Consider the following 72,089-nt stretch of genomic DNA (forward strand, 5'->3'; position numbering starts at 1 on the left):
TCTCTGGTAATGAGTCTACTGTAGTCCAGGTACATATTGAGATAGAAAAATGGGCAGTGACCAGCTCCTGGTGTTTGCATATCTCTCAATTTTCCAGCAAAATGGTCGAGAATTAACACAATGATAATATTCAGTTCAGTATGTAGACCACTGTAGAACATATCAAGGCTGCAAAACAAGTAGACAGTGATATAACAGTAATTCAATATTTTGTGAGAGTAGGGGAACTAGGTCATCACTGACGATTCTCCCCCATTCTCACTGCAAACTTTCATGGACACAGGGAGTGTAGTGCTACACTGTGCCCAGGGAAGAGCACTTATTCTCAGATACCTCGTGCACGATTCTCCTTCCACACAAAATAATGTGATATGTGTATAATGTGAAATAATGTATAATGTGATATATTGTAACAATTGTAAGTCGCCCTGGATAAGGGCGTCTGCTAATAAATAAATAATAATAATAATAATAACCCTAGCTCCAGCAGTTCTATCAATCCTAATCCTAGCTGTAGAAGTTACACTAACCCTAACCCTAATCCTAGCTCCAGCAGTTACACCAACCCTAACCCTGACCGTCCAGCTCCTGGTGTTTCCATATCTCTCAATTTTCCAGCAAAATGGTCGAGAATTAACACAGTGATAATATCCAGTTCAGTATGTAGAGCAATGTAGAACATATCAAGCCTGGAAAACAAGTAGTAAATGATATAACAGTAATTCAAAATTTTGTGAGAGTGGGGGAACTTGGTCATCAGTGGCGATTCTCCCCCATTCTCACTGCAAACTTCCATGGACAGAGGGAGTGTAGTACTACACTGTGCCCAGGGAAGAGCACTTATTCTCAGATAGCTCGTGCACGATTCTTCTTCCACACTCGGTTCTTTCATAATGCGAGGAGAATGGCCAGATCATTAGGAACAGGGACTTGTGATATGCCAGCACTGAAAATATGGTACTTGGCAGTTTCCTGTAATGTAAAGATATTCTCTAACTCAACCTCTATCCTTAACCCTACCCCTGATCCTCCAGCTCCCGGTTTTTCTGTATTTCTCAATTTTCCAGCAAAATGTTCAAGAATTAAAGCAAGGAGAATGACCTGAATATTAGGAACAGTAAAGGGCTATAATAGGACTGGAAAACACTACATAAATATTAAGAATAAAGAGAGAAAAAATTCAAATTTAATATTACAAATTAACAAATGATAATAACTATTCAATTAACAAAAAAACAATACTCAAGCAATAGCCCTAGCTCCAGCAGTTCTATCAATCCTAATCCTAGCTGTAGCAGTTACACTAACCCTAACCCTAGCTCCAGCAGTTACACTAACCCTAACCCTAGCTCCAGCAGTTACACCAACCCTAACCCTGACTGTCCAGCTCCTGGTGTTTCCATATCTCAATATTACAGCAAAATGAGAATTAACACAATGATAATATCCAGTTCAGTATGTAGAGCAATGTAGAATTTATCAAGCCTGGAAAACAAGTAGACAATGATATAACAGTAATTCAAAATTTTGTGAGAGTGGGGGAACTTGGTCAGCAGTGGCGATTCTCCCCCATTCTCACTGCAATGGTGACTGGTTATTTAGCACTATTGTGTCTCTGGTCATGTAACTCAATGGTGACCCAGGGAAGAGCACTTATTCTTGGATCCCTCTGCACGTCTCAACTTCCACACTCGGTTCTTCCATAATTTTTGATTTTCCATTGAAATCCTCCAGAATATTCGCAAGGAGAATGGCCAGAATATTAGGAACAGCAAACAGGGCTATACCAGGAATGAAAAACTGTACAAAATTGTTAAGAATAAAGAAAGAAAAAGTACATATTTAATATTAAATATAAATAATGTAAAATATCTCTTCAATGAACAAAAATGCAACACATGATAGTAACAAGGTTCTTAACAACACAGGAATAACAGAATTGTTTGATTAGGTTGTTTCACTAAATTTAAAGGGATTTTCTCTACAATGGTAAAAACAGCTAATTTTGTCAAAAAGTATAAAATTGAAAAGTAATAACGTAAAATGCGTTAAATGATCTCCCTAAACATTATGCTAACTTCTGGCACTGGTGGCACAGAGTCAACCTCAACAGGGTCTTCTTTCCCCGCTGATTCTGCCAAGCCCGTTCCCTTGGCTGTGGTTTCGCTAGATAGTAGGTAGGAACAGTGGGAATCTCGTTCATCCATTCATGCGCGTCACTAATTAGATGATGAGGCATTTGGCTTCTGAGATAGGTGTTAGGTGGCCCATCCACGGTGTCATCCAATGACATGAATGATTGCGCGGAGCCAACATGCATAGTCATAGCAAGGCTCGCAACAATTTGGTAATCATTAAGAGACCCCACTGTCTTCCCTGATCCAGCGACCCACAAGGATCCGGGGACAAAGAAGTATGATCCTTTTTCTTTCTACAACCCGCCGAACCATACAGCTGAGGGCCATCTAGCCGGAATGGGAATTAAGTCCGACAACTTAGTCAGGGAACCTTTTCCGCTCGGTTGTATGCTTGACTTCTTTCGATAACCCCCAGAACGCATACAACTACAAAGGGCCATCTAGCCGGAATGAAGTTAAGTCTGACGACTTAGTCTCACGGCGGGTGTTACGCCAAACATGGTACACTCGTCATTTTCGACAACCCCCAGAATGCAGCACAATAACTAAGGGGCGTCTAGCCGGTATAGGTGGTAGGTCCGGCATGGGTTGTAGACCCGGAAGGCACACGTTACAGAGGAACGGGCACAGACAAGAAGGGAGAAGTAAGCGACTTAACCACAGGGGAAGTCACCCCTACATGGCTCTCGTCCAGCACAAGACCTTCAAAGAGGAACGGACACAGACGGGGAGGGAGAAGTGAGCTACCTAACCACAGGGGAAGTCGCCCCGACATGGCTCCCATCCAGCACAATACCCCTAAAGAGGAACGGACACAGACGGGGAGGGAGAAGTGAGCTACTTAACCAAAGGGGATGTCGCCCTGACATGGTTCCTGTCCAGTATGAGACCTCCAAAGAGGTATGGACAAAGGCAAGGAGGGGGCGATCGGAGACTTAACCGCAGGGGAAGACATCCAAACCTAGCCCCCGCCCCGCATGAACCTCCAAAGAGGAATGGACAAAGGCAAGGAGAAGGAGATCGGAGACTTAACCACAAGGGAAGTCATCCCGACCTAGCTCCCGCCCCGCACGAAACCTCCAAAGATGAACGGGCAAAGGCAAGGAGATGGAGATCGACGACTTAACCACAGGGGTAGTCAACCGACCTAACTCCTGCCCTGCACGAAACCTCCAAGCCTGGGTCTTTTGTACACTCACCATCTTTCGACAGACACCCAGATGCATACAATGACAAAGGGCTATCTAGCCGGGATGAAAATTAAGTCCGGCAAACTGTTCTCACGGAACCTTTTCCTCATCATATACAAGGGTGGGTCCTGGTTCACTTCGTCCTGATGATTTTAAACTGGTTTGTCTACTATATATGGATTTTGAGAACTACAGAAATAAAATGTGTGTTTGTAAAGTATAAACATCTAAATTACATGTATGATACATTATAACCATACACAATGACTACTCGTTATTGCTAATTGATTTCACATAGTGGTAACCACAATTGGTCACCATATAAAAGGCGGTGTGTGAACACTTGCAATTTCTTTCAACATTCAGCAGGATAGACAGCAAGGGAGAGGAAGAAATCAAATAGCTCGTCAGAGAGGTGGGCATGGGCCCCGACAAAGAGGTCAAAGAGGTGGGCATGGGCCCCATCAATGAGGTCAAAGAGGTGGGCATGGGCCCCATTAAAGAGGTCAAAGAGTTGGGCATGGGCCCCATCAAAGAGGTGGACATCAGAAAGAGGGAGGCAGATGGCAGGGAACTGTTCTGTCTAATGAGGCCTTACCATGGCAGCGGCTGCCAGATTAGTTCACTCCAATCTGAAAAGATCAACTGTCAATGAGATCATGAGAACATTTTACCAAGAAAATCAGTACGTCTGCAGGATATGCACTATGCTTTACCATTACATTTACAGTAAATGACATATTGTAATGCATGTAAATTCACAAAACATGTTACAGTATTCTTACAGTATGATCTATTGACAATATACTCTGTTCTACCCTCAGAATTGACAGAAGACCCCATGGTGGTGGCCGTGGCCGTGTACTGACCGACCAGCAGGAGTGGGCAGTGGTGGAAATGGTGAGGGCCAGGAATGACATACAGCTGTCCGAAATAAAGCAGGCCATTGAGGAGAACGATGACACCTTTGCCAATGTGGCATCCATCAGCCTACCAACAACCGCCCGCCTTTTAAAGAGGCGCCAGGTATCTATGAAACACATTTACCTGGAGCCTTTTGAGAGAAACAACGACTGGGTGAAACAACTGCGGGCTGAGTATGTTCAGGTACAGCACCATATACTGTATTACTGTTACTATTTGATGCACATGCTCCTTCACAATATCATATTGGAACTATACTGTAAAATATATTTTTAGAGGATGATGGTGCTTGATGCTGCTGTGAAGCATCACAAGTATATCTTTGTTGATGAAGCAGGCTTCAACCTGGCCAAAACTCGGTGCCGTGGGCGGAACATCATTGTATTTCTCAATGAAATCGAGCAGGCCTGTCAAGGTGAAGGGGTCACCTATGTCATCGTGTGGGACAATGTCAGGTTCCACCATGCAGAGGTGGTTCAGGCATGGTTTCGGGTCCATCCCCGATTCGTGACCCTATACCTGCCCCCATACTCTCCTTTCCGCAACCCTATTGAGGAATTTTTTTCAGCATGGAGATGGAAGGTGTACAATCACCATCCCCATGAGCGAGTCACCCTCCTTCTGGCCATGGATAAGGTATGCGACGATATCAATGCAGACCAATGTCAAGCTTGGATTCGCCATGCCAAAAGGTTTTTCCCGTGGTGCATGAACAATGAGGACATTATTATTATTATTATTATTATTATTATTATTATTATTTGTTTATTTAGCAGACGCCTTTATCCAAGGTGACTTACAGAGACTAGGGCGTGTGAACTATGCATCAGCTGCAGAGTCACTTATAATTATGTCTCAACCGAAAGGCGGAGCACAAGGAGGTTAAGTGACTTGCTCAGGGTCACACAATGAGTCAATGGCTAAGGTGGGATTTGAACCGGGGACCTCCTGGTTAAACCCCTTTTCTTTAACCACTCACTGTGATGTGGATGAGAATTCATATCCAAATGCTCAAGACAGGCTTGATGCAAATGAATGCATGCTAAACGTTATGTTTTATTTTCATTCATTTAATTTGTTCCATTTAATTTCTTACATTTGATTACAGACAGTACACCTATGTTGCAATTATATCTGAAAAATAAAATGTTTTTTTTTTTTTGAATGATTGTAGAGGATATCTTCATTGATCACACCTTTGTTTACACATTGGATAGATATTATGGGAATTATAGATTTTCTGTCAATTTTGTTGGGTAATGTAAGTGTATTGCCTAATTTGAAAACTGTGTAATCTACTGTAATTTACAGTACTGTAGCATATTACTTTCAGCACTTCTAAGGGCGATTTGAAACACGTATCTCGCATTGTTTGCTATTGGATTAACTGGTAGTTAAAACGACCAAATTGAAAATATATCATTATGTTGTGTTTTGGTGATTAAACCAATGTTCTCATTACATTTCACAATAAACTTATATTTTGAATCAATGGTTGTGTGGTGAGAGATATTTACAATCCAAAAAAATAGTACCAAAGTGATTAAAAAAAACTGTAATGCTGATAGGCCTGTCACTGTTGACCAATACAGTACTTGGTGACAGTAGGTTCAGAGGAAACGTTTTGTATGAAAGCCTTTTCAAATTGTAGTGCTCTCCAGACAAGCAGTGCTCAGGTTCAGAAACGTTATGGACTCAAATCCCCCCCATGTGACAGGATCAGTGTTAGTCTGTTAATGTCACTCTGTAAATGAACTGGAACCCTATTAAATACATTACATTTTTAAATACAAATCCTACACACCTTGCAAAGCAAAATCAAACAAGCTCTTCAAAGGGTTTTCTCTTTTGCTTTTAATGACACTTTTGCACAGAATAACAGCATTCCCAGTCTGTCTAGAAGCTCATCGACCCGAGGCATGGGATATGCATCGAACTTGGCAATAGCGTTTACCTTACGGAAATCAACGCAGAAGCGGTTAATGTCATCTTTTTTGGCCACTATCACAATTGGACTGCACCACCTGCTCCTGGAAGGCTCAATCACCCCAAGCTCGAGCATCGCCCATACCTATTTGCGAACGCCATCTCCTCAACTTTCCGGGATCTGGTAGGGTCTCTCTCGCACTGTAACACCTGGGGGAGAGACAATGTCATATTCAACGAGATTAATTCTGACAGGCACATCAGAAAAACATCACTGAACTCCTCAATTAACCTGCCCAGATCTCTCTGCTGATCTGGGAGTACCTGTTCCCCCATTGGAATGTTCTGTATGCGAGGAGCCTCTATACAGGGTCCAAAATCATCCTCTACCTCGTCTGGGGCTATAAATAAGGCCTCCCTTGTCTGCCAGGGCTTGAATAAATTGATGTGGTAAATTTCCTGTTCGTTGCAGCGATCGGGCTGCCGAATTTCATAATTGACTTTCCCTATAGCCCGAATCACCTCATATGGCCCCTGCCATTTAGCATGCAGCTTGGATTCAAACGTGGGAAGAAGCAGCATTACCTTGTCTCCTAGTCGAACGGTCCGAATCCGTGCATTTTTATTGTAATGCTGCTGTTGCCGGTGCTGAGCCGATTTTAGATTATCCTAGGCCAAACGACCGACCAGATCCAGGCGATCACGGAGTAGGAGCACATGCTGCACTACGTTTTTGGACGAGCCTTTGTGCTCTTCCCACCCCTCTCTCAACAGATCGAGAATGCTGTGAGGCTGCCAGCTGTACAAGAGCTCGAAGGGAGAGAACCCTGTCGAACTCTGCGGCACCTCTCCCTGCAAAAAGCAGGTAGGGAAGGAGCACAGCCCAATGTTTCTGCTCTTGGTTCACAAATCGTCTCAGCATTTGCTTTAATGTTTGGTTAAAACATTCCACCAAACCGTCCGACTGTGGATGATAAACAGATGTCCGGATGGGACGTATTTTTAACATTGTATACACCTGCTGTAGCGTTCAAGACAGAAAGTTAGTTCTATGATCAGTCAGTATCTCTTTGGGGATCCTTACTCTCGACAATCTGCACTAGTTCTTTGGCTATTGCAGCGGCATTAGTGGACCTCAATGGAACTGCCTCCGGGTATCGCGTCGCATAATCCACCACTACTAATATATGCGTATACCCGGAGTCAGAAGGTAGCAAAGGGCCCACTATGTCCATTGCAATGTGCTCAAAGTAGTGGAAATTATTGGCAGTGGGACCAAAGGGGCGGGGCGCACTCGACCCAGCACTACTCGCTGGCAGTCTGGGCATGTGGCTACATATTTCAACACTTCATTATGAAGCCCTACCCAATAAAATCGAGCCAATATGCATTCCCTCGTCTTGTCGGCTCCTAAGTGTCCTGCAAAGGGGATGTCATGCGCCAGCCTCATGACCTCGGGTCGACACGACAGAGGAACCATCAATTGTGTTACAGGCTGTCCTGTGCCCGTGGCAGGGTTTACCCTATACAGTAATTGCCCCTTGATAATGAAGTGCGTATATAGAGGCCGTGTGGTCCAGTGGTTAAAGAAAAGGGCTTGTAACCAGAAGGTCCCCGGTTCAAATCCCGGCTCAGCCACTGACTCATTGTGTGACCCTGAGCAAGTCACTTAACCTCCTTGTGCTCTGTCTTTCGGGTGAGACGTAATTGTAAGTGTCTCTGCAGCTGATGCATAGTTCACACACCCGAGTCTTTGTAAGTTGCCTTGGATAAAGGCGCCTGCTAAATAAACAAATAATAATATACCAGCACCCCAGCGCCTTCAACATCCTTTCCTTCAATAGACCGGACCTGTCCCCAAGCATGCACCAGTGTGGGGTCGTTTTTCTGGTCCCACACTAGGTCCACGCTTGAGCCCTACATGTCCGGTACATTGAGAGGGGCCGGAGTACCATCTGCCCTGGATGGCGCAGTAATCTCGCCCTCTCAGTCACACTGCGTACCGACTCCCCTTGAGCGGCGTTTGATACCATCTGCGCTCTCTCCCACCAGTCCCCAGCCTCGTTTCAGAGATGCACCTTCCCATTTTTCGATCCGTCTTTCTTTCATTGTTTTCCTAGGACAAAAAAGGGAAGAAAACAGGTCAGCTTGCAGGGGGAAAATCTCACCAATCGTTTCCCCTGCTCTGTCTGCCACGTTTACGTGTGCGGTCGGGACTGCCTTTTGGATTAATTGCCGATACTGTGACCAGTCCCAGCCCAGAATTACGGGGTGCGGCAGCCTTTCCACCACCCCCACTGTGAGGTGGCGTTGTGTCTGACCTATCGACACGTATGCTTTTAGGGTGGGATATGTATCTCCATGGATGCAAGAGATTGCCACCTTGCCTTGTGGCTGCCACGACACGCCACCTAAGAGAGCTGATCGAATTAAGGTCTGTGCACACCCTGAGTCCACTAAAGCCTGGGTACTCACATTACCAACCACCACATCAATAATACAAGGCCCCTCCTGACCATTTCCCCATTCCTTACCTGCCTCAGATGCCAGGTTGCACGTCACTACATTGCACTCCATTGCCGAGGGGCATAAGCGGGCGATGTGTCCAGGTTCATGGCACCTAGAACAGATAATTGGGGCAGAAGGCACCGGGGTTGGCGATCTGTCCCGCTGCTGATAAGTAAATCTACCCCAGCTGGGGGCCAACCGCTGCCTCCATGGTGAGGAGGTGGGTCGGCCCATTGGGATCGTTGGTGTGGCTGGTCGGGGTCCCAGGGGAGGAGGAGGTGTTGGTGTTACTTCGGGTGCTGCTCCTCAACTGGTGAGAGGAACTGCTCCAAGACCATTGACTCGCCCATCTGTGCACCGGTCTTTTGTGCAGGGCTAAGCCAGTGAACCATGTGGTCACACAGCTTCTGGGCGACCACCCTGGGACGGGTCTCCCGTGGTCTCCGGTATTCTGGGAAACGCAGCCGATGCGTTTCCCCCATGATGTTGAGACGTTGGAGGATGGCCCGCTTGACGAGGTCGTACTGGCTAGCCTCCTCGTCAGCCATGGCTTGGTAGGCTGCCTGAGCCTCCCCGCTCAGACAGGGGCCCAGTTAACTGGCCCAGTACTCCTTTGGCCACTGCACAGTGGTGGCCAACCACTCAAAGGCAACCAAGTACGCCTTGGGGTCATCCTCCGCGCCCGTGCCTTAGGGGGCGCCATCACGGGTACCGCTGATGCCTGGGCTGCATTCCCGAGCCTGCACCTCTCTATCAGCGCCGTGTATCTCTCCTCCCTGCCTCTCCTCCGCCTCCCATCTCTGTTCCAGCGCTTGTAACAGTGCAGTGAGCGTGGCCACGTCCATGCCACTCTCACACCAAAATGCCTGGTTTAGTTCGCAGCGCAGTCTGAGGAAGATTCTAAATCTGTGCCGCTGGACAACAGGGAGGAATACTGTCCTGTATAAAGAATAGGATACAATAATACAGTTTAAGAGAAACTAAATAAAAGCATGTGGTAGAAATAGCAGAGGTTATTGCCTGGAAGTTTACTCGTAAAGAGTGACCTTTCTGCGACCCTGTGTTGTTTTTAACAAAAACACACACTGAACCTCCAAGACTAGCGCAAAGAAAGCTATGAAACTGCGCCCATGCCTACGCCATTTTGGATCTTTGTGACAACGGCGCTCAAGTTGAATGAACCAAATATACGTCTAAAAACATTATCAAGGTTATCACGGTAGTGTTTTAACATCTCGCTCTGAAGAAAAGGACGGGAAATAGCAATATCGGTGCACAAAACACAGAGTATATATTTGCGATAAACTCGCTGCATCGGCGCTGCTGCCTCCAGTCACAGCGTCCCGGTTGATAATATAGGGCTATACCAACTCCGGAAGGGGCGCGGGGGTTACCTGAATTAAAGATTAAGTTTTCGCTTAATCTATATATGACCTAAAACCAGCTCGTTTGCGGTGTTAAAATTGAAAGTATTTAATTATAATATCCCAGGTATCACAATTCCCTCTGCGGTCTATATTAGATAATTGTCAACCCACACTGAACAGTTTGTATTTTGCGATTGGTATATTCCTCGTTCCGCAGCGCCTCCCCCGTTCTGTGGAAGACAGACCCGTTCAGACCCTGAGGGAGAGGAGGTAAGGGAGTTTTCATTAAGTTGTAAAATATGTTTTAAAACTACAGGAAGCTGTTATATTGTATTATTTTGAAAGAGCCGGGTTGTTGTGGGTAGGAGCGCATTGTTTTATGTGTGTGTTGTATTTCTGAAGCGGCGTGGCTGTGCCAGCGCTTTTGTTATTCACAGATTGAATAAAAACAAACAGATTGGCGGTTTTCCAGACCAAGCTAACTCGTTATGAAAACATCTCGTAAGTAATGTCAGGCGGTCTGGCAATTTTTGTCGTGAATGTTTTTTATTTCTATTCCTGAGACAGCGTGCAAGAGCCTAGCAATCGGGGATTCAAAAAAAAAAAACAAAACAAAAAAAACGAGATAAAATATATTTTCAGTATCAAAAAATTATTTCACTGACTGCAGTGTGTGTTCAAGTGTACCGTTGAGATTATAAAATGAGCGGTTTCCTAATAAGCGTGAACACTGAGCATGTCCCATTGTTCTACACTTACCTGAACACGAATGAGAAACTGGCTTTCTCTCCCGCTTAATCTTGTATTGATCCGCGTCCTGTCATTCCCGCCGTGTATCTGTGTGATGTGCATTTCTTTTTCCCGCTCTTTCCACTGTAACCTAAACTATATTCCTGTAATATAATAGTACTGTATACATCTGTTTAAGGGAACCGAAAAGCAAATAATATATATATAATAAAAAAAAATCCCTGTTCTCCTTGACTAAACTAAACATTTCAACACATTTTCAGATTTGGAGTGGCTGCTAACGGCTCTCACCTGAAGAGAAAGGACACCTTCACTGAGGAGACGGTCATAGCGAGTGACTAGCGCACTAGAGCCGTGCTGCACATCCCACTGACAAGACCTGAAGTGAGTGTCTCTCTCTTTCTAATCCCAGTGACAATACATGAAGTTAGTGTCTCTCTCTTTTTTCATTCCACTTTTAAATCAGCTTCATACTAGGCTTGTATTGTCTAATTGTAACTGAGTGTGTCAGAGCAGTCAATGTGTTCCTTGTATTGTCTAATTGTAACTGAGTGTGTCAGAGCAGTCAATGTGTTCCTTGGCAGGATTGTAATTGTGTGTGATGTTTATTATTGTGACATTTTTGCTTAATATTACAGAAAGAAACGTATCTGAAAGGCTAAGAGTTCAGCACAAGAATGCGCCTTACAGTACAATTAATCTCTGTTATTTCCTCAGATTAAAAAGGGCTGTTCACTTGCTTTTAATTCATTTTTCAGTAGATCTCTTCCATGACTCATTTGCAACTGTTCCTTAAGTGAACAGTACTATGCAAGTTATTGCTCTGCACACAGAGGTGCCTCAAATCAATACTATGCAAGTTATTGCTTTGCACAGTGCCTCAAATCAATACTATGCAAGTTATTGCTCTGCACACAGAGGTGTCCTCAAATCAATACTATGCAAGTTATTGCTCTGCACACAGAGGTGCCTCAAATCAATACTATGCAAGTTATTGCTCTGCACACAGAGGTGCCTCAAATCAATACTATGCAAGTTATTGCTCTGCACACAGAGGTGCCTCAAATCAATACTATGCAAGTTATTGCTCTGCACACAGAGGTGTCCTCAAATCAATACTATGCAAGTTATTGCTCTGCACACAGAGGTGCCTCAAATCAGTACTATGCAAGTTATTGCTCTGCACACAGAGGTGCCTCAAATCAATACTATGCAAGTTATTGCTCTGCACAGTGCCTCAAATCAATACTATGCAAGTTATTGCTCTGCACACAGAGGTGTCCTAAAAATCAATACTATGCAAGTTATTGCTCTGCACACAGAGCTGCCTCAAATCAATACTGGTAGTAAATTCTAAACAATTAGCCTTCTTTTTAATAAGTAAAAACATTATAAGGACAATTCCATGAAAAAGTGCCATGGCCATGAAAAAAAGTTGCATTTATCAAAAACATATCTTCCTGTATTTGTACTAAAGGGTGGACAGTATATCAGTGCAGGCTGTATTATTGTTCTGTTTGTGCCTTTTCTTTACTTTACAGGCATTTAAAGTTGCTGTTAAAAAAGCAACATTTTCAGAAGTCTGCCTTGTAGGGTTGTAAAAAATACCGATACTTTGGTACTACCGTGATACCAAATTTCAAAAACGGTTCTTAATTATGCATTCGGTAATACCGAAAAACTGAAAGTATCGGAGCACTTTGTACCTGTATGATGAAAATTGCGTGTTTGCATCCTTCATGTAAAAGACGGAGTTGTTTACTAAAAAAACAAAAAAAACAAAACACACACCTTCCCTTTATGTCTGCGCAGGGACACCATACACTCTGAGGGCCGGTTGTACTAACGAGATCAAAAAACAGGAACGGATTCGGGCTCATCAGAGCCGGATCATGAAAAGGCATTGTACTTAGCGGATCAGGATCAAGCTCCACTGATCCAAAATCTTGATCTGATCCTGCAGCTGCGTAGCCGTAACTAGGGAAACTGACCAATGAGAAGTGAATATGCGTGACGCAGAGATTGAAGATTCTGAATGTCAGAAAATGAAGTGTATTTAATGTAAACAACATAAATCAGAAGCAACTACTGTACATGCATAATTTAAAACGATTCTGTAAAAACAGATCGAGTATATTAATACCGGTATCTGGTTTTGTTTTGTTTTTTTAATTTCTAAAAATGTTTTAATAAATGTTACCGTAGTCACGGACGTGTGTTTTTTCTGACGGGCACAGCGGTATAGCCTCCATACACACAAACATCTAGCGGCAGCGTCGGTTCAGGGCAAATTATCAACACATTTTGAGCAAATGTAATCAGGTGCTGACAGACAGCTGCAACTGGAAAATGTCGCGGACAGGGGGAGATTGATGCTGTGAAAAGGTAAGCTTAAGTTATTGAGAAAAAAGGAATTGGGGGGAGGGGGGGAAATGATATGCATTGAAAAAAAACTACAACGTTAAATCTAATTAAATCAATGATTAAATCAATAATTAATTGTTTTCGGAGTCAGGTCTAGTTTTTTTCAATTACATCCTAAATTGACATTTAATTAAATGTTTATTTTAAAGTAGGATCAATTTACTAAAAATTATCAATAATATTTTGAAAAAATATACAATTGTAATTTATAGAAATTTACACAAGTCAGTAACATGGTTAAAATAGTGTCCCAAGCTAAAGTCCCAAAATTTCAATATCTCGCCAACAAAAATATTTCTGCAAGTAAAGCATTCAGCCTCCCTGATAATAAACAGTTGAATCTTTTTAAATAACAAACAATCAAAACATAAAAATAAATGTAAAATTAGAAATAAATGCATTTTAATTCTGAAAATATCATGTTGCGCAAAAATTTCAACATGGTCACAGTTTATGGATTTCACCAATTTAAGTAAGGAATTTAAAAAGGCAGCTGCAATGCTGGGGTCCTCAGAGGAGTCCTACCTCACTGCTGATAGGAAGAAGATAAGAGAGGTGTGGTATGTTTTATCTTTTATTTCATGTTAATCAGCTTCCAGACAGCTTGCTGATGGGCACTCGCTGTATGATATGAACACACTCAATAGATCTGGAGTAGAAAATCCAATTCCAGACACTTCCCCAATCCCAGGACTTAGGCATTTATTTATATATTTTTAATCCTGCAATTCCGTTTTTGTAATAATAATACAGTGCTTTTGCTTTTATTAGTCTAATAATTAGCGGAGTACACGCGTAGGCTCATGCAATCACTCGACAAAGGAGTTCTTCAACCAATTAGTCATAGTGAAAAAACACAAAGCATTGCAAGTAAAGATAACACAGTCGTGTCGCTCCAGCTCCAGCGCAGTGATTTCACTGCCTTTGTGCGGCACAACTGCCTGCTCAACTCCATAATACTGTTGTTGAAAAACATAAACTAGGTTCGATTCCGGCCTAAGGTACTGTCTGTGTGGAGTTTGCATGTTCTCCCCGTGTTTGTGTGGGTTTTCTCCGGTAACTCCGGTTTCCTCCCACAGTCCAAAGACATGCTGGCCAGGTGGATTGGTCACTCTGAATTGCCCTCTGTGTGAGTGAGTGAGTGTGTGTGTGGTGCCCTGCGATGGACTGGGGTCCCGTCCAGGGTGAAGTCCCGCCTTGCGCCCTGTGTATGCCGGGTTAGGCTCCATCTCACCGCAACTCTGTAAAAGGAATAAGCAGTTAATGATAATGGATGGATGGATGGATGGATGGATTATTTAGGGTGGCACGGTGGTGTGGTGGTTAGCGCTGCTTCCTCACATCTCCCGGGTCCTAGGTTCGAAACTGGCCTAGTGGTCTGTCTGTGTGGAGTTTGCATGTTCTCTCTGTGTTTGTCTGTGTTTTCTTCCACTGTCCAAGGTTGATTGGTCACTCTAAATTGCCCTCTGTGTGAGTGTGTGTGGTGCCCTGTGATGGACTGGCATCCCATCCAGGGTGTAGTCCCACTTTGCACCCTGTGTCTGCCGGGTGAGGCTCCGGCTCACTGCGACTCTCTAAATCAGTGGTTTTCAAACTTTTTAGGCTCCGTACCCCTTTCCAAAAAATCTAGTCTACCGCGTACCCCCATCTGAGAAGGGGTCATAATATACCTATGAAAACAGAAAAAAATGTATTTTCTAATTACTAGGCTTAAGTACTTGTTGATGCTAACTGAAAATATAAAACAAAAACAAAAAAAATGCTTACCTACCAATATGATGGACGTGTCTGCTTTTTATCACAGATTTCAGTAAAACTACACCCTGATTAGTAAACAATGCAACCCATACACAATGGTATGTTGTTCTGTATTTTAATTTGAACGAATAGGACTTCAAGTTACAAAAAAATTTAAGCGGGACATTAAGAAAAAAAAAAAAAAAAAAAAGCCTCGATTTGCTGGCTCAGAAGGCACACAGGGAAGGAGGAGGGGCTCGAGTTCAGCCAATTACTGTTCATGGAAAACAGCTGTTAAACTAATAAAATTAAATTAAAACAAAAAATGCTGTGTAAAATTATTTCAAAATCCAGACCAATAAGTATGGCCAAACGAGTCCAAAAACAGGTTATGCTTTTGAAAACAAAACCTAGGGTTCTAATTTAAAACAAAATCAAAAAGCAATTCTCAACAAAAGTCTTGCAAACAGAGAGCAAACAGATGGGGCATTCTGCATAAAAAACAATTTAAAATTTACAAATACAGGCATTTAAAAAAAAAAAAAAAGATCAGACAGCATGTGGAACTGTGAATATTGAATAACACATTGAATAAGTTAGTTTATTTTTTATTTATTTTACTTGAATCGTACCATTTAACACTTGAGCTAGACATTTAAAGTGCTATGTGTGTCTTGTGCAGTATCGAATCCAGCCATGGATTTTGACTTTTAGCAAAATGCTTCCATGTTAGTGTTTAGTGCAGTCGTCTGTTCATGTTAATCAGCTTCCAGACAGCTTGCTGATGGGCACTCGCTGTATGATATGAACACACTCAATAGATCTGGAGTAGAAAATCCAATTCCAGACACTTCCCCAATCCCAGGACTTAGGCATTTATTTATATATTTTTAATCCTGCAATTCCGTTTTTGTAATAATAATACAGTGCTTTTGCTTTTATTAGTCTAATAATTAGCGGAGTACACGCGTAGGCTCATGCAATCACTCGACAAAGGAGTTCTTCAACCAATTAGTCATAGTGAAAAAACACAAAGCATTGCAAGTAAAGATAACACAGTCGTGTCGCTCCAGCTCCAGCGCAGTGATTTCACTGCCTTTGTGCGGCACAACTGCCTGCTCAACTCCATAATACTGTTGTTGAAAAACATAAACTTAGATAAAGCACACTGCACTGATTAATCTACAAACAATGAACATTTAAACTCCAGAAAGTAAATGTACCCAGTAAATACTACACATTTTTAAAAGAAGCAACATCATACAATGATTATTTAGACATGAAGCAGATGCTACATTTTGCTACTTTATTTATTTTTTATTCATTATTTTATGGGGGAGTGATTTTGTTTTCTGTAGATACAGTGCAATTTTGTAGGTATGCACACTAACCCCCCCCCCCCCCCCCCCCCGAAATTTTATAATACATTAATCAGTTTTATTAAATTATGAGTTATAAAGTTTTTACCATATAATATTTTTGTGTGTGTTTGAAAACAAAGCAAAAAAACATGAATTGTCACTATGAGGCTGTGTGGTCTGTTGGTTAAAGAAAAAGGCTTGTAACCAGAAGGTCCCCGGTTCAAATCCCGGCCACTGACTCACTGTGTGACCCTAAGCAAGTCATTTAACCTCCTTGTGCTCCGTCTTTCGGGCGAGATGTTGCAAGTGACTCTGCAGCTGATGCATAGTTCACACACCCTAGTCTCTGTAAGTCACCTTGGATAAAGGTGTCTGCTAAATAAATAAATAATAATGAATTGTTGTTTTTTTATGTTAATTTTAAATAATATTTAAAAGTTAAATTATTTTTTGCATTGTGTAATTATTGTTTTTGATTAAATATCAATATGTATTGATTGTTTTATATTTTTCTTGTTGACATATTGCACTTGATTTATTTTTTTCACGTTGAAAGATTGCACTTGTTCGTACTGTTATATTTGAAAAATATTCTATTTGATAAATACATATTTTCATATTTTCTAATTCCATATTGTTTATTTAAAAATCATTAAACAATAGTAAAGAATAGTCACTAGTCAATTCTTATTATTGTCAGCTTGGTCACGGTATTGTCACAAGATTAAATTGCAAAATAAAAATAAAACTGCTCAACATTTTTTTAAATTGTTCAATGTTATGTTTATCCACTATACTAAAATCATCAGTAGCATAGTTTTAAAAACATATCTTGAAAAATATATTTTTGTAAAATCAAACAAAAAATACCAATGTATTGTACTTGTCTCCATTTAATTGTGTACATTTGTAGACAGAAAATATAAATATATATATTTGCTTTGAGCAAATTATATATATATATATATATATATATATATATATATATATATATATATATATATATATAATATATATATATGCATCATTAACAAGATCAGATGGTAGTCTTAACATGATAATTTGTATTTTTTTTTAAATGTTTTTGTGTGACCAAGTTGACTTTTCTTGAGGGACCACAATGTTTATCTTGTTGCCATGCAACACAAATTTGGTGGGAGCTTGGCAACTTCAGTTCCATGTACTCTAGTAAAACATTTTGGGACCAAACACTAGACACTGCATTGAAAAAAAAAAAAAAAAGAAAAAAGCCAAAAAGTTGTTATAGCTAAACACAACTAAACTAATATTGTAGAAAGTTTCTGTTCTAATTGCAATTATCTTAATACAGTACTGTTACAGCTACTTTTAAATGCATTGTTGCTTAATGTTTTCTAAAACATTAAATGATCTCTGTTTCAATCTGAAGGAAATACTTTTGGATATCCCTGCAAGCAGGTTTTAAAGTTTATGAAGTTATTGTTACAATTATCCACATTCAGTATAGTGCTTATTTAAATATTATTTTTAGTAATTTTAAAAAGGTTTCAGTTATGTATTTTGATGATGCATGGTCCATTTTAAAAACGTTCGATCTGCTCTAAACCGGTTCTGATCTTGGTCTAAATTAACAAACATGGTTGATCCGATAGTTGGGCCGTCTTCTTACTTCTTCCTCGCCGAAAACCTCAAGAGGTTAAAAACCCGACCTATACGTGCCTGACGGTTTCGAATAAAACAAATTATATTTAGTTCCTCAATTTTTCAAAAGTAGAATCAAGTTCTGATCCTGCTGAAAAGCAAGATCAGGTTTGAGCTCAGATTGAGCTCTGATCCGTTTAGTACAACACAACTAGGATCGAGATCAACATGTGAGCCCAGATCCGGGATCCCAATTTGAATTCTTTCATTTTAGACATGCTCCCAAGACATTGAAGTTTGATTATAAAAGACATTTTTTTTTCTACTCAGAGCACTGAACAAAAATATTTATTGACAACAAATGTTCTTTTTTTTCTAAAAAGCATATTTTATTTACATCTTGCCATTCATTAGTTTTTTGTTTATTATTTTATTATTATTTATTTATTTCTTAGTAGATGCCCTTATCCAGTGGCGACTTAATTGTTACAAGATATCACATTATTTTTACATACAATTACCCAGTTATACAGTTGGGTTTTTACTGGAGCAATCTAGGTAAAGTACCTTGCTCAAGGGTACAGCAGCAGTGTCCCCCACCTGGGATTGAACCCACGATCCTCCGGTCAAGAGTCCAGAGCCCTAACCATTACTCCACACTGCTGCCCAGTTACTAATATTACATTTTCTTGGGATGAAGGGAAATATTTTAGTGATTCAAAATAATGGTGTTTAAATAAAACTGAATGTCACAGCCATAACATTTTCTTGGTAAAGTTTCTATAAAAGTTGTATACTACATTATATTTTGTTCAATCTTGCTCTGCAAAGCTATTTTCTTTTAATGTATATTCTGGAATAAAATTGTTGACCCTTAATAGTAAGTGCCCAAATTAGCATCATGGACGTGACAGTTATGGACGTGACTGGTAGTACGCTTGATGAGATTGCAAAGAAATCGCATGTTTGGGGATTAAAGTGTTTTCTGTCATCTGCTGATCTTACATTTTTCTGTTCCTGTTAACACCCCTCTATAGTAAAATGTTAAAATGACAGTTGGTGGCAACGTGCTAAAACATGCACATTTCATTGATTTACTGTAAGATCAACAAAATACACGCACCTTTAAACTGAAGTGACATCATGTTAGTTCAGTCACTTCATTCAAAGCACTTTGCATTTCACTTTGCATTTCGCATCACGTTATTTTAACCATTCAGGATGCACTTCAAGAAGTTTTTATTTCTGTGCCAGTTTACATGTTTTTAGTTAATAATAGGGGTGCACTGATTATCGGTAGCCTATCTGCATGGCACCGATAAGAGGAAATAAAAACAACACACACAATCGGCTATCTGCACTTTGTGTTATTTTAGCCGATAATGTACACCCAATATACATGATTGAATTTCTTCCAGCACAGAAGTTTGCTCAGGCATGCTTACTAATGATGCAAGAACACTGAGACAGTAATGTTCCCAGTGCTGTGTAACGTGTGATCATCCTGCAGTAAATAAGTCTCAAAAGAGCAGTGTTTGGATTTTTTTTTAATATCTGGAAATAACAATAGGATAGTGTGACAGGGTGGACGATGGTCTGACGTCACGGCAGAAGCAGGAAGGGAAAATAAAACTGACACCGGGGAAGTACTGCAGTTCAAAAGGCTTGCGCCGTTTTAATTAAATAATCCAAAAATAAAATAAATATTTTAAACACAAACACTGTGCTCGCAGAGCAAAATAAAAAGGTTAAACCGAAACAAATCTCGAACACAAAATCAATACGGTCAGGCTGGGCAACAGCCTTCACTGATCCGTTATCTTTTTTCTTTCTTTTTGTTTCTCTCCTCTCGTTCTGTCCTCTCGCTCCAAACACCCACACTCCAAGCTAGAGAGCTGCAGGCTTTTTATAACAGGTGACCATCTCCCGATTAGCAACAAATTAAATCACTTAATTAATTCGGGAGATGGCCACCTTCTGCACGAGTTTTAATTATGTTGTGGATGGGGCTGCCCATCCACGCTAAACAAAACAAACCGGCTACGCCGTCAAAATACAAACGATAACAAAACATACGGCGCTCGCCGTTATATAAATACAACTAAATCTGTTACAGATAGCGAGTTGTGTGCAGCAGAACAGACTTGATGCTACATTAAATCCAACGATGAACTACGACTAGAATATTACTCTGATGCTTTAAAAAAAATAGATTGAATGCTAAATAACATTGATGGTTTAAAATAATAATAATAATAATAATAAATAATAATAATAATAAAAAAATATTATTATTATTATTTGTAATTGTGTATCTTGCTCAATCATTGGTTGCGGGTGTATTCAGAGGCATTTTGAAGCAGGAATTGATTACTGTGCCGTCTTGTTTAGTAACAAATTCAAGTTTGACTGAAATTTGTAAGCAGATATTTTCATGACATCTTTTTGTTTTTGATTAAGTGAACAGTTTAAGTTGTGCTGCATTTTTAATTTTATTCATTACAATGTCTCTAATTGTCCTTCGATTAACAGTATGTGCCTCACTTAGGTGAGAAAACATTAGCGATGTCTTGCTGACTTGATTTCTTATTTTCAGACACATACATGCAGATTTGTTTCTTTTGCTCTGGTGTTTAAATGTAGGGTTGACTCGCCATGTTGTACTTGCTGTTTTGCTTTGGGAGCGGGAGTGTTGATGACATTGGATTGAACGTTCAGTTAACAACGAATTAGGAAAGCGAGTCAAAGGTTAACTGCATAACTTAGTTGTTTTAATTGGTCATGATTATTTCGCTGACGCTACACTGAGGGAAACTGCAATGCTTATATTTCCGTTTGCTTGTCTTGTGAAGTTGGCGGATGGTGGACAGCGGGGTGTGATATAACGCATACAAACCACTATTTTTATATTGGTGACATTTGTTCAGAGAATAGCTGTTGGTATACGAGGGGGCGGTATAACGCGGGACAGCTGTACTATGTTATTCTTTGTATTCATTTTCTGAAGTAAATGCAACACGTAAACAATACCTGTTCATTTTTGTCATAAATACAACAAATAAGGCCACATTTTTTTAAAAAAATAGTGTGGTTCGGGTTACGCTGGAAGAAAAAATAGGATGGGTCGGTACATTTTTCTTTTATTATTTTTATTTCCTGAATAAGCAGTGAGCTGGTAAAAGTGCAAGTGCTAGTTTCCAGTGCATTTGTTAATAACCCTGTTGTACTTTCATTAGTCCCACTGTCATCTCGCTTCATTCTCCCATCATCTTCCCTTTCTCCACCTCACAGCTGGCTCAGTCTCATTTTGAGGGCACATCTTCATTGATAAACTTTCCATCTGCCTTGTTTTATGTTATAGGCAGGCAGCTCTAAGGAGTAAAACCTCTGGGACTAAAATATAGCAACACCATTATTGCTGGGGGTGCACCGATCAGTAGCCTATCGGCATGGCACCGATAGAAAGAAGAAAACAGAATCGACTATCTGCACTTTGTGTTATTTTAGCTAATAAAGTACACTAATATTCATGCTTGAATTTCTTCCAGCACAGAATGTAATGTTATGCTTAGGCACACTTACTAATGATGCAAGAACATTGAGACAGTAATGTTCCCAGGGCTGTGTAACGTGTGATCATCCTAAATATGTTTCAAAAGAGCGGTGTTTGGGACTTCCGGTGTCGTCACCATCTTAATGGCTGCTTGCTAGCGTAGCTCCCGTTTTAGCTCAATCCGCCCTCATCCTTAAGTAAAGAACCCCAGACACAGTATATGCAAGAACAAATAACCTCAGCAAAAATGAGTCAAACTGTATAAATGGGTAATTGTATGTAAAAAATAATGTGATACCTTGTGACAATTGTAAGTCGCCCTGGATAAGGGCGTCTGCTAAAAAATAAATAATATTCCAGGGTTTATAAAATACAGATGCAGAGATACACTGACCAACCCTGTGTTATGTTTTGTTCTTTTCTTTCTAAAATGTACTATCAATGAAAAATGTTAAGAAATGTTAGGTACTTCTATGTTGTATGTCAAAAGACAATGTAATAGAAATACAATGTGTATTTTGTACATGTGTTATTATTTTTTACATATATTTTTATTTGCATTGTGTGTATGTATATATTTTTTTCTTTCTCCTTTTCTCTTTTTCAATGTCTTTAAAACAAAACAAAAAACAAATAAACACCAAGTTGAAAAAAGAGCGATGTTTGGATTTCTTTTTAATATCTGAAGACAAGAATAGCGAGTTGTGTGCAGCAGAACAGACTTGATGCTACATTAAATCCAATGATGAACTGCGAGTAGAACATTCTGATGCTTTAAAAAATAAATAGGTGAATCCTAAATAACATTGAAGGTTTATAATAATAATAATAATAATAATAATAATAATGCACAATGTACTTTCAAAATTACCTTTTTGCAATTTTTGTTTATCTTGCTCAATCTCATTGGGTGCGGGTGTATTCGGCAGCAGGAATGGTTAACCATCTTGGTTATTAACAAATTCAAGTTTGACTTAATTTTGTAAGTGGATATTTTCATGTTTTTGATTAAGTAAACAGTTTAAGCTGTGCTGCATTTTGAAGCAGTGTATGCATACAATAAGAATGTAACGACAGTTGCTAGTTCACGTTGCCTAGACTGTTTCTTTTCTACTGTACAGTACAGGTAGAGTTTATTATACTCCATGCTAGACAGGAAGTGGCTATACAAGTTAATGTCACGTTGTATATTTTTACTAGTACAAATGCAAAGTGTTATTTGTGTGTGACTATGTTGTAAAACAAATGTATAAATTGTTGTGAAGCACACTGTATAATACTACGTTATTCTTTGTATTCATTTTCTGAAGTAAATGCAACACATAAACAATACCTGTTCATTTTAACAGTCATAATTGTAAAACAGTTTAAATTTGGCCCTGTGTCTTGTTCTAGTAGTTTACAATAGCTTTCATGCACTGTCTGTTATTATCGGTATTGGTAGCAGTGTGGAGTAGTGGTTAGGGCTCTGGACTCTTGACCGGAAGGTTGTGGGTTCAATCCCAGGTGGGGACACTGCTGCTGTACCCTTGAGCAAGGTACTTTACCTAGATTGCTCCAGTAAAAACCCAACTGTATAAATGGGTAATTGTATGAAAAAATAATGTGATATCTTGTAATAACTGTAAGTCGTCCTGGATAAGGGCGTCTGCTAAGAAATAAATAATAATAGTAATAATAATAATAATAATATGGGTAGAGAATCATCGACTATCGTATCGGACAAGAAAATCTTTATCGGTGCACCCCGAATTACTGTGGCACTTCATGACTGTCAGTGCATTCTCACTCGTGGCTGTCGGCACATTCTCTCTCGTGACTGTCGGTACATTCTTATCGACGCTGAATTTTTTGCCATAAAACGTGTGCTGCAAATAAAGTAATTTTTGTTGTAGAGGGGAAAAAAGAAGAGATGAGTGCACTTTGTTTAACCCCTCGGCCAGAATATAAAAGCGTGCAGCTTTCCTTGTTCGGCGAAGGGTGTAGAACGAGTGAGGAGTTAGGAGGTAAAAGAGAATTTAAAGTAAACAGTTGCTATACGTTCTGGCTGAAAACCAGCACCATACTTGTTTGGTTCAGTTTGTTTGGCCAACATGACCTTTTGTTTTGTGTTTAAGTCTTTTATTTCCTATTGTTTAATAAAGAGCTGAACGCCGTAGTGTTTCAGTGTTGCCCCGCCAGTACCTGTTTGTTTTGGTTTTGTGTTTCTGGTCTGACGTCGCCCACTGCAAGCCATCTTGTTCACAGTCTCCTATTTAAAATAACACATCTGCAGTCATATTAGTCTTGATGGAATGCAGAAAATATCTATAAACAGATATGGCAATGAATTAAAGTTATGTGAAACAAGTCAGAGTTTTAGCTTTAAAACTGCTACATAAGTTGAGGTTTTTTGTGCATTTTCAAATTAACACTAGAACCGCCGAAATTTCTGACTAGTTACAACCACCGCAGTGGTTCATTTGGCATCTATTTTAAAACAACTTCGATATGAAAATAGCACTGACAGAGTGGACGAGTGTAGATGTCAGGCCAGAATCAGGAAGGACAAACTGACACCAGGTAGTACTGCAGTTCAAAACAAACGTAGCGTGCCGCTTATTTAAATACAATAAAAATAAATAAAATGTTTTAACAAAAAGAAACTTGCTCACAGAGTGAAAATAAAACAAAAACAAGTCATGAACACAAAATAATAAATGATCCAGGTCAGGCTGGGCAAATCGCCTTCACTGTTCCTAGATTTTAGTTTTGTTTTCTCTCTCGCTCTGCTCGCTCTCGTTCCTCCTCTGAACACCCACCCGGAACGTGGAGAGCTGCAGGCTTTTTATACCGCGGCCGAGGGGTTTAACTAGCTGGCAATTATTCTATTACCCCTCACCCAAAATCTGCACAAGTTTTTTTTAATTACTGTAGATGGGACTAACCATACATGCTACTAAACAAAACAATAAACCTGCAGCATTTCGCCGTCACATATGCATAAATACAATAATAAATCATAAAACAAAAATACAAAATAACACAGGGGCGGAGGGGGAGACCCTGTTCTAAAAATAAATAAACAAAACACTGTACAGGGCTACTCGCCCTGTTACACATCCCCCCCTTGTGCAATGCACACTTGGCCCCAACGGACACCTCCCCCCCTTAGTCTCAAAGTCCTGGAAGAGGGGGAAGTAAGGTGTTTCTGGGGGCGGCCGTCGTGGGATGTCCACCCGCCCCCCACTTCTTCGTGGCTAGCAGCTCCCTCTTCCGCTGCGGGGAGAGCGGGTCTCCTGACCTCCCCCGCCCCCCTCTTCATGGCCAGCAGCCCCCCTCTATGAGGCTCCAGCCACAGTATTTCTTACTGTATGGCAGGACTGGTAGCGACCCCAGGCGATGCAGGACCCTCAGCGGACCCCCGGGAAGCAACGGCAGCAGCAGACCCTTGGGAGGGGAGCTCCTGGCCATGGAGGCAGCAGCGGGAACGCCACTTCTCCCTTGTACACTGTAACGGGTGGCTTCACAGGCGATCCAAACGTGACATCCCTGAGAGGAGCAGGTTTGGCATCCCTGAGCGGTGCAAGGCAGGCATCCCCAGGCGATGGTTCTGGGAGTGGCAGGTAGTCCTCCCATAGCGGTGGAGGTGGGAGCGGCAAGTCGTCCTCCCTCTGGTGGAGGTGGAACCAGCAGGTACTCTTCCTCTGCTGTTGGAGGTGGGAGTGGCACGTAGTCCTCCCACGAAGGTGGAGGCAGAACCAGCAGGTACTCTCTCTCTACTGGTGGAGGTGGGAGCGACAAGCATTCCGCTTAGGGCGGTGGAGGTGGAAACAGCAGGTATTCTCCCTCTGCTGCCCGATACCTGGGCTGTGGACGTTCGGCTTTCCCCCTCTTGGGCTGTGGATGCACCGACTCCCCCCTCTTGGGCTATGGAAGCTCGGGCTCCTCCCACTGAGGCGCAGGATGTTCGGGCTCCTCCCACTGAGGCGCAGGACATTCGGGCTCCTCCCTCTTGGGCTTGGGCTGTGGGCGCCCCGACTTCTCCCAATCCAGGTCTGTGTCCCCTCTCTGTCTCCTTCTCCTCACCTTCCTCTCTCGCTTGGCCTGTGGAGGTGATGGGGTCTGCTGCTCCAGCAGCCAAAACCACCACCAGGACACCCTCCCCATTGAATATGCTTCCCAGAAGCAGGGGTCTTCATAGGGGCAGTCCTCCTGGTTATGCCCAAACTCCATGCAGAAGACACACAGGGGGCACCTTCAGCCCTCCACTGCTCCTGTTCCGTGTCCCAGTATGGGGGTCCCAGTTGGGTGGGGTCCCGTGACCACCATCTCCTCTCACCTCTCTCCTGCTGCTGCTGCTGCTGCTTCTAGCAGCTGTTCCTTCTTCTCATCCTCCTTTTTCCTCCCATCCTCCTTTTTCCTCACTCCCCTTTTCTCACTCCACAAGAAATAATAATAAATTTAAAAAAAAACTGCAGTACCCTCTTCTGCCTGCGTCTAGGGGGCGCTGGTGATCCCACGCTGGACACCACGTGTGGAAGGGTGGACGAGTGTTGACGTCAGGCCAGAAGCAGGAAGGGCACCAAGTAGTGCTGCAGTTCAAAACAAATGCGGTGTGCCACTTATTTAAATAGAGCAAAAATAAATAAAATGTTTTAACAAAAAGAAACTTGCTCACAGAGCGATAATAAAACAGTAAACAAAAACAAGTCACAAACACAAAATAATAAATGATCCAGGTCAGGCTGGGCAAATCGCCTTCACTGGTCCAAGATTTTAGTTTTTTTTTTTTCTCTCTGTCCGCTCGCTCTCATTCCTCCTCTGAACACCCACCCGGAACATGGAGAGCTGCAGGCTCATATCACGTCCGAGGGGTTTAACTAGCTGGCAATTATTCTATTACCCCTCACCCAAAATCTGCACGAGTTTTTTTTAATTACTGTGGATGGGGCTACCCATCCACGCTACTAAACAAAACAATAACAAAAACCTGCAGCGTTTCACTGTCACGTATACATAAATACAATAATAAATCATAAAATACAAAATAACACAGGGTTGAGGGCTGTGGCAATGTGGTTTGTAGTGCTCCGGTGTACAGGTGATTCAAGGTGCTCCAACAAAGGACAAACACAAAGTTCACAGGTCAGGTTTCATTAATTTTCCTTGACGAGGATTCAAATAATAAAGCTGGCTCTACCCAGCAATGGGTATTGCCAGCGACAAAACAAAGGGGTTGCAGTCCCGAAATAATAATTCTAACACAAAACAAGAAATACAGTCACAACCACACGTCTCCAGACTGTGTGCTCTGGTGCAGGTGCGGTGCTCTGAGTGCTGGTGCTCTTGTGCGTTCAGGTCCGGGCTGGCTTCTCGCTGCAGCTCCGGCTTCATATCAGCCGTCTGGCAAAACAAACACAACAGTTTATAAATGGAACCACACTTCATTCAAGGTTCCGTCCTTGTCTCCTCCCATTAACCACAACAAAGGAAGCGATTACGGCGTCACGTCCCCCTAAAGTACCCTGAGCCCTGCCCCCTCCGATAGCTAGTTCAATCACGTCTCCTCCAATTCATGAATGAAACTTCGCTCACCGTACTAGGGCGATGACTCCAGGTACCGTAACGCCGCCCTCTTCCTGAATGGCCGGCTTCCGACTGTCCCCGGAATGAACTGCCCAACCATTCAGTACGAAGCCCGCAGTTCCTGTTGTACAGTGCCCTCACCGGTCGAGAGGGAGATTGTTGATTCGGATTCATTCGCTCTCCGTCACATATCCCACCGCTCAGAGTGGAGCCGAAGGAACACTCGGCTGAATCTACCTTACCCATTACACCCCCCTCCCGGGAAAAGTAATCCGCATTTTGATGATCTTTCCCTGCACGGTGTGTCATGAAATACATGAAGGGTTGCAGCGCCAGATACCACAGAGTTATCCGGGCGTTGCTATCCTTCATCGTGCTTAACCATCTGAGTGGGGCGCGGTCAGTGACGAGATTGAATGAATGCCCCAAGAGGTAATAGCGTAAGGTTTGAGTGGCCCATTTAATGGCCAGACATTCCTTTTCTATGACGGAGTAGTTGCGCTCCAGAGGGAGCATTTTTTTGCTTATGTAGAGGATGGGGTGTTCTACTCCGTTGACCTGCTGGGACAAGACCGCCCCCAGACCAACATCCGAAACGTCGGTGTGGAGGAGGAATTCCTTATCAAAATCTGGTGTGATCAGGGCGGGGGCTCGGCAGAGTCGTTGCTTAATGGTATGAAAGGCCCCCTGACATTCCCCTGTCCATTTAATTAAATTTGGTGCTCTCTTTTTAGTGAGGTTCACTAGAGGGTTTACCACTGTGGCGTACTCGGGGATGAATCGACGGTAATAACCGGCCAACCCCAAGAGAGACCTCACCTGGGACTTGGTTTTTGGGATTGCCGCGTCCATCAAAGCCTGGACTTTGGTGGCGACGGGTTTCACCTGCCCATGTCCCATAATAAATCCCAAATATTGTGTTTCTTCTTTGGCAAATGCACATTTACCCAAGTTAGCTGTCAGCCGGGTTACCCTCAGAGACTGCAAGACGGCTGTGACCCTAGCCAAATGCTCCCGCCAGGTGGAGCTGTAAATCGCCACATCATCAATATACGCTGCTGCATATTCATGATGTGGGCGTAAAACCTGGTCCATTAGTCTCTGAAAGGCAGCGGGCGCACCATGTAGCCCAAACGGCATGGTTGTGAAATGAAACAGACCATCAGGGGTAGAAAATTCAGTTTTCTCACGTGATCTTTGGGTTAATGGGATCTGCCAGTATCCCTTCGTCAGGTCCAAAGTCGCAATGAACCTCGCCGTTCCCAGTCTGTCTAGAAGCTCGTCGACCCGAGGCATGGAATATGCATCGAACTTGGCAATAGCGTTGACCTTGCGGAAATCAATGCAGAAGCGGTTGGTGCCGTCCTTTTTGGCGACTATCACAATCGGACTGCACCACTCGCTCCTGGAAGGCTCAATCACCCCAAGTTCGAGCATCACCCGCAGCTCTTTGCGAACGCCACTTCGTCGACTTTCTGGGATCCGGTAAGGTCTCTCTCGAACCATGACACCTGGGGGAGAGATAATGTCATATTCAACGAGATTAGTTCTGCCGGCCACATCAGAAAAAAACATCCCTGAACTCCTCAATTAACCTGCGCAGATCTCTCTGCTGATCTGGGAGTAACTGTTCCCCCATCGGAATGTTCTGTATGCTAGGAGCCTCTATACAGGGTCCGGAATCATCCCCTACCTCGCCTGGGGCTATAAATAAGGCCTCCCTTGCCTGCCAGGGCTTTAGTAAATTTATGTGATAAATTTCCCGTTCATTGCGGCGATCGGGCTGCCGAATTTCATAATTAACTTTCCCTATAGCCCGAATCACCTCATATGGCCCCTGCCATTTAGCATATAGCTTGGATTCCGACGTGGGAAGAAGCAGCATTACCTTGTCTCCTGGCCGAAAGGTCCGAATCCGTGCATTTTTGTTGTAATGCTGCTGTTGCCGGTGCTGAGCCGATTTTAGATTGTCCAAACGACCGACCAAATCCAGGCGATCACGGAGTAGGAGCACATGCTGCACTACGTTTTTGGACGAGCCTTTATGCTCTTCCCACCCCTCTCTCAACAGATCGAGGATACCGCGAGGTTGTCGGCCGTACGAGAGCTCAAAGGGGGAGAACCCTGTTGAACTCTGCGGCACCTCTCTCACTGCCAAAAGGAGGTAGGGGAGAAGCGATGCCCAATGTTTTTGCTCTTGATTCACAAATCGTCTCAGCATCTGCTTTAATGTTTGATTAAAACGTTCCACCAAACCGTCCAACTGTGGATGATAAACAGATTTTATAGTAACATTTTATACACCTGCTGTAGCGTTCGAGACAGAAAGTTAGTCCCATGGTCATTCAGTATTTCTTTGGGGATCCCTACTCTTGACATAATCTGTACTAGTTCTTTGGCTATTGCAGCGGCACTAGTGGACCTCAATGGAACTGCCTCCGGGTATCGCGTTGCATAATCTACCACTACTAATATATGCGTATACCCCGAGTCAGAAGGTAGCAAAGGGCCGACTATGTCCATTGCAATGCGCTCAAAGGGAGTGGAAATAATTGGCAGTGGGACCAAAGGAGCGGGGCGCACTCGACCCGGCGCTACTCGCTGGCAGTCTGGGCATGTGGCTACATATTTCGACACTTCATTATGAAGCCCTACCCAATAAAATCGAGCCAATATGCGTTCCCTCGTCTTGTCGGCTCCCAAGTGTCCTGCAAAAGGGATGTCATGCGCCAGCCTCATGACCTCGGGCCGACACGACGGGGGAACCATCAATTGCATTACAGGCTGTCCTGTGCCCATGGCCAGGTTTACCCTATACAGTAATTGCCGCTTGATAATGAAATGCGGATATACCAGCGCCTTCAGCATCCTTACCTTCAATAGACCGGACCTGTCCCCAAGCGTGCACCAGCGTGGGGTCGTTTTTCTGGTCCCACGCTAGGTCCGCGCTTGAGCCCCACATGTCCGGTACATTGAGAGGGGCTGGAGTAGCATCTGCTCTGGATGGCCCAGTAACCTCGCCCTCTCGGTCACACTGCGTACCGACTCCCCTTGAGTGGCGGTTGATACCATCCGCACTCTCTCCCACCAGTCCCCAGCCTCGTTTCAGAGATGCACCTTCCCATTTTTCGGTCCGTCTCTCTTTCTTTGTTTTCCTAGGACGAAAAAGAGAATTAAACAGGTCGGCTTGCAGGGGAAAAATATCACCAATCGTTTCCCCTGCTCTGTCTGCCACGTTTACGTGTGTGGTCGGGACTGCCTTTTTGAGCAATTGCCGATACTGTGGCCAGTCCCGGCCCAGAATTACGGGGTGCGGCAGCCTTTCCACCACCCCCACTGTGAGGTGGCGTTGTGTCGGACCTATCGACACGTATGCTTTTAGGGTGGGATATGTCGCCGTGTCTCCATGGATACAGGAGATCGCCACCTTGCCTTGTGGCTGCCAAGACATACCGCCTAAGAGAGACGTTTGAATTAAGGTCTGTGCACACCCTGAGTCCACTAAAGCATGGGTACTCACATTACCAACCACTACATCAATAATACAAGGCCCCTCCCGACCATTTCCCCATTTCTTACCTGCTTCAGATGCCAGATAACATGTCGCCACGTTGCACTCCATTGCCGAGGGGCACAAGCGGGCGATTTGTCCAGGCTCATGGCACCTAAAACAGACAATCTGGGCAGAAGGCACTGGGGTTAACTGTCTGTCCCGCTGCTGATACTGCAGCGGGTCGGGGGCAGTAAATCTACCCCAGCTGGGGGCCAACCGCTGTCTCCATGGTAAGGAGGTGGGCCGGCCCATTGAGGTTGGTGATCTGGGAGGTCTGGTTCCCAACTGGAGAGACGAGGGCACTGATCCGCGGGTGATTGGCGCGACAAGAGGGGTCAGTAGTCCTGTCTTTACGGAGACCAGGGAGTCCTCATAATCCTCCGCAAGTCTGACAGCGGCCTCCAAGGTGGTCTGATTGTGGCGCCGTATCCATCCCTGGGTCTTGGCGCCGACCACATGGCAGAACTGCTCCAGGACGATGGCTTCTCCCATTTGCTGACCCGTCTTTTCTGCCGAGTTGAGCCAGTGCACCATGTGGTCACAAAGTTTTTGCGCGACCACCCTGGGGCGGGTCTCCCGTGGCCTCCGATACTCCCGGAACCGCACCTGGTGTGTCTCCCCCGTGATATTCAGGCGTCGGAGGACGGCCTGTTTGACAAGGTCGTACTGGCTAGCCTCCTCGTTGGTCATAGCCTGATACGCTGCCTGGGCTTCCCCTAGCAGACAGGGACCCAGTTGGCTGGCCCAGTACTCCTTCGGCCATAACGCAGTGGTGGCCAACCGCTCGAAGGCAACCAAGTACGCCTCCGGGTCATCCTCCGCAGTCATCTTTTGCGCCCGCGCTTTAGGAGGCACCATCACGGGTATTGCTGGTGTTTGGGGTGCGTTTCCGAGACCGACCCTCTCGATCAGCGCCTTGTATCTCTCCTCCCTCTGTCTATCCGTCTCCTGTCTGTGCTCCAGTGCCTGTAACAGCGTGGTTAGTGCAGCTATGTCCATGATCCCGATTCTGACACCACTTGTGGCAATGTGGTTTGTAGTGCTCCGGTGTACAGGTGATTCAAGGTGCTCCAACAAAGGACAAACACAAAGTTCACAGGTCAGGTTTCTTTAATTTTCCTTGACGAGGATTCAAATAATAAAGCTGGCTCTACCCAGCAATGGGTATTGCCAGCGAAAACTGGACTCAAATAATAAAGCTGGCTCTACCCAGCAATGGGTATTGCCAGCAACAAAACAAAGGGGTTGCAGTCCCGAAATAATAATTCTAACACAAAACAAGAAATACAGTCACAACCACACGTCTCCAGACTGTGTGCTCTGGTGCAGGTGCGGTGCTCTGAGTGCTGGTGCTCTTGTGCGTTCAGGTCCGGGCTGGCTTCTCGCTGCAGCTCCGACTTCGTATCAGCCGTCTGGCAAAACAAACACAACAGTTTATCAATGGAACCACACTTCATTCAAGGTTTCGTCCTTGTCTCCTCCTATTAACCACAACAAAGGAAGCAATTACGACGTCACGTCCCCCTAAAGTACCCTGAGCCCTGCCCCCTCCGATAGCTAGTTCAATCACGTCTCCTCCAATTCATGAATGAAACTTCGCTCACCGTACTAGGGCGATGACTCCAGGTACCGTAACGCCGCCCTCTTCCTGAATGGCCGGCTTCCGACTGTCCCGGGAATGAACTGCCCAACCATTCAGTACGAAGTCCGCAGTTCCTGTTGTACAGTGCCCTCACCGGTTGAGAGGGAGATTGTTGATTCGGATTCATTCGCTCTGCGTCACAAGGGCCCAAGAGACCCTGTTCTAAAAATAAATAAACAAAACACTGTACAGGGCTCCTCGCCCTGTTACAAGCACTTATAAATAAATATGAAAAACTATAATAAATATTACACAATAAACTATTGTGTAAACAGGTGTAGAAAGTAATAACTAGTTATAAAAATAGCATAAAACAAACATATAACATAACATAACATGCAATGTGAATGCGCTTTGTGGGAAACAGTTCAAAAGCTCTATTACAGCTGTCTAATTAGTACAATCCACACAGAAAACACGCTTTTAATCTGTACCAGTGTATGTACCACAGATCTGCCTTTTCACAACGGGCGCAGACATCCAAAGTTTTGTTTCTGTTGCATTTAGCAACCTGGCATTGTTGCTGTTCACTGCTAAATAAAATAGCTTTCTATTTTGGAAGGTAAAAGTTGTACGCTTGGATTCTTACCGCCGCTACAATCGGGGTCCGTTTCTGTCTGCAATGTTAGGATACTGGTCATACTTGCAAAACTCGTATATTAATCAATGTTTTAATTTTCTTTCATGAGTGGAATGCAAATATATATATATATAAACAGTGAGTAAATATTGTTTTTTTCATTGTACAACACCCTCTTTTTAATGTTTTTTATTTGAAGTGTTTATTCAGGTTAAAAAACAATGTTATGTCCTCGGCTCACCGCGCACCAGCGATCCCTGTAGTCTGGCCGGGCGCCTGCGGGCTTGCCTGTAAGCTGCCAAGAGCTGCATTGTCCTCCGACGCTGTAGTTCTTAGGTGGCTGCACGGTGAGTCTGCAGCGTGTAAAGAAGCGGACGGCTGAAGGCACACGCTTCGGAGGACAGCGTGTGTTCATCTTCGCCCCTCCCGAGTCAGCGCAGGGGTGGTAGCGGTGAGCTGAGCCTAAAAATAATTGGGCATTTCAAATTGGGGAGAAAATAATAAAAACTAATTGGCAACGACTAAATTTAAAAAAAAACAAAAAAACAAAACAATGTTATTACTTCATGAAAACATGTTTATGACCACGTTGTTTACTGCGAACACACAACAAGGTCAGTGATTATTTAAAACAAAATGTGTTGTCTACTTTGTTTTTACTTGAAATATGTACAAGATTTAACTACTGTATTGCTTTCTTTGTTTTGTAGCCACAAAGACATTTCTTACTTCTGGGATATTTTAATACAGTTACGTATCAGGCTCTCCAAGTGTGTTATGCCTTGTTACTTTGAAATGTTCATATAACTGCCAATGCGTCCATCTTAAAACGCTTGCTGACTCGCAACAAGGGATTTATATTCATACCATTCCACTGTTAGAAAAACATTTATAAAAAGCAATAATTAACCTATAGTTGCTTTTTGTCTTAAGAAGTGGTTAACTTAAGTAAATAGTTTCTGCTTGTAAAATTATAAAGTTTATTTGTGCTATGTTTTTAATTGTCTCAATGCATTAGATAGCTGCCATCATTTGACCTTGGCAGTTTTTATCAGAAGGATACTACACGGAGTATTCCTTATTTCATACTTTATTTTAGATACTTTAGATATTGTAAGTATTTATTTTTTTTTGCTGAAATATAAAAACAAAGGAAGTGCAATCATCTTGAGACATTTAATTGCACTGAGTACATAAAAATCTGTAAAAATAGTTAAACTTACTAGCTATTGAGTGATGTGTTGGTATTTATCCAAATAATCGATTAATCGAAGCAATAATTGATAGATTAATCGATTTACATTAATAACACTGTGTAACAATTTTTTTTCATTTTGGTTCCTGGGTAGTAAGTGTTATTTCCTAATTGCTTATGCCTCAAAAGTATAGATAATGGCTATTATTCCCCACAAACTTTGCTTTTGTGACCAGGACAGTGATATTTTGAAATTTACCTATTTTCCAGAACATTCCAGATAGATTCAGTGCTGAGTAAACTTGGAGCAACTTCTAGAACTTTCCAGTAATATAAATAGTAGTATAAATACAGGGGCCTTAAGCCCACCAGTTCAGTTTAGTTCCAGCTGCTTTTTCCAGCTTCTTCACCCGTCAAGATGGGCTCTGCTCCTGCCACAATGTGACCAGTCTGTTCGAGGCAATCGGAATCGCCTGTAACCAGAATGAGTGGCGCCTCTTCATTGACAGCTCATCCAGGAGCCTCAAAGCCGTGCTGCTCCATAATGGTAACAAGTACCCGTCTCTTCCCCTGGCTCACTCGGTGCACCTCAAAGAGGATTACAACAGCATCAAGACCTTGCTGGACGCCTTGAAGTATGATGAGTATGGCTGGGAGGTCATAGGAGACTTCAAAATGGTGGCATTCCTGATGGGTCTCCAAGGCGGTTTTACCAAGTTTCCCTGCTATCTTTGCCTTTGGGACAGCAGGGACACCAAGGCGCACTACCACAGGCGGGACTGGCCACAGCGGACCGAGTTCTCTGTGAGGAGGAACAACGTCAAGTGGGAGCCACTGGTGGACCCCCGGAAGGTGCTGATGCCACCACTGCACATCAAATTGGGCCTTGACAAAACAATTTGTCAGAGCTCTAGATAAGGAGTCGGCAGCCTTCAAGTACCTTCAAGACTTCTTCCCTAAGCTGTCTGAGGCAAAGGTCAAAGCCGGTGTCTTCGTCGGACCACAGATAAAGAAGATCCTGGAGTGCAATGAATTCCCCAAGAAGCTCACTAGTAAGGAGAAAGCGGCTTGGAACAGCTTTGTCGCAGTGGTTCGGGGCTTCCTGGGCAATCACAAGGCTGAAAACTATGTGGAGCTGGTTGAGACTCTGGTGAAGAACTACGGCACAATGGGCTATAGGATGTCCCTCAAAGTCCATATCCTTGATGCTCATCTTGATAAATTCAAGGAGAACATGGGAGCGTACTCGGAGGAGCAAGGCGAGCGCTTCCACCAGGATATACTGGACTTTGAACGCCGCTACCAAGGACAGTATAACGAGAACATGATGGGAGACTACATTTGGGGGCTGATTCGTGAAAGTGATTTACAGTATAATCGTAAATCTCGAAAAACTACTCACTTCTAAATCTTTTGTAGTCATTTTTGTATTACTTTAGTATAAATACATGTTAATTTGGATTCATATGTTGTTTTTTTCTGGCTTTATGTGAACGGAAAGACACAAATTCGCCCGTTTTCTCATTGGAAATAGGTAAATTTCAAAATATCACTGTCCTGGTCACAAAAGCAAAGTTTGTGGGGAATAATAGCCATTTTCTATACTTTTGAGGCATAAGCAATTAGGAAATAACACTTACTACCCAGGAACAAAAATTGTGTTACATAGTGTAATCGTTTCATGCAGCATTAACCCACATGAAACCATTTGGAAAATAATCTGACTATTTACTCCTAACTGGTCCCAAAAACAGCTACTATAAATCATTCATATGTGAACGATGATGTCATGGTGATGGTAGATGCCCATTTTAAGGCGTTTTAAACAACCATTGGTTACTTACCAAATGACTGACATCTCCAAAGGCTCCTACGACCAATCAGGGATGGTTTTATATACTTAAAAAAAAAAAAAAAAAGTAGTTGAATAGACAGAAAGCTAGATGAGTGAGTTTATTTATTTATTTATTTATTTTCTCTGTCGGGAGATTTGGCGATCACAAATACAAGCTTACCAGAAAACAAAATATTACCTGTCGTGAAATATTCATAGGATAAACATCACAGATGACTGTTCAATCAAAATGCATTTCACTGAAGTCCCAGGCCAAGAGAAATACATTTTATTATGAGGTGCAGCATTTCAGTATCTTAGGTTTCGGTTTAGATGACTGTATGTACCATGATTTTAAAGTGCATCATTACCGGAGAGCAGACTAAATTGCTTTACAGTACCAAGAATGCTTATCGACTGTGGCAAAGTGGTTTGCAGTGTACAGGTGCAGCAGTGATGTGGTGTGTAATTATCAGACAGAGATTTGTAATCCAGTTGGAAGTATTTTATTTTTAACAATCCAGGTCTGGTGACCAAATAATGATCCCCGGCAATACACAACAATGTGTAGAGCACGGGGTAAATAATAACGGGTTTGCAGACCCAAATAATAAATGCAAGTATCCTTCCCACAATGTACAAACACGGTCAGCAGTCCTGGGTGCATGCTGTAGTGCTCATGGTGAGTGATACAGATTTACCAGTGACAATAGTGCAGTGCTGCTCCAAGTTTTGTGCTGGCCCTTGACAACAGCTCCGGAACGTGTTAGCTGTCTATTAATACAACAAACAACAATTATAGGCAAAACAAAAAACAAACCCGTTAAGTTATGACAATACTACACAGGTCCTTCCAGGTTATTTTCTCGTAACCAAAGTGAAGGAACAGATTGCGATTCTCCGTCCCCATTTATGCCGTCACACATGACCCCTTGGTAAACAAGTGCAGCTGCCCCTCCAGTCTGAGACTGCCACGTCGTTTCCCTTCCAGGTCAATGAGTTAATTAACCAGAGTTCCTGCCCCTTTCTAGCTGGTCGACTTCCCTTGAACCCTGGGAAAGAACTGTCGGGCCAGCCCATCCATGGTAGTACTCCGTTCTCGCTACTTGGCGTCCTAACAGGTCGGGAGGGAGATTTACCACCAAGAATCACTGTGTTTGTCACACCGACCCAAAAGAAAACGTATTTTTTATTACAGAAAATGCTGATGAGTTGACAGATCTGTCTGATGTTGACTTCACATTACTCACCCATCAAACAATTTGGTATAAAATGATCCTGATACACAAGCCGAAAGTCACGTTATGTCAGTCAGACCTCAAACAGGTAGAATGGTCACCGGAGCGGAAGGGTTAAAAGCAGCAAGAGATGGTGCCTCCCTTCCAAATCGAGGCAGATCATTCCACAACTGTGGGGCTCTGAAGCTAAATGCTCTGCCACCTGCCTGCTTTCTCTGTGTGCATGGAATACTTGTCATGGGTAAGAAAATACATGGGAGTTACTGTTTACATTTCCATATGAGAAGAGTTTCAGACTGATGTTTAAATGTAGACAATAACACCTGTTTCTTTAACGCTTTACGGTCCTATGTTGGACCTGGACCTACATTGCAACTTTCCCTTTCCGGTCCAATGTCTGACCCTGTCCGACATCATCAAAAAGACATAAAAAACAGGTATCTAGTTGTTTTTTGTCCGAGTGAGAGCGATAGGAGCCGAGAGAAGCCAAAAAAAAGCAATGGGCGTATCATGAATACTGATAGCCCCGGCATCACAGAGATAACATGGCCATAAACAAACAAGATAGCTGCTTCTGCATCCAGCGCTCAGAGAATATCACTGACATTTGCAGAGCTTTTTGAGATGTTACAGTAATAAAATAATCACTTGGATCACATTATTGAGGAGTTTGGTGATAAAACGAGTGATCAGGAGATGATTTATCGGTATGCAAGAGGTATGTGAAAAATATAGCGAACAAAGGGTGGGACGGGGCTGGAGATGCAGTACTGAGTGTCCTGTTGATATGCAGTGTCTTTTAAACCTTTTTTACTTTGGGGGAAAAAAATGCTTTTAAACAGCGCGTCTAAAATAAACTGCGCATGTGAAAATAAATGGGACCTGACGTGCCTGAGACGTGCAGAATAAATGGACTGCAAAGGGTTAAATGTCCGATATGCATGTTTTCAATGCTCCGCTCCATTTCTGATGACAGAATGATATCTTAATTGGCACAGAATGACCACCTTGGAGTAGAAACAAACAAGTGACACAAATGACAGGCTTGCTGTTGATTTAAACACTTCCGCCTCTGTGTTCTGGGAGGAGAAATGTCTTCACACAAAGGGTGGTTGATAATGATGTCATCAGGCACGCACTGCAGTTCAGGGGATATGCATGTGCTTATGGGGTCACAGCCAGCCTATGACTGCTGAAGTGTAAACAGGTTCAAATGATAAAAATCTTTGAATCTGATCGAACCTAAGCCAGTCCAGTTCCGAGTTGTAAGTGTAAACGCACCGATAGAGAACAGATCGTAATACTTAATTTTATTTTCTGTTTTCAGGACTGCCTTATCTTGGTGAAAGCCAATGAACAAAGATGGAGTCTGTTTACATTAAACAGGAGGAGGTTCAGGAATTGGTACCTGTCTGCATTAAACAGGAGATGCCTGAACTGGATCCTGTCCACATTAAAGAAGAGGAAACTGAACTGGAGCCTGTCCACGTTAAAGAGGAGGAGACTGAACTGGAGCCTGTCCACATTAAAGGAGAGACTGAACTGGAGCCTGTTCACATTAAAGAAGAGATTGAACTGGAGCATGTCAACATTAAAGAGGAGGAGACTGAACTGGAGCCTGTCCACATTGAAGAGGAATCTGTTGACTTTTTGTTTAAGGATACAGAAAACATATCCCGGCCAAAGTTATCACATCAATGTAATGAATGTGGAAAGAGCTTCAGTCGGCCAGGAAGCCTAAAAACACACCAGCGAATTCACACTAGGGAGAAGCTGTATCAGTGTACTGAATGTGGAAAGAGCTTCTGTGAGTTAGGAGTCCTAAAAAAACACCAGCGAATTCACACTGGAGAGAAGCCGTATCAGTGTACTCAATGTGGGGAGAGTTTTAGTCAGTCAGGAAACCTAAAAACACACCAACGAATTCACACTGGAGAGAAGCCGTATCACTGTACTGAATGTGGGAAGAGTTTTAGTCAGTCAGGAAGCCTAAAAACACACCAGCGACTTCACACTGGAGAGAAGCCGTATCACTGTTTTGAATGTAGGAAAAGCTTCACTGACAAAGGAAAACTAAAAAAACACCAACGAATTCACACTGGAGAGAAGCCGCACCACTGTACTGAATGTGGAAAGAGCTTCCTTAAGTTAGGAGTCCTAAAAAATCACCAGCTAATTCACACTGGAGAGAAGCTGTATCACTGTACTGAATGTGGAAAGAGCTTCCTCAAGTTAGGAAGCCTAAAAAGACACCAGCGAATTCACACTGGAGAAAAGCCATATCAATGTACTGAATGTGGGGAGAGCTTCAGTGAGTCAGGAAACCTAAAAAGACACCAGCGAATTCACACTGGAGAGAAGCCGTATCACTGTACTGAATGTGGGAGCAGTTTTGGTCAGTTAAAACAGCTAAAGAAACACCAGCGAATTCACACTGGAGCCAGCCTCCCTCCCTCCCAGTCCATCACCTCTCCGCCCTGCTTGTTTGAGCTATCTGATTCCTTGTGTCTCTCTCACCCTGCAGTAAATGAAGGGGGTCCCCAGGATTGAGAGCCAGCCTGAATCCAGAGACACTGAGAAGGGGAGTGTGTCAAACTGAAGGAGACAGACCCATTCTTTCAGAATGAACTGGAGAGCCCTGGGATTCAGCTTCACTCCTGCCCCTGAATTGGAAATTAATCTCACTCATCATGCTGTGAGGATTTAGGACAAAGTTACAGGGTCATTCTACTGAGAAGGGACACATTTTTTTTTTTTAATTCTTTGTTTTATTTGAAGTGGTGCAAACCTTGCACTGGAGCAAATGCTGTTTTGGTTTTGAATTGATTTGAATGAATGAGGAGGCTGTGGTCCAGTAAGAGGCTCTTTTGTTGAGGCTCTTCTGTTGGCTGGCACTTCTTGCTGGCGCTAAAATAAGCTGCTTGAATAAATGTTGTTACACCTGCTTGGCAAAAGAACCAACTAAACTGTGTGGAAACCAATCGAATAGCAAAATCAACTGCTAATCAATTTAGCCACTCACCTGGTACTAATCACACACAAACTCAGCCAATTCAAACACCACCTTACAATGTCACCAAATGTAGTAGTTACAATTACAAAAAGCAGGAACTTATCTATCTGCCTCTCTCCCTGGTTACCGGTAGACTGTAATAGAAAATAAATATTTCTATAATTGCTAATACTTTAATATGTGAAATTTGAAAATTATACGAATGTAACAAGTGTTTCAAAGTAAAATTATAGCTTGTAATATAGTTGTACTTTGAAAAAGGGGGGTTGTAGAGAAAATTTGTGGTTAAATTAATTTAAATATAAGCATTTCTAAAAATATTTAGCTCAGTGTGACATGCTATATTTATTGGGTTTTCTACCCCCAATTCCAGAACATCCTTAACTAGATCTACTTCAAAAGTTATTGATTAGATAAAGGGACAGGACAAGAGTGTCTGTCCCTTTGAAGTTGTCACTTTCCAAAATGCTAATCTGATTGTCTGGTATTCTGTGAGGGTCGTAAACTGATTTAAGTGACATACATTTGTACTATTGTTTTCATTAGAGGTTAGTTAAAATGGTTTAATAAGCATTTTCAATTCCATAACTTGCAGATGCAAGTTTAATAGTTACTTCAATTAAGTTTTCCAATAAACCCGTAGTGTTTATTGTTTTTTTAAATGAATATTTTAATCTAATAACTATTTTAAACATTTTCCTTTAATTGTGTTATAATGTGTTTTATATGCTTGTAACCATAATTTTGTATAGAGAATGAAACTGAAACTCATATGCTTCTCTGATAAATGTAACTAAAGTTATACTAAATAGTAGATTTAAATGTTAAAAGGTAATTCCTTGATATGAGAAGGTGTGGCACATTCCTTACCTATAACACCTTTTTCTGTGATAAGCAACTGTCTATCAAATGCTGTAAACCAATGGAAGGGCTGACAAGGACTTGTTTACAGTATAAGGAAACGCCTTCGCATCATGTTATTTAAACTGAGAACAAGGATTTTCACACTCTCTAAAGGCTCTCTAAAGTCTCTCTCAAGACGCTCTCAAGGCTCTAGCTCAAGAATCTCTAAACTCTCCAAGAACCACTTTTCTTCATCTTCGTCAATGAGGGCTTGACGAAGACAGGACGGTGTAATCTTCAAAAGCTGTCGTGGAGAAAATGGGCTCTCTCCGGAACAACAAAAGCTTCTGCCCAAACAACACACTTCACAACTAACTTCCACAGAGAGGACGCCCATGTTCAGAAGACTGTTTTTAAACATGGCATGAACAGAATAAGTATCAAACTTATATTGTGTGTAAACAAATAACTGAAGATATCAGAAATACTTAAACATTGATTCAGTCTATTTACTAGTTTGAAATAACTTAAGTAGATTAAAGCTTAAATACAATGCTGTGCATAGACTTTCTCAAATATGAAGCCATGCTATTGGTAGCGTCACATTACGCAATGTACGTCTATTCAACTTGAAGCTGGAACTTTACACATGCGTACTTAGCCACATGGAAGTTGGAGTGAGTGTACGTAATGGGTGACTGAATGTAACCATGCTTGATGAACTACTAAAGACTGCTTCACTAATGCAGAACCCTGTGGTCAGAGAATCAAGGATTCAACTATGAACATTTAACAATTCATTACTTTTCCTTGAATGTTTTATTTTGTTGTTTTTTTTCTATACACATATGTTAATAACTATGAAGCCTAACCTTTATTATTCTTCCTTTGTGAATCTAAATAAATGTGATAATCATTTTGATTAAGTTTCTTTTTGTCTTATAACAAATTATTATTATTATTGTTATTATTATTTATTTCTTAGCAGATACCCAAGGTGACTTAGTCATAAACAAAAAATACATTTCGAGAATCACAGTAGAAGTATTAATACAATTAAGGGCAAGCTAAAATACAATGACATCATTTCTAATGAGTACAAGTATCTTACAAAATAAAAATCAATATCAGTTATGGTTGATTTGAAATACTTAAACATACCTATAATGTTAATTAAGGATATTGACTTGGCTACTTTACATGTTAATCTCTTGTGACCATGAATCTAGGTATAATTTAAGCCAGAACTGCTGATTATTGTTAATGTAATGTATTCTTTATAGTTAATAATTACATTATGAGCTACTATAGATATTTTCTTTAATAGTATTTGGTGAGGGCAATGTTGTGATATGACTTTAGACATAAAAACGTAAATATGCACGACAGACCGTAGACGTGAGCTCCCAGGGGGCGGCGCACAATTCGGCTAGTGCCGCCTGGGGGGGGGGGGGGCTTAGGTCAGCCAGGGTGTCCTCTGCTCACCAGCGACCCCTGTAGTCTGGCCGGGCGCCTGCAGGCTTGCCTGTAAGCTGCCCAGAGCTGCGTTGTCCTCCAACGCTGTAGCTCTGGGTGGCTGCACGGTGAGTCTGCAGTGTATAAAGAAGCAGTCAGCTGACGGCACACACTTCAGAAGACAGCATGTGTTCGTCTTCACCGCTCCCGAGTCAGCGCAGGGATGGTAACGGTGAGCTGAGCCTAAAAATAAAAATTGTGAGAAATTGTGAGACAATAATAAAATAATTGGTGATGACTAAATTAAAAAAAAAAAAAAAAAAGTATTTTTCTTTTTCTTTCTAAATACACTGCTGTGCAAAAGTCTTGGACACTGTAAATGTGATGGATTCACTACTACAACACTTCATATTAGCTGTTCATGTCTAGTTTACTTTGAGTTGTTGTGATCACAGCTGATTCTAATCAATGTGAATTAAAGATTGCTGAACAACAAGCTTTGTTTCTTTTCACCCAAACTAAGCTCTATCAGTCAGAGTTGTTATAATCGTGGAAAACACTAGTGGAGGCTTTGAGTAAATTGTTGATGCTCAGAACATCCATATATAACTCCTGAATGTGCCCAAGACTTTTGCACAACAGTGTATTTGCCAGTAATTTTCTGTGGTCTTAATGTTTTAAAATAAAGATCAATTGTGTGGTGATTTATATGCAGTCTTTTTTCTAATACAGCTATGGCCAAAAGTGTTGCATCCCCCTATACACCCTATAGATATTGAATAACCGCTTTGTAGTTTTCCATATACTTGAAAAACTGACAACAATTGAAAACAATGTGACATGCTACTGTACTGCTATTAAGGCTTCTGGTAGACTTGTTTTTGTGAAATAATTTTGTAGTTTATTTGATTACACAATGTTAAATGAAAGATCTGAATTATGTTCATATAGCATTTTTAATTATATATATATATATATATATATATTTTATAATATTGAAAATTCTAGGTGATGCTAAACATTTGTCCGAGCTGTACATATAAATCAGCACTGCCATTAAAATAGAATGTTAAAGCTTTATATATTGTGTATCAATTGCATCCTATAAGACAGTGTGAAGTGTAGATGATGCTATTAAAAGAGAACACCTTTACACATTTCACTATTCAGAAGCCACTAATAAACTTTCCATTGGTTTCACACTGAACTGTTGTGAAGTGTTTTTTCTTTATTGCTTTGGTGCTCGGCTCCACCATTAATCTATTAATCCAAACAGCATGCAGATTTATTTAGATTGGACCAGGAGCAATGGATCCTCAAACAGGTTTGGACTGTGCAGGTATGTCATGCGTGCAGAAATGGTAAAAACAACAAACAAAATCCATCATTATCGTAAAACATTATGGTCAAAGAAAATGTTTAGACAAAATACTACTACAGGATTTGTGGATTTGTGGCACACTCTACAACCCGGTTTCTCAGAGACGTCGGATTCAGTGGCCAAGAGCTGCGTCGCACAGTGAAGAACTTATCTGAAGCAGCAGAGAGGAGCAGCAACTGGCTGTGGTTGAGACGGAAAGATTCTGGCTGGGGACAGGTAAGTAAGCTGGGCTGAGTTGAGTGGGGGACGGAGGGGGGTGATGCTGGGACGCCAGAATCACCGTCGAGCCCTCTTGAGGTGTCGTGGGCTAGTCGACGAAACACTGAGGATGGAAGGTGCCCACTTGAAAACCCCAGAGATGTACCCTACTTAGCTCAATCCAGACGGTTGTCATGCTGATGCGCTGGGGAGGCCGCACTTTGGTTGATCCCCGGAGCCAGCATCGCAGCCGTTGTGTGTGCTGATGCGCCAGGGAGGCAAAATAAGCTGATCCCTGGAGCCAGCATTACACTTCAGCCATTAACACCAGACAGAAGGATATCTACATCATCATATGGAAGGAAACGTAAATGGATGGAGACACATATGGATCACATTAGTTTACTGTAAAGCTACGTCTTAGTTGGTGCTTATCTTGGCGAGAGCCGAGTTCAAATCAGCATGAAGTTTTAACATCTACTCTCGTGTAATGGAAATCAAATCAGGGTGCTTCATGTGGACAGCCTTTGGAAACACATTTAGAAGCACAGTGCTGGAGTTTGATTACTATAATATGTATTTGTGTATTTTTAGTGGAATGAAGGTAAAATGATGCAAACAGAACATGTAACAATAATAATCCCTGTTTATTAACTTTAGTTTAAAGACATTTAATAGAGAAGTGTAAGGTACTGCACGCAGGCAATAAAAATGTGCATTATAAATATCATATGGGAGATAGTGAAATTGAAGAAGGAATCTATGAAAAAGACCTAGGAGTTTATGTTGACTCAGAAATGTCTTCATATAGACAATGTGGGGAAGCTATAAAAAAGGCCAACAAGATGCTCGGATATATTATGAAAAGTGTTGAATTTAAATCAAGGAAAGTAATGTTATACCTTTACAATGCATTTGTAAGACCTCATCTAGAATATTGTTTTCAGTTCTGGTCACCTCGTTACCAAAAGGATATTGCTGCTCTAGAAAGAGTGCAAAGAAGAGCGACCAGAATTATCCCGGGTTTAAAAGGCATGTCGTATGCAGAAAGGCTAAAAGAATTGAATCTATTCATTCTTGAACAAAGAAGACTAAGCGGTGATCTAATTGAAGCATTCAAACTCATAAAAGGTATTGACAATGTCAAACCAGGAGACTTTTTTACCTAAAAAAAGAAACAAAGACCAGGGGTCACAAATGGAGATTAGATAAAGGGGCAGGTAAAGGTAAGGAGGCTGTGTGGTCCAGTGGTTAAAGAAAAGGGCTTGTAACCAGGAGGTCCCACCTCAGCCACTGACTCATTGTGTGACCCTGAGCAAGTCACTTAACCTCCTTATGTTCCATCTTTCGGGTGGGACGTAATTGTAAGTGACTCTGCAGCTGATGCATAGTTCGCACACCCTAGTCTCTGTAAGTCGCCTTGGATAAAGGCGTCTGCTAAATAAACTACTAATAATAATAATAGTAATAATAAAAATAATAATAATAATTCAGGACAGAAAATAGGCACTTTTTTACACAGAGAATTGTGAGGGTCTGGAACGAACTCCCCAGTAATGTTGAAGCTGACACCCTGGGATCCTTCAAGAAGCTGCTTGATGAGATTCTGGGATCAATAAGCTACAAACAACCAAACAAGCAAGGTGGGCCGAATGGCCTCCTCTCGTTTGTAAACTTTCTTATGTTCTTAACTAAATCTTAAATCTCTTATCTAGATTTAACATTTAGCTAAATATTTAACTGGCTAGCTAAATCTCTAAAAATGATTTAACTAAATATTTAACTAAATGTTAAATCTTTTAACAAGATTTAACATTTCGCTAAATATTTAACTGGACAGCTAAATCTGGAGATTGTATGCAAATGAGCCAATCAAATTGTGAGAAAGCACAAAGTGGGCAGAGCTCATTTGCATACAAACTCTAGATTTAGCTGGGCAGTTACAGTTTTTCTCGATTGCTAAGACACTTTTAATGAAACTGGGGTCCACTTGACCACCACTAAAACCCGAATGAGCAAAACAGTAACTTTTCTTGCAATACAGTAAGTCATTTCTCATTGTTTCCACACAAAATGCAAATGTTAAGCACTTTTTTGCAAAACAGTACACACAATTTCATACAGATGACACAAAAATCAATTAAGTCAATGTGATAGAGAGAGAAAGGGTCGATACTGCAAGTCTCCCTCCCAACCAGAAAGGGCCCTGTGTAAGAGTGAAGGTACGCTGCCTCCTAGATGTGCCACCTTGATGGTAGGTGGAAGCTGGCAGGTAACCAGACTAGGAGGGGCACGTGGTTACAAGTACTCAGGACAAATCCATTTGCAATCAGTCGCGGGGCAGCTCTCCATTGGAGAAACCAGGCGACGCGCTGATTGCAGGGAGGAGGTCTGAGGTACAAAGGGGAAGTAGCTGCGTTAAACCTACTCTTGCGCTGAGAAGACTGAGCGAGCAGCTGGAGCTCTGTTTTGTTACTGTTGTCTATTTGTGTGTTTTCAGAAGCAGAGTAGGAGCGTCTGGACTGCAGCCATGGAGCCAGTCCACGTCACGGAGCACTCCCTTCCCTTCACCGACACCAGCACACCCCTCGTGGATTTCAGAGCACTTTGTGCACTGGACACTTGGGCACTTTGTTATAGACACTTTCTGTTTGTTTTGTATTTTTGTGTGGATTGTAAAACCCCTGTGTTTCCCCCAATACCATCGCTGGTAAAGGGGGCGTTTAAAATCATTAAACGCAGGTTTTTTGGGAGAACTGCTGTCTCGGGACTGTTTATTGTGCACTACATCACTCTCCTTGGTCACAGTCAACCAAAACAGAAGTATTTGGTCTCAGCTGATAGAAATTGCTCCCATAATTGTGAATCTCTTCTGCACGTGTGATCGTAATCATCAAAACATTATTTTTTTTCACAAATTTCTTTACAGAATTCAAAGACAACCCCGTGCTGGTGGCAGGGGTTAAGTCTTTACTGCGGAGCAGGGAGTTGCCATAGTGGATATGGTTGTTGCCAACAATGCCATTCGTTTACGAGAAATCCAGACAGCAATCATTTAGGACCACAATATTTTTGCCAATATCAACAATGTAAGTGTATCCACCATTGACCGGGTCCTTAAAAGACATCAAGTAGGAATGAAACAGCTCTACAAAGTACCCTTTGAAAGGAACAGTGACAGAGTGAAGGAGATAAGATACCAGGATGTACATCACTGTCATGTCTTGTCTACAGTAAAATGTTACATTGCATGTAGCTGAAATATTTTACAATGTATATACTGTCTTTACATTACTATAATTCTGTCTTACAGAATAATGGAGCTCGAAGCCAACGAAACTTCACAAATCTTCATATATGTGGATGAAGCCGATTCAACCTGTCAAAAGTAAGGAGACATGGAAGGAACATCATTGGTCAAAGAGCCACTGTAAATCTGCCAGGCCAAAGGGGGGCCAACATAACCATGTGTGCCGCAATCTCCAGTGAGGGTGTTCTTACCCACATTCCCACAATCGGGCCATACAACACAGAGCGTCTAATTACATTCCTTGATGTGCTGTATCAGAGAATTGTGCCATCAGAAGAGAGAGGGCAGGTGAGGCCTGATATGTCACACTTTGTAAACGTATGGGACAATGTTGCATTCCATCACTCCCGTCAGGTCACTGAATGGTTTGCAACCCACCCACGTGTGATGATGCAATTTCTCCCCCCATACTCGCCATTTCTTAATCCTACTGAGGAATTATTTTCTTTGTGGAGGTGGAAGGTATATGACCAGCATCCACATGGCCAGATGTCCCTCCTTGATGCCATGAATGCTGGCTGTCTGGCAATCACAGCTGAGGATTGTCAAGGGTGGATGCACCACTGCAGGAGATTTTTTCCTCATTGCATTGCGAGCGTAAACATCCGATGCGATGTCAACATGTGGCCTGATCGTCTAGAAAGAATAGACTGAAAGTGCAGTGTACAGTAATATATTTGTTTTGCCTTTTTGACCTTGCTTTGTTTTCACAGAGATACTTTGTTTTTCATCATCAGCTTGGTATATTTTATTTTGTTCTCTGTACAGCATCATTCAATTTGTAAAAAAAAAACAATTGAATAAAGTAAAGCATTTTGTTGCAGTTCTTGCTCTTCAGTGAAATTCTTTCTGCTTTGGTCTTCTTTGGTAAAAATCCTTTTAGGAAACAAGAATACAGCCCATGTTGTGGTAAAATGTTTACTTGCCTTTACATATTATAATTATAGTATCTGTGGTACACACACTCAAAAAAAGGTAGCCATGTTAGGGTATATTGAGAGTTGTAGTTAGTATTTATTGGGCCATTGTGTAGTGATTGATAGAAAGAACTTTCTGTGAGATGACAAGTTGTGCTGTTTTGGTACTTATTTGATTTTGTGACATGTATTCAATGTTTTGGGTGTCAGTGCATTTTGCATATGATATGCATTATTTTGACAAACACGATTTTGTTTTGGGGGCTGTGTTAACTGTTTTGCAAAAGTGACTTCTGTTTGGAGAAATGTGCTCAAGCAATCGAGAAAAACTGTAACATAATTGATCTAATTATTTGTTCATTTGGACATATTTCATATTTTTCAAGGTATTTTACAGTTGATGATTTAAAAAATACACTTGATTCAAGGTACACAAGCTATGAAACATTTTGAGACCTGGAGAGAAGTGTTAATTTGTCCAATTAATCAAATAATTAGACCAATTAAGTGATTAAGAGCTCGGGTGGAACAAAAGCCAGAAGACACTGCGTCCCCCCAGGAACTGAGTTTGACACCCCTGCTCTAGATGAAGACATTTTTGAGTCAACATAAACTCCTGGGTCTTTTTCATCGATTCCTTCTTCAATTTCAGTATTTCTCATATGATATTTATAATGCAGATTTTTATTGCCTGTGTGCAGTACTTTACACTTTTCTCTATTAAATGTCATTTGCCATGTGTCTGCCCAGTTCTCAATGCTGTCTAGATCATTTTGAATGACCTTTGCTGCTGCACGCAGGCAATACATTTCTCCCCCCTTCCTTTCTATATTGGTTAATTGTGGGCTGTATGTTTTTTTTTTTAACATCACTGAGTCCATTGTCCCTGTGCAACCACAATGTAGAAACATATAGAGAATGTATGTGAATAGTCAATAAACGTCACTGCTGTTTCTCTTAAAGCGTGTTTATTTATTTCTAATACTGGACCCTGTCTTAATACTCTATTACATTATGAATATGAACATAGCTGAATTATTGATTGTAGATAATACCAGATACATAGTTAGCATGAAAAACCAATACATGTGATTTCTTTAACAGTCGTTCATTATTTTGTGTATCAGCCTCCACACAAAGCTGAGCGCAGTGTGGTATACTGTAATGATGCTGCAGTCAGTCTGCCCGGACTGCACATGAACCATCTTAAAAACACAAAGCCTCCAATAAGTTAATTTGTAAAAGTTAGTAAAGAATTGTATGAGGCACCGTTAGGGACATAATTCAAACTGAAACCTCATACACTACATACTGAAATTGCATGCGGTACACACTGAAATCTCATACACTACATAGTGAAATCGCATACACTACACACTGAAATCGCATACACTACACAGTGAAATCGCATACACTACACACTGAAATCTCATACACTACATATTGAGATCTCATACACTACATAGTGAAACCTCATACACTCCACACTGAAATCTCATACACTCCACACTGAAATCGCATACACTACATGGTGAAATCTCATACACCACATGGTGAAATCTCATACACTACACACTGAAATCTCATACACTACATGGTGAAATGGCATACACTACACACTGAAATCTCATACACTACATGGTGAAATCGCATACACTACATGGTGAAATCGCATACACTACACACTGAAATCGAATACACTACACAGTGAAATCGCATACACTACACACTGAAATCTCATACACTACATGGTGAAATATCATACACCACATGGTGAAATCTCATACACTACACACTGAAATCGCATACACTACACACTGAAATCGCATACACTACACACTGAAATCGCATACACTACATGGTGAAATCGCATACACTACACACTGAAATCGCATACACTACACACTGAAATCTCATACACTACATGGTGAAATCGCATACACTACACGGTGAAATCTCATACACTACATGGTGAAATCTCATACACTACACACTGAAATCGCATACACTACACACTGAAATCTCATACACTACATGGTGAAATCGCATACACTACACGGTGAAATCTCATACACTACATGGTGAAATCTCATACACTACACACTGAAATCGCATACACTCCACACTGAAATCTCATACACTACATGGTGAAATCGCATACACTACATGGTGAAATCTCATACACTACATGGTGAAATCGCATACACTACATGGTGAAATCTCATACACTACATGGTGAAATCGCATACACTACATACTGAAAATTCAAACAAGGTCAGTGACGTCACATCATAAAATACTCCCGCGTCAGGCAATGGAGTTCATTTCAGTTGCACAGGTTGTCAGAATGGAGGGATTGAGGTGGCAGAGCTAATAGAACACATTTTAACTAGATCTGGAATCATAAATACTCTTTCAAATACTTAATATTCTTCCAATTATTTAACATTAAGAAACAAAAACGACACAAATTCAGTGCATAACAGACATTTACTAATAGACAATGCTGACATATTTTATTTACACATCTTTATATATATATTGTAACTTGCACGAGGATAGGCAGCAGTAGGGCTGGTAGGTGACGTAATCACACACAAAAGACATTGGATTTGTGTCGTTTTTGTTTCTTAATGTTAAATAATTGGAAGATACACTGTGATTATTAATTTCGTAAACTCGCAACGCTTTAAACATGTTGTTCTTACTTCAATCAATATCATTGGTTAATAACCATTATACAATCCTTTCGAATTCCCGAACTTTTTCCTCATGTAACTTTGTTCTACACACCTAGGTGTAGAAATAGAAACACCTACTATTAAGATCAGAGATTGTGTAGTGTATGAGATTTCACCATGTAGTATATGCGATTTCACCATGTAGTGAATGCGATTTCAGTGTGTAGTGTATGAGGTGTCAGTTTGAATTATGTCCCTAACGGCGCCTCATTGAATTGGCTATATAATATAATGAAGCTGAATCTGAACTCCTAGCTGGAGCAACGGGAGAGGGAGAGAGGGGGCGGGGCAGAGAAGGAGGGGGAGACGCTGCTAGGCAACCGACTCCTGAACATTCCACTCAGCTGAGCAGAGACCGTTAGGATTTAAAAATGTGAAAGTTCCGAGCCGCGTTAGGCGCTTCGTTTAATTAACATACCGTTGCTGACATACATTTTAATTTTGAAGATAACCATATTTTAAATACTCAAATAGCACTGTATTAAAAAAAATACTTTACTTCAGTTCCAGACCGGTTTCCAACAAATAAAATAGAAAATAAGTATATTTGTTATGATGTTAAGACTAAACGAATGTGCTACAGTTTGATGTATAATTTATTTATTTATTAAATGTATTTTTTTTAATATTGTATTGTTTACACAAAATAACATCGATACATTATCAGTTCATCTGCTAGAGTAATCAAATCACAAATATTACTCTGTGACACACATTGAGACACACACTGAGACACACGAACATACACTGAGACACACACACACTGACCTACATACACCCACACACACTGACACACATACACATACTGACACACATACACCCACACATATACACACACACTGACACATACCCACACACACACATACCCACACACACAGTGACACACACATACACACAGCGCGGGAGGACCAGCAGAGCAAGGGATCAACACGAGCAGTAATGCCGGTGTAGCGTTTCAATTTGTATTGTTGTTAAGTCATTTTTATCAAGTCCCAAGTCAAGTCTCAAGTCAATTTGTTCAAGTCAAGTCTCAAGTTAATTCGTTCAAATCTCAAGTCAATTTGTTCAAGTCAAGTCTCAAGTTAATTCCTTCAAATCCCAAGTCAAGTCTCAAGTCAATTCGTTCAAGTCTCAAATCCCCAAAAAAGCGACTCGAGTTGGACTCCAGTCCGAGTCACTGACTTGAGTCCACAGCTCTGCCTAAAGGGAACTCGCAGTAGAATTGAGGTTGTTCAGCACAAGAAAGAATAGCAAGGCGACGGAACAAGCCTGCTTGCTGCTACAAAAGCGGCACTATACTAAACTTTACTGATGCGTTAGGAATACCATTAATTTATTCATGCTTTTTACATATCAGCTCATTGCATTCCGCATTTACAGAAAATATGTGATTATCGTCAACATCTGATAAAATAAAAAATACCACTGACTCACACTGCTTTCACTTTTTACCAATTACTTATCGCCCATAGCTTGCATCACAATGCGTGATGACGTTTGTTTTGTGACTCAGTTGCCATGGGAACATTTAAAGCTCTGTGACGAACTTTACTGAGATGCGCAGCTGTACATAACAGACACGTGCTGTCCATTCACTGAACCAGTTAGTTCAGATGATCGCTGGATACACAAGAAACAATTTGACAATTTCCCAAATAAACCTGTTTGTGTTCAAACCTATGAGAATGTCGGTGGAATGTAACAAAAATGTTAACTGCAAAAGCCAGAGCGTCAAACATCAACGACAAATTTCAACATTTGAATTGAAATAACAGCTGTCAAATAAACGAAGCTCAACACTCGAAGATAATATGCCAGATTGAAAATGCACAACACACTACGTGAATTAATTACACATCAAATAATGTAATTAAGCTTAATAATTGAAATGGGAACTTAAAATCTTCAATAAAATGATTACTATTCAAATTTCCAGCACGCCATCGGATTTGTGTTTAGTCTGTTCTAAATCAATACTGCGTGTTGTATTTCAGGTTAAGCGCTGTACTTTCCATTTGCCACTTGGTCATTCTATTCCTCGGGTCTGCCCCTGTCATGGCAAATCTGACATGCTAAAGAGATGCTTTGCACTGTTTCTTAAATCAAGTGGCCTCAAATAAATTCTCTACATTAATGTCTGCTTAGCCTACCTATCAGTCTGGGCATATCGTCCCCTCAAACTGGCGCAGGCAACATATGTGCCTGGATTCCTGCATGATATAAATGTGTTTCTTCATTTGCTCTGCTTCTTTTTATTATTCATTGGTGTTCGTTTACTACACGCCTCCATAGCTGAGTCTTTAATCAGACAGTCCTTGTAGGTGACAGTCCAACTGTTGTGATAAGACAGAGTTTCATTAATTTAAAAATGGAAATGGACATGTTTCTCTCTCTCTCTCTCTCTCTCTCTCTCTCTCTCTCTCTCTCTCTCTCTCTCTCTCTCTCTCTCTATATATATATATATATATATATTTTTTTTTTTTTAAATGTTGAGAGAAAAATTATCAGCAACCATGTATGTAAGATGTAGTATTCTGGATTTGGGAGTGCATCTCTTTTAAATTAATTGTATTTATAAAGATAACACTGTGTAACAATTTTTTTTTTATTTGGTTCCTGGGTAGTAAGTGTTATTTCCTAATTGCTTATGCCTCAAAAGTATAGAAAATGGCTATTATTCCCCACAAACTTTGCTTTTGTGACCAGGACAGTGATATTTTGAAATTTACCTATTTTCCAGAACATTCCAGATAGATTCAGTGCTGAGTAAACTTGGAGTAACTTCTAGAACTTTCTAGAACTTTCCAGTAATATAAATAGTAGTATAAATACAGGGGCCTTAAGCCCACCAGTTCAGTTTAGTTCCAGCTGCCGGGGATCAAGACAAACCCTGGGCACCTCATTTCACCTGCGAGCACTGCAAAAAAACTCTGGAAGGTAAGATGGACAATTGTTGCTCGGAATTTTATGTTATAAAATTTGTTAAAATTTTTAAAATTGTAAAAGTTTTTAATTTTAAAATGTTTTACAATTTTCAATGTTATTGAAAAAATATATCATATATGAAAAATGTTGCGAGAATCTCTTACACATTAGTCATGGGTGAAATAAATGTATTTTTGTAGGATGGTACAGAGGGGAAAAGAGAGCCATGAAGTTCGCTATCCCAAGAATTTGGCGGGAACCCACTGACCACTTGAGCAACTGCTACTTCTGCATGGTGGACCCTTCCTAACGTCGGACTGGCAAGAATGCACCTGCTATCACGTATCCGGACCTTCCTTCTTCCATCGCCCCGGTGCCACACTGCCATGAGCTCCCCGTACCCACTCCTCCGGAGAGAGAGCAGCCGTCTTTAGAAGAGAGCAGCAAGTCAGAGAGCGAGGAAGACGTTGTAGATCCAGATGACAATTTCAGAGGTGGAGCTGAGGAGAGAAACCCATACTACCCCAACCAAAAAGACCTCAACGAATTGATTAGAGACCTTGGTCTCACCAAGTCCAATGCCGAGCTTTTGATGTCTAGGCTCAAGCAGTGGAACTTAAGAAAGTTTACAAACGAGAGGAGGCCATTCAGCCCATCTTGCTCATTTGGTTGTTAGTAGCTTATTGATCCCAGAATCTCATCAAGCAGCTTCTTGAAGGATCGCAGGGTGTCAGCTTCAACAACATTACTGGGGAGTTGGTTCCAGACCCTCACAATTCTCTGTGTAAAGTGCCTCCTATTTTCTGTTCTGAATGCCCCTTTATCTAATCTCCATTTATGACCCCTGGTCCTTTTTTCTTTTTTCAAGTCAAAGAAGTCCCCCGGGTTGACATTGTCTATACCTTTTAGGATTTTGAATGTTTGAATCAGATCGCAGCGTAGTCTTCTTTGTTGAATAGATTCAATTCTTTTAGCCTGTCTGCATACGACATGCCTTTTAAACCCGGGATAATTCTGGTTGCTCTTCTTTGCACTCTTTCTAGAGCAGCAATATCCTTTTTGTAACGAGGTGACCAGAACTGAACACAATATTCTAGGTGAGGTCTTACTAATGCATTGTAGAGTTTTAACATTACTTCCCTTGATTTAAATTCAACACTTCTCACAATATATCCAAGCATCTTGTTAGCCTTTTTTATAGCTTCCCCACATTGTCTAGATGAAGACATTTCTGAGTCAACTAAACTCCTAGGTCTTTTTCATAGTTCCCTTCTTCAATTTCACTATCTCCCATATGATATTTATAATGAACATTTTTATTGCCCGCATGCAATACTTTACACTTTTCTCTATTGAATTTCATTTGCCATGTGTCTGCCCAATTTTGAATGCGGTCTAGATCATTTTGAATGACCTTTGCTGCTTCAACAGTGTCTGCCACTCCTCCTATTTTTGTGTCGTCTGCAAATTTAACGAGTTTGCTTACTATATCATAGTCTAAATCATTAATGTAGATTAGGAATAGCAGAGGACCTAATACTGATCCCTGTGGTACACCACTGGTTACCTCATTCCATTTCGAGGTTTCTCCTCTAATCAGTACTTTCTGTTTTCTACATGTTAACCAACCACCTAATCCATGTGCATGCATTTCCTTGAATCCCTACTGCGTTCAGTTTCAGAATTAATCTTTTATGCGGGACTTTGTCAAAAGCTTTCTGGAAATCTAAATAAACCATGTTGTATGCTTTGCAATTATCCATTTTCAATGTTGCATCCTCAAAAAAGTCAAGTAGGTTAGTTAGACATGATCTCCCTTTCCTAAAACCATGCTGGCTGTCTCCCAGGATATTGTTACCATATAGGTAATTTTCCATTTTGGATCTTATTATAGTTTCCATAAGTTTACATATAATAGAAGTCAGGCTTATTGGTCTGTAGTTACCTGGTTCAGTTTTGTCTCCCTTTTTGTGGATCGGTATTACGTTTGCTATTTTCCAGTCTGTCGGTACAACCCCTGTGTCAAGAGACTGTTGCATGATCTTGGTTAGCGGCTTGTAAAAAACTTCTTTCATTTCTTTGAGTACTATTGGGAGGATCTCATCTGGCCCAGGGGATTTGTTTATTTTAAGAGCTCCTAGTCCCTTTAACACTTCTGCCTCTGTTATGCTAAAGTTATTTAAAACTGGATAGGAACAGGTCGACATGTGGGGCATGTTGTCCGTGTCCTCCTTTGTAAAACCCTGTGAAAAGTAATCATTTAATATATTTGCTATTTTTTTTTTCTTCATCTATGATGTTTTTGGTCCCTTTTAAACGCTCTGTAAAGTGCCTTTTTTCACGGAATATTTTTTTTAATTGATCTATTAAACCATTTTGGCCATTTTGTTTTAGATTTAGATTTGTCTACTTTTGGGATGTAATTGTTTTGTGCCTCTAGTACTACTTTTTTTAAAAACAGCCACCCTTTTTCTGTGGATGTTTTCTCTATTTTACTCCAATCTACTTCTGTTAGTCTCTGTTTCATACCTTCATAGTTTGCTTTTCTAAAATTGTAAACCTTAGCTTTAGTCATTACTTTTGGGGTTTTAAAAAATATTTCAAATGAGACCATGTTGTTGTCTGAGTTTGCCAATGGCTCTCTGACCTCTCTTTTAGTTATTCTGTCTTCATTATTTGAAAAGACTAAATCAAGGCATGCCTCCCCTCTAGTCGGTGCCTTGACAAATTGCGTTAGGAAGCAGTCATTTGTCATTTCCACCATTTCAATTTCGTCCGTCGTGCACCCCATTGGGTTTTCCCATTTTATATGGGGGAAGTTGAAATCCCCCATTAGTATGGCTTCTCCTTTTCTACACGCATTTCTAATGTCATTGTACAACATATTATTTTGCTCAGCGTCTGAATTTGGCGGTCTATAGCATGCTCCTATTATTATGCCCTTTGAATTTGTGTCCATTATTCTGACCCATATTGATTCTGCATTGTTTTCTTTGTCCTGATTTAACACCTGGGCTTCAAGGCTGTTTCTTATGTATAGCGCTACCCCTCTGCCTCTTCTGTCCTGCCTGTCTTTCCTATACAGTGTGTACTCACTAATATTATATTCGTCTCCATCACTCTCAGACAACCAAGTTTCTGTAACACCTATCACATCGTAGTTACTTGTTAGTGCAGTAGCTTCAAGTTCTAACATTTTGTTTCTGAGACTTCTAGCATTAAGATAAATACATTTAATACTGGTCTTACCTGAGTTGTTGCCCTTGTTTTGATGTAGTCTCCCTTCTGTTTTTTTGCTTTCTCCCGTTTGTTTGTTCCGCACGTACTTCTGCCAAACTTCAATTCAATGAACAATCTTCTAAATGGGTTGTAATATCATTTCAAAAGTATTATTATTATTATTATTATTATTATTATTATTATTATTATTATTATTATTATTATTATTATTATTTATTTTAACTAAGGTACTGTTTGAAAATTAGAGGACTAATATGAAACAGGTGCATGCATCAATTGTAGCTAATTAGCTCCCATTAGCACCTGAACCTCTTTATAAACCCATTGCACACTAAGGAACACCAAACTCAACTACTGGCAGTTTGGTTTGGTTTGTATTATTATTATTTCTTCACAATGGAGAAAGAAGTTCATGGTTGGGGCTGCCTTGGATTTAATGATGCTGCGCTGTCTTAGGTTTGGGTAATTGTTGATCTTTTCTCTACTTTCGAAAAAATTAATTTTATTGTGTGTTTCTCACTTGCGGGTTTTTTTTCTCAATGCAGAGTAACATTGCTGTTACAGTGTTAAACACTGAAGTTTGGACGCTGAGCCCCCCTCTAGGTACGATAAACCAACTGTATAAATTGGTAATTGTATGTAAAAAATAATGTGATCTTGTAAGATGCCCTGGATAAGGGCATCTGCTAAGAAATAAATAAGAGATGCCTGGTGAATGTCTAACTGTGTTGATGCTACATTGTTAAACTTTCACCCTTCAGTTTATTAAACATCACATCTGCTATCCCAAATCCTTTAGACTGGGGGATGCTTTGTGTTCAAACTCCCTATTCTGATTAGATTTTCTCCTGCTAGGCAACTGCTGCTCACAATAGCATTTGGAAGATTGTGTTCCATCTCCCAGCAAATAGAAAGAAGGCTATGACTCTTGCTCAGGCCATGACAAATGGCTATGGCATAAACACTACAGCAACTCGAATTCTGGTTAGAGCTGCATACAACTCCACAGAAAGCCAGCCTCAGGGGGTAAGTAGTCTAGGCTTCATTGCTCTCTAGTACAGTATATCCAGACTATGAAGGTAGACTACTGGTTTGCTTTTGTTTTAGTAAAAGCCTCCCTCCCCTCTAACAGATCCAAACTGTACCAATGGCTGTGCTATGATCAACCACCTTTTTATAAGCAGAGATGGATGGTCATGACGGTGGACACTGCAGTTACTACTGCAGTACACTGCATGCCCTACTGGTGAGGAAGCTTATGGAGGGGGAACCGTGTTCAAGAACTGTTCTAGGTTTAAGTACGAATTTTCTATACCAAGTCTATGGTGTTCCTTTCTGTCAGATGGAACAGCCTTCACAGAAGAGATGATTCCATGGAATGTTCCCCGTGTTCTACCTCCTTGTTCCTACACCACAAATTACTACCCATTTGATGTTCAAATGGGAGTTGATGGCCGCAAGCTTGATCCTGCAACAATTCATAATAGAGATTATAAACTGGATGTCGGACCCCAGCTAATCACTGTAAAAAATTCCTGTGGGAGCTGATGGTGGATATTACAAGGTATGTAGAAGTTCAGCATCTTCTAAATCCTTCTCATTTTAAAGCTGGCCTCCTAAAATGCTTCTGTGCTTTCAGAGCCATGTATTGGATGCTGGAGCATACCTGGCAAGATGGGCCTGAAAAGACCAAGTACACAGTACTTCATCCAATAACCACTCCTTTCATGGCTCGGCCACCAGTTGTCACACAGTATGTAGAACTTGTCCACATGCAGTAAATCAAAGGGATTTGTTGCAGTGCTTCACTTCATATCCTTCATTTTAACTGCATGCTTTAATTTCAGACACTGTTCCTAAAGCCAGAGTGTTCAATGTGACCCTGGGGACATTCCTGCCTAATGTGGAGCTACTCAAAATTATAGTTGGACCAGAGACTTTAACTGTGCCAGAAGCCAACCTAAAAGGTTATAATGTCCAGGAGCATGTCTTTCCCAATGGATCCAAGACCTACACTCTCCAGGTGCTATTTGAGGACCCCAATGTAATGCAAAAGGTACCATCCCACCTGTTCAACCATCCAATTGCCCTTTGAAAACACCTATCTATCTCCCGGCCTAGGCAGTTTGACTGGGCTGGCCCAATGGTCCAATTAATGGGGGGGGGGCTAGAAAGTTGAGCGATGCTGGCTGGTCCATCTCTCTTCTCCCCCCCCGGCCCCTTTTGTCCATTCCTCCCTCTGTGCAGTGGATGCAGCCTTTAACCCCGCACCCTTCCCTCGCACACACTGACAGTGACATAGCCACGAGACATTGATGTAGCTAGCTATCAAGGGAAGTCTGCTTCAATTTTGGAAAATCAACACAATAAAAGAAAAATGCAAAGGTGGGGCTGAAGTGTTATGGGAGAAAAAAGTAAATTCCCTTTTGTCAGATGCAGCCAAATGTAGGAAGTTAACAGACTTATTGGGTAGTAGTGCCAATGATAACAACATGTATGTAGTAGTCCATGCTGAGGAGGATACCGCAGCCCCGGTTCAAACTAGAGTAGGAGCAGCATAAGGAGACAGTGACAGCATAGCCGACGACGATTGAGAGTCTAGCACAAGCAAAGCCAGTGCAGCGGCTGCAGCCGAAGCAGTAGGCAATGGGGAAACAGGTCAGGGAGGGAGACAGATAACACAACATCAATATTGTGCTAGCTAACTGAACCAGTAACATGATTCCAGCCAGACTGTTTGCTGATTTAATGTACATGCCAGCCATATCAGTCATTTCAAGCCCTATTCCTCAACTTTTGTTGAATAGGAACTACACCATGTATGATTTCATATTTTTACTTTGTAGTTGAGCTTGTGTCCTCAAAAGTGAGTACACCTCAGCAATTAATTTTCATCAGAAAGGTGAGATTTTAATCTTTCTTGGAGTATGCAGCATTACTAGTTATTGTCTATGGCCCTTTCATGATAAATAATTACTTTTGGGTATGTCTAATTAGGCTGAAATCTGCATTTTTACATTACGTTCAACAGATTAATGTTCTTTTGAAGCCCTAGTATTCACATTAGTCAGTCGTTGACACAGCACAGCCCCCTTTTATTAAGTAAATTCATGATGATTCAGCCTGACTAAGCTATTGTTTCCACTATGTTGCTATATATATCCGCAGGCCGGTTGTGGTGGGCCGGTCTGGGTCAAAGTCCAGGGCTGTTTTTTAGTCCCAGTCCGTCCCTGGATTAATCTACAAACCCTTGCTTTTCTTTCAGAGAACTCCTCCAGACACCAGAACCTACATTCTGCCCCTGACCTACTTGCTGAATATAGTGACAGAGAATACACCCTTTACTCATCCTGCTGTAGTCGAAGCCATTCTCAAAGACATCAGTAAGTGACTAGTTGTGGTCTAAAACTACCCTTTTCTCACCAATGCAGTCCATTGCCATGACAACTGGTAACATATGGCACCATATGGCTGCATGGGTCGCAACTGGATTCCTTTTGTAGGCGCAAGAGAACTTGCTGGAAGTTTTGCTTGAAATATTCACAAAAATAAAACAGAAAAATAATCAACCCCGATACCAGCGATGGTAATTGGGGCAAAACAAAACAAGGTCCATGTTCCAAAAAATAACAAACAAAAAGGCACTCCTTAACCACAATCCTCTGTGCACGAAACTGTGCTCTTTCCAAAGGGGACTGTGGTGCGTGCGCTGTGCGATAAGGGCCGTGCTCTGGAGTTAGTGCTGGCTCTGTAGCGACAGCCTACTGTCCGCCTGCTCCTCTACAAAAACACAAAAACAACACATAACAAAAACAAACATACACCAGCTCCGGCCGGTCAATTATTGCCTCAGCGCAAGGGAGGTACTGACGTAGCTGCTTCCCCTTTGTACCCAGAAAACTCCTCCCTGCAATCAACACGTCGCCTGGTTTCTCCAATAGAGGGCTGCCCCGCAGCTGACTGCAATGGAATTGTCCTGAGTACTTGCAGCTACGCGACCCTCCTAATATGGTTACCTTCCAGTTTCCACCTACCACCGAGATCTAGGAGGCAGCTTACCTTCCCCCTGACACAGCGCCCTTTCTAATTGGGAGGGAGATTTACAGCATCGATCCTTTCTCTCTCTATCACAGAGCTATAATCTGTTTCCTTAACCTGGATCCAAATTCTGTGTTTCAGATTGCTTCACCAATGGAACTATGGCAGCTCTTGCTGTGAAAGTGGAATCTTTCCCCAGCTTGTCTCCAGTCAACTAACTCTAAGGGATCCGAGTTGCCGGCCTCTTCAGTCTGATGCTATCAATGCGGTTTTTTACTTCAATGTCAACTCCTGTGGAACAACTAGAAGGGTTAGTATTGACACACTTAATCATATTTGAGGTGGTTCAACATGTTGACAAGGGGTGGCCACAGCACCCTTGAATCAATCTGGGGAGCTATGGTGACCTGTGTTTAAAGGGTTGAATTACTTGCATGAATCGTGGACACCTGTCATCTGAACATGCCACCATTGTATTGAACTGCTTGTCCAATTGACAAAGGTGTTGTGACACATGACTCTTGGATATGGTATTGCATGTGCTGCCAATAGACTTTTTGGGTCAATCACAATGAACTGAAAGGAGCGTCCTAACTGTGGATCATCCCGTGGTTAGTACGGAGGATGGGATTAAACAAGTACACGAGTTAATACCAATTGCAGCTCAAGAGTCACCAGCTGTGTATTCAAATGTGTCTGCAACAAACCCAGAATAACTGCTGCTGCCCTCTAGAGGTTACTAAAACAATACTAAGTTAGTCCAGCAGTTTCTGTAGACAGACTTGGTATCGTACTAACTGGATCAAATAGGAATAGTCACAAAAAATGTATTTTTCAATTATGAAACTGAACTATTCATAACAAAAGCTTTCTTTTCATTATTTTTAAATTTTGTGCAGCTCCATACTAAATCCACAAGTTCATTGCAACCTGAGCCTTTGTGATTTCTCTTCCAGTTTGACAACAACCTCCTGATTTATGAGAATGAAGTGCTGTTCACATCTTACCGGTAAGGATTGCATCACAAATTGAGTCTCTTTATGATTGAGCCTGAAACTCTACTAACCCCATCTCCTCTTTCCAGGCTGAGAGTTGCCTGTCACTATCTGGTCAATGACACCAAGGTAGTACAGTTCTTGTACCAGAATAATCCTGCACCTGTAGTCCAGCCTGGCTTGGGGGACCTTGCGGTCATCATGCGGCTTGCATTGGGTATGACTTGGAAATTGAAATATAGATGCTCTAATAGTATGTTTCCGCCTATAAATTCTCCCTTGCATCTCTGCAGATTCATCCTCAATGACTTCTATGGAGCTCAGAATTACCCTGTTGTGAAGTACTTGCGAAGACCCTTGTATTTTGAGGTAGAGCTCCTGTACAGCAGGGGTCCACAGGCTGAATTGTTTTTGGAGAACTGCTGGGCAACCTATTCTGCTGACAGGAATAGCTCTCCCAAGTGGGATGTTGTTGTGGACAGGTAAGATGCTGGAATATGAGATTGCTGCTCCAAAACCTAGGAATTGGAGTTGTAGATGATGTGCTCTTGACTGTTTTCTCTTTGTAGCTGTGAGAACTCTGCAGATGATTACTTGACCATCTTTCACTCAGTTTCCAGCAATGCAAAAGTGCTGTTCCCTTCCCATGTGAAGAGGTTTGAAGTGAAAATGTTTTCCTTCACAAGCGGCCAGGATGCACTGAAAGGACAGGTAAAGTGGAGTGTTGGTATGGGGATCTTTTACCACAATGCATGGTTTGGATTGCTTTGCAAGCAGCAAATAGTCACTGTCCTCAAATCTTTAGTGAGAGTTGGAATGAAAACATGTAACTGAACTTTTGCAAGAAATACTTACTATGATGCAATATTTTTGTGTAAAGAGGTTTTTCAATTCAGTAATCCTCATTGGATGATGGTACTGCCTGATCTAGTGATGCTAGTTTTGCTTGACAAGGTTACTGTCTTTCAGATTTACTTCCACTGCAGTGTTGTCATATGTGACTGGCCATCAGACAGCCTCTGTAGCAGATGGTGCATTCCAGGAAAACAGAGGCTTGGTAAGAGCTCTGTCTGGGGGAGGGGGGAATTTGCATGTGTTTCTCTTGTCCAGTTTACTAGACTCCTATTTCCTTGTGTAGGTCACCGTGCTAAAGGGATGGATGGTGGTGCAGTAAAGGTGTTTGTGTCTTCTGGCCCAATTGAGCTGAAGAGAGTTGGATCCCTTCGCTTTATGCCTAGAAGTGGTAATATGCATGATGTGAACTTGCAATGCAATGCATTCTGGTACTTTCTTTTTTTTTTTTTTTTTTTTTTTTTTTTAAATTTAGTCGTCCCCGATTTTTTCACCCCATTTTTTCAGCATGCCCAATTATTATCTGTATCCCCGGCTCACCGCTCGCAACCCCCCCGCCGACTCGGGAAACGGAGGCTGGAATACGCGTCCTCCGAAACGTGCTCCTGCCAAGCCGTCATTTTTCGCACTGCAGATCCACAGCAATGCCACCAGACCTATAGTGCCGGAGGACAACACAGATCTGGCGGCTCCGCTGCAGAGCCACAGGCGCCCTATCGGCCACAGGGGTCGCTGATGCGCGGTGAGCCGTGGATTCCCCTGCCGACCTAAGCCCTCCCTACCCGGGCAGCGCTCAGCCAATTGTGTGCCGCCCCCTAGGAACTCCCAGTCACGGTCAGCTGTGACATAGCCTGGATTCGAACCAGCGATCTCCAGACTATAGGGCACATCCTGCACTCCGCGCAGAGCGCCTTTACTGGATGCGCCACTCGGGAGCCCTGCATTCTGGTACTTTCTACACCTCTTGGGCACTGTTCACAGCAGGACTACACTTCCCACAATGTATTGGGGTGTGAATTGAAGAGCTTAAACCAGGGGTGTCAAACTCCATCCTCGAGGGCCGCAGGGTCTTCTGGTTTTCATTCCAATTTAAACTCTCAATTAACATAATCTAATTATTTGTTCAATTTGACATTTTAATTTTACAGTTGATGGTTTTAAAAATGCACTTGATTCAATGTACACTACCTATGAAACATGTTGAGGCCTGAAGAGAAGTGTTAAATGTGTCCATTTAATCAAATAATTAGACCAATTAAGTAATGGAGAGCTTGGGTGGAACGAAAAGCCGGAAGACATTGCGTCCCTCCAGGAGTTGAGTTTGACACCCCTAGCCTAAACTATCCCAAAACTGTGAAGGCCTGTTTACGAGTTCTTCCCCATGCAGTCTCCCTTATTTAGAAGCTCAGTACTGACAGGTGTGCATATTTTAAAACACACATACAACGTTTACAATTCTAGAAACAAACTATTATACAGTTCTGTGGGTGATTTTGTTCACAAAAACAAGTATATTAAGTATCCAAACACACATAAATAAAACATACATTGATCTATTACATTTTTGTACTAAACCTAGTTTGTGTTACTCACCTTAGCTAAAAAAATGTATTATAGTAATGCAGCCTTTACAGTGTTAAGTTGCATAACAGTGCAAACATGAAAAACTACAACTCCCAGAACTCCTTGCCCGTTTATGTAGTCGTGTGTCTGTGGTGCCATAGCTCTGCCAGCTGATTAGATTCCTTCATGCTGTGACTTGATACAGTATGCAAGTTTAGGGTGAAACTATCAACACTCCCTATATATACCCTGTTCTACCATCACAAAAAGAGTGTAGATTTATATGGCCTAATATCTTGTTATGCATACAAGTTATTTTCTTTTTTTTCACTGCGGTTTATATGGCTTTTACTGGAAGTGATCCCTGGTATGAGCTCCAAGTAAGATATTAATTTAGCTTTTCAGTCTTAATACTGTGTGTACAAACTAGTCTTTTATTTTACTCGAGGAATTGGTTAACCAAACCGGTACTGAACAACTATAAAAACTGGTTTCCCCGATGGGGTGAATCTTTAGCCCCGCGCACCAGTCGGAACCGGAAGTTTAATTGTTTGAGCTGCAGCGGTGTGACGCTAGCAACAATAAGCAACAACAGCAACTTCCGGTAAAACTTTGTGGCAAAGTGGTAACTACGTGCAGGTAAGTGCATTGCAGAGCGGAATAATCACACAGAAACGTATGGTACAGGTGCAAGGGTGTTTATTATTATTTATAATGTCCAGAGCCTTATGGCAACAACCTGTAAATAATAATACTGTTGGAAGTGGTACAGCGGCGTGTATCACTCCGTTTATACAGATCCTACGGGTTTGACCCGCAACCAAAAAGTCCAGTTTTTCCTCACCCACACAAAACACAAACACAGACACAGTTTCTACAGTGCGTGAATTAGGTGCTTGTGGTGAAAAGACAGTCTTGGAGTGAAAGAAGTGAGTGCTGAAGTCCGGGTTAATGCGGGCCGACGGCTACAGCTCCGGATTGTGCTAGTACTCTTAAACAACAAACAACACAAAACAGACAGTGTTACAAGATAGACGAATACAGCGAACACTCACGGTTTCTTAGTTTCAAGTTCACGGGCTCCTTCTAGGTTTATTTGCTTAACCATCTACAAAGGAACAGATCACTCAAGCCATGCCCCCTATTTATACCCTCACCCATGACCCCGAGGTTAACGAGCACATCCGCTCCTCCAGTCCTCGGATGCCACGCCGCTTACCGTCCGGGTCAATGAGCTTGTGTGCCGTAGCTCTGCCCCCTTCCTAAATGACCGACTTCCACCTACACTACGGAATAAATTGTCGTGCCATTTAATTAAGGGTACTCTGTTCCTCTTGCACCGTGCCCTCACAGGTCGAGAGGGAGATCTAACACCAAGAGTCATTCGATCTCGGTCACATATCCCACCGCTCAGAGTGGAGCCGAAGGAACACTCGGCTGAATCTACCTTTCCCATTACTCCCCCCTCCCGGGAAAAATAATCCGCATTTTGGTGGTCTTTCCCTGCACGGTGTACCATGTGGTACATGAAGGGCTGCAATGCCAGATACCACCGAGTTATCCGGGCATTGCTGTCCTTCATTGTGCTTAACCACTTGAGTGGGGCGTGGTCAGTGACGAGATCAAATGATTGTCCCAGCAGGTAGTATCTCAAAGAGTGAGTAGCCCATTTGATGGCCAAACACTCTTTTTCAACGACAGAGTAGTTGCGCTCCCGAGGGAGCATTTTTTTACTTATATACAGAATAGGATGTTCTACTCCGCCTACCATTTGGGACAGGACTGCACCCAAACCGACATCCGAAGCATCGGTGTGGAGGATGAATCTCTTAGTGAAGTCTGGAGTGATGAGAGCAGGGGCCTGGCAAAGTCTCTGCTTAACAGGGCATGGGATATGCATCAAACTTGGCAATAGCGTTTGCCTTGCGGAAATCAACGCAGAAGCTGTTGGTGTCGTCCTTTTTGGCCACTATCACAATTGGACTGCACCACTCGCTCCTGGAAGGCTCAATCACCCCAAGTTCGAGCATGTCCCATACCTCTTTCCGAACGCCACTCTGTCGACTTTCCGGGATCCGATAAGGTCTCTCTCACACTGTGACATCTGGGGGAGAGATAATGTCATATTCAGCAAGGTTAGTTCTACCGGGCGTGTTAGAAAAAACATCGCTACATTCCTCAATTAACATGCGTAGTTCACCTTGCTGATCAGGAAGTAATTGTTCCCCCATCGAAATGTTCTTTGTGCCAGAGGGTTCTATCTCGGGCCCCAAATCATCCTCTATATTGCCTGGGGCTATGAATAAAACCTCTCTTGCCTGCCAGGGCTTTAATAAATTTATGTGATAAATTTATTTTTTATGACGGCGATCGGGCTTTCCTATAGCCCGAATCACCTCATATGGCCCTTGCCATTTAGCACATAGTTTGGATTCTGATGAGGGAAGTAGCAGCATTACCTTGTCTCCAGGCCGAAAGGTTCGGATTAATGCATTTTGATTGTAATGCTGCTGTTGTCGATGCTGAGCCGATCTGAGATTGTCTTGGGCCAAACGAGATTGTCTTGGACCAAAATCTAGGCGATCTCTAAGTAGGAGCACATGCTGCACTACATTTTGGGACGAGCCTTTGTGCTCCTCCCACCCCTCTCTGAACAGATCGCCATACACGAGCTCGAAGGGGGAGAACCCTGTCGAACGCTGCGGCACCTCTCTCACTGCGAAAAGGAGGTAGGGAAGAAGTGATGCCCAATGTTTTTGCTCTTGATTTACAAATTGTCTCAGCATCGCCTTTAGAGTCTGATTGAAACGTTCCACCAATCCGTCCGTCTGTGGATGGTAAACCGACGTTCTGATGGGACGTATTTTTAGTAGTTTATATACCTGCTGTAGCGTATTTGACAAGAAATTAGTTCCATGATCAGTCAATATCTCGTTGGGGATCCCTACTCTTGCCATAATCTGCACTAGTTCTTTGGCTATCGCAGCAGCACTAGTGGACCTCAATGGAACTGCCTCCGGGTATCGCGTTGCGTAATCTACCACTACTAATATATGCGTATACCCAGAGTCAGAAGGTAGCAAAGGGCCGACTATGTCCACTGCGATGCGTTCAAAGGGTGTGGGAATAATCGGCAGTGGGACCAAAGGGGCGGGGCGCACTCGACCTGGCGCTACTCGCTGGCAGTCTGGGCATGTGGCTACATATTTCGACACTTCTTTATAAAGACCTAGCCAAAAAAATCGAGCCAATATCCGTTCCCTTGTCTTGTCAACTCCGAGGTGCCCTGCAAAAGGGATATCATGCGCCCGCCTCATGACCTCCAGTCGCCAAGACGGGGGAACCAATAATTGCGTTACAGGATGTCCTGTGCCCGTGGCCAGGTTTACCCTATATAGTAGTTGCCCCTTGATAATGAAGTGTGGAAATACTAGTGCCCCAGCGCCTTCAACATCCTTACCTTCAATGGACCGGACCTGTCCCCAAATGTGCACCAGTGATGGGTCATTTTTCTGCTCCCACACTAGGTTCACATTTGAGTGCCACATGTCCGGTATATTGAGCGGGGCGGGAGTAACATCTGCCCTTGATAGCCCAGTAACCTCGCCCTCTCAGTCACACTGTGTTCCGACCCCCTTTGACTGACGTTTTTCACCGTTATAGCAGGCTCCCACCAGGCCCCAGCCTTGTCTCATTAATGCTCCCTCCCATTACCGCAACCTTCTCTCTTTGTTTGTTTTTCTCGGCCGGAACAGAGGAGAGAACATTTCCGTTTGAAAGGGAAAAACATTACCAATCATTTCCCTTTCTGCTTTTTCTGCCACATTTGCGTGTATGGCCGGGACTGCCCTTAATTTCACCAAATCTTTGTAGTTGGGCCAGTCTCGACCCAGAATAACTGGATGTGGTTGCCTTTCCGCCACCCCAACTACCAGGTGACGTTCAATCGGACCGACCGATAAATATGCTTTTACTGTGGGGTATGTTACCGTGTCTCCATGGATACAGGAGATCGCCACCTGACCTTGTGGCTGCCACACCATACCGCCTAAGAGAGATGCTCTAATTAAGGTCTGACCACACCCTGTGTCCACTAATGCATGGGTTTTCACATTTCAACAAATCACATTAATAATACAAGGCCTCTCCCGACCATTTTTCTCTCGCTTACCCACTTCAGATGCCAGATTGCATACGGCCACGTCACACTCCATCGCAAATGAGCATGACCTAGCCTGATGACCCGGCTGGTGGCACCTAAAACAGGTAGGGGGAAAGGAGGGTACAGTGTTTAATGGTCTGTCCCGCTGCTGGTATGGCAACGGGGCAGGGGTAGCACCTCTACCCCAGCTGGGGGCCAACCTTGGTCTCCATGAAGAGCAGGCAAGGTCGCCCATTGGGGTCGGCGCTCTAGGAGGTCGTTGACCCGGTCCTGGTGGTGGGGTTGGTGGAGCAGAGAGAGGAGTTGGGGCTCGGCTGCTCCGTTGAGGTGGCAGGGTGAGTAGCCCAGTCTGGGCGGATACCAGGGAGTCCTCGAAGTCCTCGGTGAGTTTTACTGCCTGTTCCAGGGTGTCGGGGTTGTGGCGCCGTATCCACGCTTGGGTCTCGGCGCCGACCACATGACAAAACTGCTCGATCACAATGGCCTCACCCATCTGTACAGTTGTTTTTCAGCGCCAGTTTTACCAGGTCATATTGAGCGGCATCGTCATCCCCCATCGCCTGGTATGCTGCCTGCACTTCCCCAATCAGGCAGGGTCCCAGCTGGTTTGCCCAGAACTGTCGGGGCCATGACGCGGTGGTATCCAACCGCTCAAATGCCAACAGGTATGCATCTAGGTCATCTTCCGTCGTCATTCTGTGCGTCCTCGCCTTGGGCGCTATGAAGCTGCGTTCTGCTGACGCTGTGGGAGGTATCGCCAGCCCGACCCTCTCGATCAGTGTGGTGTACCTGTCCTCTCTCCGTCTCTCCTCCACCTCCCTTCTGCTGTCCAGCTGCTCCAGCAGCGCCGACAGTGCTGCGTAATCCATATCCCTCTTCCGACAACCACGTGTGACAAAGTGGTAACTACGTGCAGGTGAGTGCAGTGCAGAGCGGAATAATCACACAGAAACGTATGGTACAGGTGCAAGGGTGTTTATTATTGTTTATAATGTCCAGAGCCTTATGTCAACAACCTGTAAATAATAATACTGTTGGAAGTGGTACAGTGGCATGTATCACTCCGTTTATACAGATCCTACGGGTTTGACCCGCAACCAAAAAGTCCAGTTTTTCCTCACCCACACAAAACACAAACACAGACACAGTTTCTACAGTGCGTGAATTAGGTGCTTGTGGTGAAAAGAAGTGAGTGCTGAAGTCCGGGTTAATGCGGGCCGACGGCTACAGCTCCGGATTGTGCTAGTACTCTTAAACGACAAACAACACAAAACAGACAGTGTTACAAGACAGACGAATACAGCGAACACTCACGGTTTCTTAGTTTCAAGTTCACGGGCTCCTTCTAGGTTTATTTGCTTAACCATCTACAAAGGAACAGATCACTCAAGCCATGCCCCCTATTTATACCCTCACCCATGACCCCGAGGTTAACGAGCGCATCCGCTCCTCCAGTCCTCGGATGCCACGCCGCTTACCATCCGGGTCATTGAGCTTGGGTGCCGTAGCTCTGCCCCCTTCCTAAATGACCGACTTCCACCTACCCTACGGAATAAATTGTTGTGCCATTTAATTAAGGGTACTCTGTTCCTCTTGCACCGTGCCCTTTTTTTTTTTGTTTTATTCTATAAACTACTGACAACATTTCTGCCAAATTCCAAATAAAAATATTGTCATTTAGAGCATTTATTTGCAGAAAATGACAACTGGTCAAAATAACAAAAAAGATGCAGTGTTGTCAGACCTCGAATAATGCAAAGAAAATAAGTTCATATTCATTTTTAAACAACACAATACTAATGTTTTAACTTAGGAAGAGTTCAGAAATCAATATTTGGTGGAATAACCCTGAGCTTTCATGCATCTTGGCATGCTCTCCACCAGTCTTTCACATTGATGTTGGGTGACTTTATGCCACACCTAGCACAAAAATTCAAGCAGCTCGGCTTTGTTTGATGGCTTGTGACCATCCATCTTCCTCTTGATCACATTCCAGAGGTTTTCAATGGGGTTCAGGTCTGGAGATTGGGCTGGCCATGACAGGGTCTTGATCTGGTGGTCCTCCATCCACACCTTGATTGACCTGGCTGTGTGGCATGGAGCATTGTCCTGCTGGAAAAACCAATCCTCAGAGCTGGGGAACATTGTCAGAGCAGAAGGAAGCAAGTTTTCTTCCAGGACAACCTTGTACTTGGCTTGATTCATGTGTCCTTCACAAAGACAAATCTGCCCGATTCCAGCCTTGCTGAAGCACCCCCAGATGAGTCCAATTTTCAGCTTTGCCCAACACCTGGTCGTCTAATGGTTAGACGGAGACCTGGAGAGGCCTACAAGCCACAGTGTCTCGCACCCACTGTGAAATGTGGTGGAGGATCTGTGATGATCTGGGGGTGCTTCAGCTAGGCTGGAATCGGGCAGCTTTGGCATGAATCAAGCAAAGTACAAGGTTGTCCTGGAAGAAAACTTGCTAAGGCATACAGACCAGGTCAGAGAGAGGTGCCAAAGCAGGAGAGAGGGGAGAGGAAGGGAAAGCAGCAAAAGGGAAAGAGAAAGGAGAAAAAGATAAGTGTGACAGTTCAGAGAAAGGCAGGTGGATGTGAAGGGATAGTAGCAGGTAAGATGCCAAGGAGAGGTGAGGCAGGAGGCAGAGAAGGTGAGGCAGGATGGAGAGGAAGTGAGGTAGGAAGGAGAGGTGAGGAAGGATGCAGAGGTGAGGCAGGACGGAGAGGAGGTGAGGCAGCACAGAGAGGAGGTGAGGCAGGAGGCAGAGAAGGTGAGGCAGGATGGAGAGGAAGTGAGGTAGGAAGGAGAGGTGAGGCAGGATGCAGAGGTGAGGCAGGACGGAGAGGTGAGGCAGCACAGAGAGGAGGTGAGGCAGGAGGCAGAGGTGAGGCAGGATGGAGAGGAAGTGAGGTAGGAAGGAGAGGTGAGGCAGGATGCAGAGGTGAGGCAAGCTGTGGAGATGGTAAAACAAACTATAATTCTATTAATTATAATTCTATTAATAATTTTTGTTCTAGACTGTCTGAAACTAAAAGGAGGCAGTGGTATTAAACATAAGAAATGTAAAGGGAAGAAAAATAATTTGGATTACTAACAAATAGCAAATGCAAAACATTACATAAAGGAAACTACTGATATAGGCATAAATAACAAGGAATTTTGGCAATTAGTAGCAAAATCTATGAATTGGCCACACACACGACCTGCAGCTTGCAGAAGAAGTCAGGTACTGCTGTCTAGAATATGGGAAGAAAACAGAAACATACACATACTTGTAGAGGAGGTGAATATTTTAAAATCAGAAAATAATGTAGACAATGTTAGTACACTAGTACATGTCGAAAT

At 42.3% G+C, this 72,089-nt stretch overlaps 2 protein-coding genes and 1 long non-coding RNA gene across 4 annotated transcripts; all 3 read left to right on the top strand.

Annotated features, from left to right (window-relative positions):
* Nucleotides 1-10,117: 10,117 nt before the first annotated feature.
* On the top strand, nt 10,118-49,126 carry LOC131737497 (zinc finger protein 501-like). 2 transcript variants are annotated; one of them, XM_059026786.1, is made up of 4 exons: nt 10,118-10,323; nt 11,067-11,187; nt 38,436-47,087; nt 47,312-49,126. In XM_059026786.1, exon 3 carries the CDS (start codon nt 38,471-38,473, stop codon nt 39,656-39,658), a length of 1,188 nt encoding a protein of 395 aa, XP_058882769.1. In that variant the 5' UTR covers nt 10,118-10,323; nt 11,067-11,187; nt 38,436-38,470; the 3' UTR covers nt 39,659-47,087; nt 47,312-49,126. The 2 variants fall into 2 exon arrangements, with proteins under 2 accessions (XP_058882769.1, XP_058882768.1); XM_059026785.1 differs by lacking the exon at nt 10,118-10,323 and adding an exon at nt 10,331-10,554.
* Nucleotides 49,127-61,384: 12,258 nt separating this feature from the next.
* LOC117972585 (uncharacterized) lies at nt 61,385-62,366 on the top strand. The gene is made up of 3 exons (XR_009329135.1): nt 61,385-61,479; nt 62,126-62,178; nt 62,254-62,366. It is a non-coding gene; the product is annotated as an uncharacterized LOC117972585 (long non-coding RNA).
* On the top strand, nt 62,366-69,636 carry LOC131696704 (zona pellucida sperm-binding protein 2-like). Its single transcript, XM_059027858.1, has 5 exons — nt 62,366-62,370; nt 62,458-62,646; nt 62,734-62,875; nt 63,134-63,221; nt 69,575-69,636. Exons 1-5 carry the CDS (start codon nt 62,366-62,368, stop codon nt 69,634-69,636), a joined length of 486 nt encoding a protein of 161 aa, XP_058883841.1.
* Nucleotides 69,637-72,089: the final 2,453 nt, after the last annotated feature.

Source organism: Acipenser ruthenus, chromosome 7 (assembly GCF_902713425.1).
Source record: "Acipenser ruthenus chromosome 7, fAciRut3.2 maternal haplotype, whole genome shotgun sequence".
Taxonomy (NCBI): Eukaryota; Metazoa; Chordata; class Actinopteri; order Acipenseriformes; family Acipenseridae; genus Acipenser; species Acipenser ruthenus.

Coding starts and splice junctions, on each gene's coding strand:
- LOC131737497 (XM_059026786.1), top strand. CDS start 38,471: ATGGAGTCTGTTTACATTAAACAGGAGGAGGTTCAGGAATTGGTACCT.
- LOC131696704 (XM_059027858.1), top strand. Junction 62,876..63,133: donor AGGATGCACTGAAAGGACAG/GTAAAGTGGAGT, acceptor ACTGTCTTTCAG/ATTTACTTCCACTGCAGTGT. Junction 63,222..69,574: donor TCCAGGAAAACAGAGGCTTG/GTAAGAGCTCTG, acceptor TCTGCTGTCCAG/CTGCTCCAGCAGCGCCGACA.